Source organism: Salmo trutta, unplaced genomic scaffold, assembly GCF_901001165.1.
Source record: "Salmo trutta unplaced genomic scaffold, fSalTru1.1, whole genome shotgun sequence".
In the NCBI taxonomy this organism is placed as follows: Eukaryota; Metazoa; Chordata; class Actinopteri; order Salmoniformes; family Salmonidae; genus Salmo; species Salmo trutta.
Window position 1 is genome coordinate 256,607 of NW_021822677.1, and position 72,089 is coordinate 328,695.

Genomic DNA, 72,089 nt, shown 5'->3' on the forward strand with positions numbered 1-72,089 from the left:
AACACTGAACAGGTGTAATGAACGGTGTAATGAACACTGAACAGGTGTAATGAACGGTGTAATGACCACTGAACAGGTGTAATGAACACTGAACAGGTGTAATGAACACTGAACAGGTGTAATGAACGGTGTAATGAACACTGAACAGGTGTAATGAACACTGAACAGGTGTAATGAACACTGAACAGGTGTAATGAACACTGAACAGGTGTAATGAACACTGAACAGGTGTAATGAACGGTGTAATGAACACTGAACAGGTGTAATGAACACTGAACAGGTATGATGAACACTGAACAGGTGTAATGAACACTGAACAGGTGTAATGAACACTGAACAGGTGTAATGAACGGTGTAATGAACACTGAACAGGTGTAATGAACACTGAACAGGTGTAATGAACACTGAACATGTGTAATGAACACTGAACAGGTATGATGAACACTGAACAGGTGTAATGAACACTGAACAGGTGTAATGAACACTGAACAGGTATAATGAACACTGAACAGGTGTAATGAACACTGAACAGGTATAATGAACACTGAACAGGTGTAATGAACACTGAACAGGTGTAATGAACACTGAACAGGTGTAATGAACGGTGTAATGAACACTGAACAGGTGTAATGAACACTGAACAGGTATGATGAACACTGAACAGGTGTAATGAACACTGAACAGGTGTAATGAACACTGAACAGGTGTAATGAACGGTGTAATGAACACTGAACAGGTGTAATGAACACTGAACAGGTGTAATGAACACTGAACATGTGTAATGAACACTGAACAGGTATGATGAACACTGAACAGGTGTAATGAACACTGAACAGGTGTAATGAACACTGAACAGGTATAATGAACACTGAACAGGTGTAATGAACACTGAACAGGTATAATGAACACTGAACAGGTGTAATGAACACTGAACAGGTGTAATGAACACTGAACAGGTGTAATGAACTGAACAGGTGTAATGAACACTGAACAGGTATAATGAACACTGAACAGGTGTAATGAACGGTGTAATGAACACTGAACATGTGTAATGAACACTGAACAGGTATAATGAACACTGAACAGGTGTAATGAACACTGAACAGGTGTGATGAACACTGAACAGGTATAATGAACACTGAACAGGTGTAATGAACACTGAACAGGTGTAATGAACTGAACAGGTGTAATGAACACTGAACAGGTGTAATGAACACTGAACAGGTGTAATGAACACTGAACAGGTGTAATGAACACTGAACAGGTGTAATGAACATGTTTAATGAACACTGAACAGGTGTAATGAACACTGAACAGGTGTAATGAACACTGAACAGATGTAATGAACACTGAACAGGTGTAATGAACACTGAACAGGTGTAATGAACACTGAACAGGTGTAATGAACACTGAACAGGTACAATGAACACTGAACAGGTGTAATGAACACTGAACAGGTGTAATGAACACTGAACAGGTGTAATGAACTGAACAGGTATAATGAACACTGAACAGGTGTAATGAACACTGAACAGGTATAATGAACACTGAACAGGTGTAATGAACGGTGTAATGAACACTGAACATGTGTAATGAACACTGAACAGGTATAATGAACACTGAAACAGGTGTAATGAACACTGAACAGGTGTGATGAACACTGAACAGGTATAATGAACACTGAACAGGTGTAATGAACACTGAACAGGTGTAATGAACTGAACAGGTGTAATGAACACTGAACAGGTATAATGAACACTGAACAGGTGTAATGAACACTGAACAGGTGTAATGAACACTGAACAGGTGTAATGAACACTGAACAGGTGTAATGAACATGTTTAATGAACACTGAACAGGTGTAATGAACACTGAACAGGTGTAATGAACACTGAACAGGTATAATGAACACTGAACAGGTGTAATGAACACTGAACAGGTGTAATGAACACTGAACAGATGTAATGAACAGGTGTAATGAACACTGAACAGGTGTAATGAACAGGGTAACACTGAACAGGTGTAATGAACTGAACACTGAACAGGTGTAATGAACACTGAACAGGTGTAATGAACACTGAACAGATGTAATGAACACTGAACAGGTGTAATGAACACTGAACAGGTGTAATGAACACTGAACAGGTGTAATGAACACTGAACAGGTGTAATGAACACTGAACAGTTGTAATGAACACTGAACAGGTGTAATGAACACTGAACAGTTGTAATGAACACTGAACAGGTATAATGAACACTGAACAGGTATAATGAACACTGAACAGGTGTAATGAACACTGAACAGGTGTGCATTTACCTTAGAATGCTTTTTTACTCTTTTAGTTATAAAATTGTAATACTTTTGTTGTTTTTATATCCTTTTATGATTCTAGTGTAGTAAATATTCCGCTTTTATTTTTATTGTTTTTTCCTATGAAGTGCATTGTGTTTCATTCATGTCTGAAATGTGCTATATATTAAAGCCTGATTTGATGTATTACTCTGTTCCAGAATAAATTGCCTTTGGAATGACCCAGGTTCTTCCTCCTCTGCAGATTCCTTAACAGTTTATTAATTCCTTTGTAGAAACAATATTTTCATCCAGGCTTTGTGTCTTGGAAAGGGAAGTGACTATTAATTGATGAATCTAATGATCAAACACATGGGGTTTTAGAAAAGTAGGTACTTTAGTCAAAACACCCCCATCTAGTGGATGTATTGTGTCTCTAGAATGAGTAGGTACTTTAGTAAAAACACCCCCATCTAGTGGATGTATTGTGTCTCTAGAATGAGTGGGTACTTTAGTCAAAACACCCCCATCTAGTGGATGTATTGTGTCTCTAGAATGAGTAGGTACTTTAGTCAAAACACCCCCATCTAGTGGATGTATTGTGTCTCTAGAATGAATAGGTACTTTAGTCAAAACACCCCCATCTAGTGGATGTATTGTGTCTCTAGAATGAGTAGGTACTTTAGTCAAAACACCCCCATCTAGTGGATGTATTGTGTCTCTAGAATGAGTAGGTACTTTAGTCAAAACACCCCCATCTAGTGGATGTATTGTGTCTCTAGAATGAGTAGGTACTTTAGTCAAAACACCCCCATCTAGTGGATGTATTGTGTCTCTAGAATGAGTAGGTACTTTAGTCAAAACACCCCCATCTAGTGGATGTATTGTGTCTCTAGAATGAGTAGGTACTTTAGTCAAAACACCCCCATCTAGTGGATGTATTGTGTCTCTAGAATGAGTAGGTGCTTTAGTCAAAACACCCCCATCTAGTGGATGTATTGTGTCTCTAGAATGAGTAGGTACTTTAGTCAAAACACCCCCATCTAGTGGATGTATTGTGTCTCTAGAATGAGTAGGTACTTTAGTCAAAACACCCCCGTCTAGTGGATGTATTGTGTCTCTAGAATGAGTAGGTACTTTAGTCAAAACACCCCCATCTAGTGGATGTATTGTGTCTCTAGAATGAGTAGGTACTTTAGTCAAAACACCCCCATCTAGTGGATGTATTGTGTCTCTAGAATGAGTAGGAAAAACACCCCCATCTAGTGGATGTATTGTGTCTCTAGAATGAGTAGGTACTTTAGTCAAAACACCCCCATTTAGTGGATGTATTGTGTCTCTAGAATGAGTAGGTACTTTAGTCAAAACACCCCCATCTAGTGGATGTATTGTGTCTCTAGAATGAGTAGGTACTTTAGTCAAAACACCCCCGTCTAGTGGATGTATTGTGTCTCTAGAATGAGTAGGTACTTTAGTCAAAACACCCCCATCTAGTGGATGTATTGTGTCTCTAGAATGAGTAGGTAATTTAGTCAAAACACCCCCGTCTAGTGGATGTATTGTGTCTCTAGAATGAGTAGGTACTTTAGTCAAAACACCCCCGTCTAGTGGATGTATTGTGTCACTAGAATGAGTAGGTACTTTAGTCAAAACACCCCCATCTAGTGGATGTATTGTGTCTCTAGAATGAGTAGGTACTTTAGTCAAAACACCCCCATCTAGTGGATGTATTGTGTCTCTAGAATTAGCAGGAAATCACTGTTCAAGACGAAGGCTGGAGGAACATATTGTTTCTATAAAATAATGAATAAATGATGGAAGGGATTTGTTTTCACATGGACTCATAGAAACAATGCTATACATCAAAATAGTATAGAATGTTGATGTATAGAAATTTAAAAAGATAAACTGCATTTGTGGCATTGAGCTCTAGAATGGCTTTTGTTTGTCATCACGGGAAGTCTGTGTAGCATCAGTCAGTCAGTCAGTTTGACCCTTTTCTGATATCAATGACGTTTAAGTCATTTACATTTAAGTCATTTAGCAGACGCTCTTATCCAGAGCGACTTACAAATTTGTGCATTCACCTTATGATATCCAGTGGAACAACCACTTTACAATAGTACATCTATATCTTTTTTGGGGGGGGGTTAGAAGGGTTACTTTATCCTATCCCAGGTATTCCTTAAAGAGGTGGTGTTTCAGGTGTCTCCGGAAGGTGGTGATTGACTCCGCTGTCCTGGCGTCGTGAGGGAGCTTGTTCCACCATTGGGGTGCCAGAGCAGCGAACAGTTTTGACTGGGCTGAGCGGGAACTGTGCTTCCTCAGAGGTAGGGGGGCCAGCAGGCCAGAGGTGGATGAACGCAGTGCCCTTGTTTGGGTGTAGGGCCTGATCAGAGCCTGAAGGTACGGAGGTGCCGTTCCCCTCACAGCTCCATAGGCAAGCACCATGGTCTTGTAGCGGATGCAAGCTTCAACTGGAAGCCAGTGGAGAGAGCGGAGGAGCGGGGTGATGTGAGAGAACTTGGGAAGGTTGAACAACAGACGGGCTGCGGCGTTCTGGATGAGTTGTAGGGGTTTAATGGCACAGGCAGGGAACCCAGCCAACAGCGAGTTGCAGTAATCCAGACGGGAGATGACAAGTGCCTGGATTAGGACCTGCGCCGCTTCCTGTGTGAGGCAGGGTCGTACTCTGCGAATGTTGTAGAGCATGAACCTACAAGATCGGGTCACCGCCTTGATGTTAGTGGAGAATGACAGGGTGTTGTCCAGGGTCACGCCAAGGTTCTTAGCACTCTGGGAGGAGGACACAATGGAGTTGTCAACCGTGATGGCGAGATCATGGAACGGGCAGTCCTTCCCCGGGAGGAAGAGCAGCTCCTTCTTGCCGAGGTTCAGCTTGAGGTGGTGATCCGTCATCCACACTGATATGTCTGCCAGACTTGCAGAGATGCGATTCGCCACCTGGTTATCAGAAGGGGGAAAGGAGAAGATGAATTGTGTGTCATCTGCGTAGCAATGATAGGAGAGGCCATGTGAGGATATGACAGAGCCAAGTGACTTGGTGTATAGCGAGAATAGGAGAGGGCCTAGAACAGAGCCCTGGGGGACACCAGTGGTGAGAGCACGTGGTGCGGAGACAGATTCTCGCCACGCCACCTGGTAGGAGCGACCTGTCAGGTAGGACGCAATCCAAGCGTGGGCCGCGCCGGAGATGCCCAACTCGGAGAGGGTGGAGAGGAGGATATGATGGTTCACAGTATCAAAGGCAGCAGATAGGTCTAGAAGGATGAGAGCAGAGGAGAGAGAGTTAGCTTTAGCAGTGCGGAGAGCCTCCGTGACACAGAGAAGAGCAGTCTCAGTTGAATGACCAGTCTTGAAACCTGACTGATTTGGATCAAGAAGGTCATTCTGAGAGAGATAGCAGGAGAGCTGACCAAGGACGGCACGTTCAAGAGTTTTGGAGAGAAAAGAAAGAAGGGATACTGGTCTGTAGTTGTTGACATCGGAGGGATCGAGTGTAGGTTTTTTCAGAAGGGGTGCAACTCTCGCTCTCTTGAAGACGGAAGGGACGTAGCCAGCGGTCAAGGATGAGTTGATGAGCAAGGTGAGGTAAGGGAGAAGGTCTCCAGAAATGCTCTGGAGAAGTTAGGAGTTGATAGTGTCAAGCGGGCAGGTTGTTGGGCGGCCGGCCGTCACAAGACGCGAGATTTAATCTGGAGAGAGAGGGGAGAAAGAGGTCAGAGCACAGGATAGGGCGGTGTGAGCAGGACCAGCGGTGTCGTTTAACTTAGCAAACGAGGATCGGATGTCGTCGACCTTCTTTTCAAAATGGTTGACGAAGTCATCCGCAGAGAGGGAGGGGGGGGAGGGGGAGGAGGATTCAGGAGGGAGGAGAAGGTGGCAAAGAGCTTCCTAGGGTTAGAGGCAGATGCTTGGAATTTAGAGTGGTAGAAAGTGGCTTTAGCAGCAGAGACAGAAGAGGAAAATGTAGAGAGGAGGGAGTGAAAGGATGCCAGGTCCGCAGGGAGGCTAGTTTTCCTCCATTTCCGCTCGGCTGCCCGGAGCCCTGTTCTGTGAGCTCGCAATGAGTCATCGAGCCACGGAGCAGGAGGGGAGGACCGAGCCGGCCTGGAGGATAGAGGACATAGAGAGTCAAAGGATGCAGAAAGGGAGGAGAGGAGGGTTGAGGAGGCAGAATCAGGAGATAGGTTGGAGAAGGTTTGAGCAGAGGGAAGAGATGATAGGATGGAAGAGGAGAGAGTAGCGGGAGAGAGAGAGCGAAGTTTGCGACGGCGCAATACCATCCGAGTAGGGGCAGAGTGAGAAGTGTTGGATGAGAGCGAGAGGGAAAAGGATACAAGGTAGTGGTCGGAGACTTGGAGGGGAGTTGCAATGAGATTAGTGGAAGAACAGCATCTAGTAAAGATGAGGTCAAGCGTATTGCCTGCCTTGTGAGTAGGGGGGGAAGGTGAGAGGGTGAGGTCAAAAGAGGAGAGGAGTGGAAAGAAGGAGGCAGAGAGGAATGAGTCAAAGGTAGACGTGGGGAGGTTAAAGTCACCCAGAACTGTGAGAGGTGAGCCATCCTCAGGAAAGGAACTTATCAAGGCGTCAAGCTCATTGATGACCTCTCCAAGGGAACCTGGAGGGCGATAAATGATAAGGATGTTAAGCTTGAAAGGGCTGGTAACTGTGACAGCATGGAATTCAAAGGAGGCGATAGACAGATAGGTCAGGGGAGAAAGAGAGAATGTCCACTTGGGAGAGATGAGGATTCCAGTGCCACCACCCCGCTGGCCAGATGCTCTTGGGGTATGCGAGAACACGTGGGTAGATGAGGAGAGAGCAGTAGGAATAGCAGTGTTGTCTGTGGTAATCCATGTTTCCGTCAGCGCCAAGAAGTCGAGGGACTGGAGGGTAGCATAGGCTGAGATGAACTCTGCCTTGTTGGCCGCAGACCGGCAGTTCCAGAGGCTGCCGGAGACCTGGAACTCCACGTGGGTCGTGCGCGCTGGGACCACCAGGTTAGAGTGGCAGCGGCCACGCGTGTGAAGCGTTTGTATGGCCTGTGCAGAGGGGAGAGAACAGGGATAGACAGACACATACTTGACAGGCTACAGAAGAGGCTACGCTAATGCAAAGGAGATTGGAATGACAAGTGGACTACACGTCTCGAATGTTCAGAAAGTTAAGCTTACGTTGCAAAGATCTTATTGACTAAAATGATACAGTACTGCTGGCTGGTGAAGTAGGCTAGCTAGCAGTGGCTGCGTTGTTGACTTTGAAAGTGTAGCTGGCTAGGTAACCTCGATAGTTTCAGTACTACACCTTATCATGATACAAAGGCAACTATGTAGCTAGCTAACATAACACTAGGTCATAACACTAGGTCATAACTGTATGCATTGTGGGGTATATTTATGAGACAGAATGGGCAGCTCTTTTATGTGCTTTATTATTCCATTGTACCATAGATGATAACTACAACAAACTTCCCACAGAACAAGGAGACCCATTGGAAAAGTTTCTTGTTCGACCTCAGCCCTCTCCCCTCATCTACCTGGTGCAGGGAGCTGGCTGGATGTACTGGTTCCCCCTGGTGGCCGTGAGCGGAGGTGCGCACACACACGTTTGGAGGTTGCGGTTGCACTACCAAGAATGAATAATTGGAGCGAATTCTGGACTCATGTTCTACCAACAATGAAACACTCACAGACGCCGACCCAGTATGGAATCCTGACATCAGCTGCTGTATTCACTCTAAAATCATTAATTGTATGCTTCTTTTTTCTTACCATGTAAATCTGGCAGGAGAAAACATCAGGTTTCTACCTATCCTCGCTCCTCACCATGTAAATCTGACTGGACAAAACATCAGGTTTCTAACTATCCTCACCATGTAAATCTGACAGGAGAAAACATCAGGTTTCTAACTATCCTCGCTCCTCGCCATGTAAATCTGACAGGAGAAAACATCAGGTTTCTAACTATCCTCGCCATGTAAATCTGACAGGAGAAAACATCAGGTTTCTAACTATCCTCGTTCCTCACCATGTAAATCTGACAGGAGAAAACATCAGGTTTCTAACTATCCTCGCTCCTCACCATGTAAATCTGACAGGAGAAAACATCAGGTTTCTAACTATCCTCGCTGCTCGCCATGTAAATCTGTCATTGTCATCCAGACCATAAATTCTGATATAAACCCCTCTATTTTTCTCATTCCACTCGTCAGGATTGGAACTTCACACGTTATACCCAGAAGGGTGAAAGTGTTAACAGGAGTTACGTTTGGTACTTCCCAAAGAGAAAGGGTTTGATCTATTCATTTAAGAACAGGTTTACATAGAAACCATAATGTTAGCCAAGTTGTTTTGATTGTAAATCCAGGAAAAAATTAAAGACAGAATTTGAGGAAGACGTGATAGGGACAACTATTGTCTAATTGTTTGAAATCGATGGATCCAACATGAATATAAAACATGAACATAGGAAAAATACAATAGTTTATACAATGGAGCATTCAAAAACTGGTCCACTGACAGTGGGGCAATCTTAGCTTTTTCTGATTGGTCAATTCTTGGAAGCAATACCATCTGTTTATTGGCTAGCCAGAGCAATTCTTCTGATTGTGGAAGAGCACAGCAATGTGATTATCTGTGTAATATTCATATTGCAACACCCATAAGAAAATACAGTTTTACATTTCACGCTGTTTCATTCTATGATTTTATTACCTAAATAGTTTTTTATTTTATTGTAGCTCCTTTGTTGACAATTATTAGATGTGTACATTCATTCTGTTTTTGCATTAATACAGTTTAAACAGTAGTTGTTGGGGGGGAAGTTTCAAACATAAAAGTGAGATATTGGAATATGTCTGACAAGAGGAACAGTCCTGCCCAGTGTGAAAGCCAACACACACAGCCATACACACACAGCTCCCTGTATTCTACAGCTGCACTGCTACAGCTTCACCTAGAGAAGAGAGACAGAAACAAACAGATTTAAGGAACAGGACAAACAAGACCAATGAACGATAACACATTTTATCTGTAAGACTCTCCTGACATAGCTGTCCCAATAGAGTCACTATAAACCAGAAACGAACTGGCCATAAGAAAGTTTGGGGCCAGATGGTCCGGTCCATCTTTAAGCACAGTGGGCTGGTCTAAATTGGGGGTTTTGCAAACAATAACTGTTTTGGGAGGGAGGGCAGTGTGTTAGAAAATACATGTAAATGTTGAAAAGAAAAACAGTCACATTATCAATCATCACAGATCACTGCACCTGTATATAGCCCATCTGTAAATAGCCCATCCAACTACCTCATCCCCATACTGTATTTATGTATTTATCTTGCTCCTTTGCACCCCAGTATCTGTACTTGCACATTCATCTTTTGCACATCTATCCCTCCAGTGTTTAATTGCTACTTTGTAATTATTTCGCCCCTATGGCTTATTTATTGCCTTACCTCCCTTATCTTACCTCATTTGCACACACTGTATATAGACTTTTCTACTGTATTATTGACTGTATGTTTGTTTATTCCATGTGTAACTCTGTGTTGTTGTATGTGTCGAACTGCATTGCTTTATCTTGGCCAGGTCGCAGTTGTAAATGAGAACTTGTTCTCAACTAGCCTACCTGGTTAAATAAAGGTGCATTTTCTTTTTTTTAAATGTGCACAATCCTCGACTGATTTCAATACAAGATAAATATGTCACTCACCCTAACGTCAGGTCCAGACTCCACAGACCACAGGTTGGGTTGGTCTTCCACTTCCTCCTCGTCACCAGTGGGAAACCAACTAGGATAACATTACACAGACGGATTAGATTACATAAGATATTCATTGATTTATAGAATTGATTTGATATTTAAAAGTATTAGGACGCTCCATCCGGAGAACACATTATATATGACCTCAGATATATTACGCTGCCAGCTAGTAATACAGAGATGAACATCACAGAGATATTTAACATTAATACAGAGATCACCTGGTTAATGTGATACACGTGTTCTACTGTAGTGTTTCACTGAGAGCCTGAAATCCAAACCTGTTTTGTGCTAACATCCCAGCTAGCGCACAAAGTTGCGCCCCTTGTCCTATTTGTGCTTGGACTTTAAAAAAGTTAAGCTTAAAAAAGCTAAAACTTTTGTTAAAAGTATTATTGAAACATTCAGTGAACGTTTTAAAGAACTAAAAAAAAAACTCCAAATAACCTATAATTCCGTTTCTCTGAGCATTAAAATTAAACCTCACAGGAAAATGTTCGGGGAACCATGGTAAGACGTTCTCAGAAACGTCCCTGGAACCATTGTTAGACGTTCTCAGAACCTCCCTGGAACCATAGTAAGACGTTCTCAGAAACCTCCCTGGAATCATAGTAAGACGTTCTCAGAACCTCCCTGGAGCCATAGTTAGACGTTCTCAGAAACCTCACTGGAACCATAGTAAGACGTTCTCAGAAACCTCCCTGGAACCACAGTAAGACGTTCTCAGAAAACTCTCTGGAACCATAGTAAGACGTTCTCAGAAACCTCACTGGAACCATAGTAAGACGCTCTCAGAAACCTCCCTGGAACCGTAGTAAGACATTCTCAGAAACCTCACTGGAACCATAGTGAGACGTTCTCAGAAACCTCACTGGAACCATAGTAAGACGTTCTCAGAAACCTCCCTGGAACCATATTAAGACGTTCTCAGAAACCTCCCTGGAACCATAGTAAGACGTTCTCAGAAACCTCCCTGGAACCTAAAACTTAACGTTCCCAGAACAGGCTAAGTTTTCAGAATTCCGTTTTACCGTTCAGTAAAGTTATTGCTTCCTGCCCAGAACCAATGGTAAACCAAAAATGTACGTTCCCACAACTTCAACAAACCAAATTCCCTGGTTGGGATTCCACTTCCTGTACTCCATGTCATATGCCAAATTATGTTGACAAGGAGTAGAATGATATCACAAATTAGACTGGCACCCAGGCTATGGAGATCCGTAGGGTTGAGAGCCTGTTTTGAGAGGGAGACCTGGCAAGACTTGTTTAGCAGGACCAAGCTAACTGTAGAATTTGATAGCAGGACCTGGCTAACTGTAAACTTAGATAGCAGGACCTGGCTAACTGTAAACTTAGATAGCAGGACCAGGCTAACTGTAGACCTAAGTCAGGCTAACTGTAGACCTAAGTCAGGCTAACTGTAGACCTAAGTCAGGCTAACTGTAGACCTAAGTCAGGCTAGCTGTAGACCTAAGTCAGGCTAACTGAAAACCTAAGTCAGGCTAACTGTAGACCTAAGTTGGGCTAACCGCACCTGGAGGTGAAGAGAGCCTTCTCGTTGATCATCTGGACTCTGAAGATGTTGACAGCCTTATAGACATCTATCACATCCTGGTACTTCTCCAGTAGAGGCCTGGAGAGAGAGACAAGGTAAGAAAAGCGACACTCCACAATATCACGACACTTGACAAGATTAAACACAACAATGTGTTGTGAGTTGAGTTGAGACACTATAAACCTCCATAGGCTATAAACTTCAAGATACCTGTAATATGTCCCTGACTTGTCTTTCTGGTTCCTCTGGTCTGACTTCATGTCCTCTCCCCCCCACTGGTAGCAGGGGCAGCGGAAGAGGCTTAGCCAGGGGTAGAGGCAGGGCCTGGGGCCTGGTCTGGTCCTCTCTCCCAGGGGCAGGTTCTTTGCCAAGTAAGGTCTGAGCAGGGCTCTGGGCAGCAGAGACACCAGCCAGTAGATGGGCTCCTCATTCACAATGTCATGGAAGCTCTGGAGGTACTGACGCACGGCTGCAGAGGGCTGGATGGAGGACAGGTTCTGTAGGCAGGAGGAGGAGGAGGAGATGGAGGAGGAAGAGAGACAGGGAGTTTACTATGTGGTTATGGAAGGTCTGAAGGTACTGAAGCACAGCTGCAGAGGGCTGGATGGAGGACTGGTTCTGTAGGCAGACGGAGGAGGAGGAAAATCGAATGACATTTATTTGTCACATGCACTGAATACAACTGGTGTAGACTTTACTGTGAAATGCTTACGAGCCCTTCCCAAAGATGCAGAGTTAAAACATAACACAAATAAAAGTAACAGGAGGAATAAAATAAATGTGGAGCTAAAAACAGGAAGTACCAGATCAATATGGAGCTATATACAGGAAGTACCAGTACCAGATCATATGGAGCTATATACAGGAAGTACCAGTACCAGATCAAAGTGGAGCTATATACAGCGAGTACCAGTACCAGATCAATATGGAGCTATATACAGGAAGTACCAGTACCAGATCAATGTGGAGCTATATACAGGAAGTACCAGTACCAGATCAATGTGGATCTATATAACGGAAGTACCAGTACCAGATCAATGTGGAGCTATGTACAGGAAGTACCAGTACCAGATCAATGTGGAGCTATATACAGGGAGTACCAGTACCAGATCATTGTGGAGCTATATACAGGAAGTACCAGTACCAGATCAATATGGAGCTATATACAGGGAGTACCAGATCAATATGGAGCTATATTCAGGGAGTACCAGATCAATGTGGATCTATATAACGGAAGTACCAGTACCAGATCAATGTGGAGCTATGTACAGGAAGTACCAGTACCAGATCAATGTGGAGCTATATACAGGGAGTACCAGTACCAGATCATTGTGGAGCTATATACAGGAAGTACCAGTACCAGATCAATGTGGAGCTATATACAGGAAGTACCAGTACCAGATCAATGTGGATCTATATAACGGAAGTATCAGTCTCAGGTCAATGTGGAGCTATATACAGGAAGTACCAGTACCAGATCAATGTGCAGAGGTATAAGGCATTTGAGGTTGATAGAGTATGTACATGAAGGCAGGGTAAAGTGACTATGCATCACGATAGATAATACTAAGGTATTTGAAGTAGGTACAGTTGAAGTCGGAAGTTTACATACACTTAGGTTGGAGTCAGTAAAACTCATTTTTCAACCACTCCACAAATTTCTTGTCAACAAATTATAGTTTTGGCAAGTCGGTTAGGACCTCTACTTTGTGCATGACACAACAGATTTATTTCACTTATATCTCACTGTATCACAATTCCAGTGGGTCAGAAGTGTACGTACACTAACTTGACTGTGCCTTTAAACAGTTGGGAAAATTCCAGAAAATGATGTCATGGCTTTGGAAGCTTCTGATAGGCTAGTAGAAAGAGGAGGAAGGGAAGCGCTACTAAGGTACACAATAGTACATATTTGTAGACAGAAGGTGCTCTTTGGTAAAAGGAGTGAATTGGTCATCAAAAAGAAAGGAGGACCAAGGCACTCTTCATATAATTAATTAAAATACCTTTATATGTATGGCATGTTCAATATAAAAAGTTTTAAAAATCCGACATGTTTCGCCTGCATGGCCTTCGTCAGGGAGTACAAAGAAATAATACAATGTCCTATTTTGAACAGCTTTTCCAATTAGCCAGAATTTGAAGAGGGAGTGGTTACAAAATTGATTGGACACACCTAGTAAGCAATACTATGCACGTTAAAAAGTGAAATACCGTAGCTATGTTATCATAAAAATACAACTCCAAGCTAGAAGTATCAGAACACTTAGAAAGGTAGTTCTAACCTTAAATATGACTGGGAGAAGTGTGAAGAATAAGAAAGCAATATATTCCATAGTACACTAGAACACAGCCAAACATGAACAACAACAGTCTAAACATAGCTGAGGGCAATTGAGGGGCAATTGAGCATATAGTCCACTAGATGACAGCAAATGGACCTATCACGACACTACAGGAAGGGTGAGAAATCCATATCTTCATTTAAACCAGGGTACTTAGTGGCCTGTAGTTTATAAATCCAAAAACTTTCCCTTTGGTTTAACTGTTTAAGACGGTCCCCTTTTCTAATAGAGGCCGGAACATGATCAATACCCATAGCTTGTAGGGAGGCAGGGTTGCCATGGTGTAAGGACTTGTAGTGCCTTGCCATGGGGTAGTCTTTATTGCCTACCCGTATGGCGTACTTGTGTTCCGCTAAGCGGTCTTTGAAGGCGTCTCTTTGTCCGTCCAATTTAGAACACCTTGCACTGTGGACATTCCAATCTATAGATGACATGGGTGGTTTTGCAGTTAATGAAATGCTTGGCGTAATACTCCATTTTGGAAGCTGTGTCAACAAAACACTTTTTCTGTGCAATATTTCTGCAATGGTTGCACTGGTTACATTTAAAAGAGCCCTTGGGTTTGTGGTCAAGCCAAGTTTTTTGAGAGTCACCCAGAAGATAACTGTGGACTGATAGGCTAATTTACATCATTTGAGTCAATTGGAGGTGTACTTGTGGATGTATTTCAAGGCCTACAAACTCAGTGCCTCTTTGCTTGACATCTATCCTGATGCCTTGTCACTTTACCCTGCCTTCATGTACATACAGTTGAAGTCAAAAGTTTAAATACACCTTAGCCAAATACATTTAAATTCAGTTTTTCACAATTCCTGACATTTAATCCTGGTACAAATTCCCTGTTTTAGGATAGTTAGGATCACGACTTTATTTTAAGAATGTGAAATGTCAGAATAATAGTAGAGAGAATGATTTATTTCAGCTTTTATTTCTTTCATCACATTCCCAGTGGGACAGAAGTTTACATACACTCAATTAGTATTTGGTAGCATTGCCTTCAAAATGTTTAACTTGGGTCAAACGTTTCGTGTAGCCTTCTACAACCTTCCCACAATAAGTTGGGTGAATTTTGGCCCATTCCTCCTGACAGAGCTGGTGTAACTGAGTCAGGTTTGTAGGCCTCCTCGCTCGCACACACTTTTTCAATTCTGCCCACACATTTTCTATGGGATTGAGGTCAGGGATTTGTGATGACCACTCCAATACCTTGACTTTGTTAACCTTAAGCTATTTTACCACAACTTTGCAAGTATGCTTGGGTCATTGTCCATTTGGAAGACCCATTTGCGACCAAGGTTTAACTTCCTGACTGATGTTTTGAGATGTTGCTTCAATATATCCACATAATTTTGCCATCTATATTGTGAAGCGCACCAGTCTCTCCTGCAGCAAAGCACCCCCACAACATCATGCTGCCACCTTTTTTTATGGCGGTTTTGGAGCAGTGGCTTCTTCCTTGCTGAGCGGCCTTTCATGTTATGTCGATATAGGACTCGTTTTACTGTGGATATAGATACTTTTCTACCCGTTTTCGCCAGCATCTTCACCAGGTCCTTTGCTGTTGTTTTGCGATTGATTTGCACTTCTCACACAAAAATAAGTTAATCTCTAGGAGACAGAACACATCTCCTTCCTTAGCAGTATGACGGATGCGTACCTTCAGGCGTTTGGAAATTGCTCCCAAGGATGAACCAGACTTGTGGAGGTCTACAATTTGTTTTATGAGGTCTTGACTGATTTCTTTACATTTTCCCAAGACGTCAAGCTAAGAGGCACTGAGTTTGAAGGTAGGCCTTTAAATACATCCACAGGTACACCTCCAATTGACTAAAATGATGTCATTTAGCCTATCAGATGCTTCTAAAGCCATGACATCATTTTTCTGGAATTTTCCAAGCTGTTTAAAGGCACAGTCAACTTAGTGTATGTAAACTTCTGACCCACTGGAATTGTGATACAGTGAATTATAAGTGAAATAATCTGTCTGTAAACAATTGTTGGAAAAATGACTTGTATCATGCACAAAGTAGATGTCCTAACTGTCTTGCGATAACTATAGTTTGTTAACAAGAAATATGTGGAGAGGTTGAAAAACGAGTTTTATATCGACATAACCTAAGTGTATGTAAACTTAAGACACACTCACACACCACAACAAGAGAGACAACACGGCATAAAATGAGACCTAAGACAGAAATTCTATGAATATTACCGCCGTTATTCCTTTTTCATCAATCAGAGAGGCATGTTTATTCTTGATCCTGCTGAACGCACCCCTAGGTAGTTAACTATAGCTAGCTAATGAGGTAACATGACTGATCAAGGTGTATCCTAAACAAATGGTTAACGGTCCGGTCCACAAGTAGCCTAGTTTTAGAACGGCCCGCGATAGGCTTTATGAATGTAAAATGCGGCCTGCCAAATCATGATAAAAATAAAAAACCGTAGCATCGGTGTTATGGGTCATGTCTTTTGAACAGTAGAATCAAGCCATTTTCTCTGAGGAAAAGAGGGAGACTTGGCTACAGAAACTGTATATGAAATGCAGTGGTAAAAGTGGGAGGGTTGAGTGAGACTACAAATTCAAAGACTACCTACTTTTCTATAGTCTATGGGACAAATCTACATTTACAGGTTGGGAGGGGGGGTCCAAAATAGGGCAGGGTTGTCCATGTTTTTTTGCTTTGGGGAGGGTTGTATGGTATTTTATTGGGCACAGGGGAGGGAAGTGCATTTTTTCCCTGGTTTACATTCACTCTTCTGCTTGTATTTTCCCTATAAACAATGGCTTGATTTACTTGAGATATTACCCTAATAAAGTTAATAAACAATTGTGAAGGTTTGGTATGTTGTGGCTATTATTAAGCTTTAGCTACTGCGTAATATACTGTATATTAAGATATATTATCTTAAAATATATATTAAGAAATATTATCTTAAATTGTATATTAAGATATATTCTCTTAAATTGTATATTAAGATATATTATCTTAAATTGTATATTAAGATATATTCTCTTAAATTGTATATTAAGATATATTATCTTAAATTGTATATTAAGATATATAATCTTAAATTGTATATTAAGATATATTCTATTATATTGTATATTAAGATATATTATCTTAAATTGTATATTAAGATATATTATGTTAAATTGTATATAAAGATATATTATCTTAAATTATATATTAAGGGTGATTGTTATAACAGCTTCTTACCAGGTGTTGTGGAGTTTGGTTCTGGGCCTCCTTCAGAGACTCCTGGTAGCGTTGATGTGTTCTCTGGAGAAACTGCATGATGTCTGGAGGACCCTGGACTGTTCTGATCAGCACCTGGCTCATACACACATTTACACACACAGAGCAACTTATCTTCAGATAGCTAGGGATGACAACCACGTATCACAGTCATAGTAAGTAAAACGTTACTGTATTTGTTTTTTTTAATGTATTTTCTTTTCACCTGCAGCATGGTGATGACTCTGTCCAGGTATAGCATCTCCTGGTGGCAGAAGTCAGCATAGCAGTGGGCAGGCAGACGTCTGGAATATATCCCTCTGAGGAAGGCTGAGTAGAGGGTCTCATCTGCTACTCTCTCACTGGTCTCCCACAGGACGTCATAAATACTCACCTCTTCAACCAGCTCTGGGCCGGGGGAGGGGGGAGAGAGAGAGAAAGATATATATTTTTGTTTGTATTGCTTTGGTGCAGTTTTCACAAGTATGTGGTAAATTTTAGCAACGCTTTGTACAAAACTCAAAACAGTTCATCAAAAAGACAGTTGTTTCAAAACTCTAAGCACATTTTTTAATTGACTATTACAACACATACAATCATACAGTCACTTATTCACCCAACTTAGTCAGTGTTTCATCTAGAAATACATGTTTCACATTGCTAGTTATATAGCAGTTGATTCAACAGTGGGAAGTTAGCTACATTAAACTAGTTATATAGCAGTTAATTCAACAGTGGGAAGTTAGCTACATTAAACTAGTTATATAGCAGTTAATTCAACAGTGGGAAGTTAGCTACATTAAACTAGTTATATAGCAGTTAATTCAACAGTGGGAAGTTAGCTACATTAAACTAGTTATATAGCAGTTAATTCAACAGTGGGAAGTTAGCTACATTAAACTAGTTATATAGCAGTTAATTCAACAGTGGGAAGTTAGCTACATTAAACTAGTTATAAAGCAGTTAATTCAACAGTGGGAAGTTAGCTACATTAAACTAGTTCTATAGCAGTTAATTCAACAGTGGGAAGTTAGTTTCATTAAACTAGTTGATGCAGTTACCAAAACAGCTGTATAGTTTGACTGGTATAAGTTATTTCTGTTGTAATTTTAGATTTGAATAGCAGAGTAGACTAATAATATGCTCTACGTTTTTGTCGAAGCTACTGGGAAAGGGGTCAAAATAGCTGATTCGTGTCAAAGTCACATTGTTTAGAGTGAACAGAATGTTGGAAGTCAGATTTAAAATGGGAGATTTAAATAAAGGGAACTTTATAATGTTGAAGATATCCCATTAAAGAGGAACAGATTTTCTAGGAGGAAAAAAAGCTTAATAGTTTAAAAACAATTCCAGATCGGTCAACACGTTTTAAAGGGCAATGCGTTCACAAGTGTCATTAATCATCAGACAGTTGTCATCTTGTTAAGGTCAGAGTGCCATTCAACAAGGAGCTGCACCTGTAACTAACCACTATCAGACATCAGAAACTTCTTGATCTCTTAGATCTGGCAAGCCTAGGCAATGGGACAAAACATTCCTACCTCTCTCGTGTGCTTTTTTCTGACTTGGTAATGCTGCTAAACCAGATCTAAAAGAAAATGAAGAAAAAAAATACATGAATGTAATTTAGTGTTAATATGGTCTCTGTAAGAACATGTCCAGATACAAGACAGTGTTATCCTGCTACCTTGTCTCCATAGAACACACATAGAACCTCAGCTCTCCACAGGACACGTCATTCCAGCCCTGCCCACCTGTTGTCAAGGCAACATCAAATCACACTTCAGTTATTTCAATGTGCTCAGAGTGTGTGTGTGTGTGTGTGTGTGTGTGTGTGTGTGTGTGTGTACCTCCAGTGTGTAGCTCCATACAGTTCTCCCCCTGTCCAGAGTTACTGGGCTCATCCTCCTCCCAGTAAACATCGTCAACAGCAGAGCCGTCACTCCACAGCCACATCCCCTCCTTATCACAGAAAAACATTGATTGGTTGATTCCACGGCTTTTTGTTTTTAAACAGAAAGTACATTGAGCTTTTGCCTGTGTAACCTGTAGACATTTGACAGATTGATTGTCAGACTGACTGACTGATGAATTATTGACCCAGTTTACCTGAGCTGCATCGTAGCCTCCTATCCAGACCGGCTGGTATGTGTGTCTCCTGACCAGATCCTGGACAAACATCTGTTGACCAGGGCTGTGAACCGACACCAGGTTCCCTCTGTGCTGGGAGCAGTACGACTAGAGGGACAGCCAGAGAACACTGTGTTAGCTCGCTGAGCTAAAGCCCAGGCAGTACCTCAGGGAGCAAAGATCAATGCAGGCTAGAAATTGACATTTCCTGAAGTAAATGTGTGCTTGCTAGTCTTGAAGTATCAATGGTTGTGAAATAGTAGTAGTAATTAGTAATTGTCTCTCCCTGTTACAAGTGTTACCTCTGCAGTGGCTCAGGTGGCCCAGACGGGGTAGAAGGAGAAGCAGCGATGCTCATTCTGATGCCACCCGGCTGGGCATGGTGACTGGGAGTCCACCCCTTCCACCTCCTCCTCTGTAGTGTTCACCACCCCCGAGGCAGCATCCACCCCTGGAATAACAACAACACACACCGACAGTATGTACTGTTCAAGAGCTGTGGTTGACTTAGTTTACCTGGTACATTGAAGCAATTAATGGAATAATCCCAAAAGTGCAAACTAAGCTAGATCAAGTAGCACCTCAATTACTTTCTAGAATTTAAAGTTGTGTTTGACCAGATACCATGCAATTTTACAGTTAACAAATTGACAACAGACTTTCAGCACGCTTATAGAGAAGGACATTCAACATGCACGGCGCTTACAAAAATGGTTGATGATTGGCTGAGTGAAAATCATGATAAAAAGATTGTGGGAGCTGTTTTGTTAGACTTGTGTGTGGCCTTTGACGTTATCAATCAAAGTCTGATGCTGGAAAAATGTATGTGTTATGGCTTTACACCACCTGCTATATTGTGGATAAAGAGTTACCTGACCTTCCTAGTTAAATATAGGTTACATGGTTTTTTAAATTACAGAACACAGAAGGTGTTCTTTATCATTGAATTAAACTATTTACACACACACTGTTTCATTTCAAGTTTCAACTTTTATATTTACCTGTTGCGAGGTGCAGAGCCATCACTGCCCAACAAAGCAGCAGAGACATCCTAACAACCGATCTACAGAGGAAACAATGATATTATGTTACATAACATAACTTAACATTTAATAACCTTTAATAGTGTTAAAGGGATCATGAATACCATTTTAACGTCTCTGTGCGCATTATGAAGGAAGGTAGTGGTTGTTTCACGAGCAAATGCTATATAGCATTAGCACAATGACTGGAAGTCTCCAGGTACGGTAGCATTGCTAATGTACCTGTAGACTTCCAGTCATTGCGCTAGAATCGCACATTATGCATTTAACATAACTTAATTTAAAATTTTGCAATATTCTGAGTACATAGCCTGCCATCACGGCTAGCTAATTTGACACCCACCAAGTTTGGCCCTCACCAAACTCAGATTTACTATAAGAAAAATGTTATTACCTTTGCTGTTCTTCGTCAGAATGCACTCCCAGGAGTTCTACTTCAACAACAAATGTTGTTTTGGTTCCAAATAATCCATAGTTATATCCAAATAGCTCCGTTTTGTTCGTTCGTTCAAGTCACTATCCGAAGGGTGACGCGCGAGTGCATTTCGTGACATAAAATTTCAAAATATTCCATTACCGTACTTCGAAGCATGTCAAATGCTGTTTAAAATCTATTTTTATGCTACTTTTCTCTTAAAATAGCGATAATATTCCAACCGGGCGACGTTGTATTCATTCAAAGGCTGAAAGAAAAAAAAAGAGAATTCTCATGAACGCGCATCTCCAGTGTCACTGTTCTCAGCCTGACCACTCACAAATACTCCTGCTGTTCTTCGCCCAGAGACAGGAGACACCCCATTACACTTTCTGGCGCCTTCTGAGAGCCAATGGAAGCCTTAGAAAATGTCACGTTACAGCAGATATGCTGTATTTTCGATAGAGATGCAACAGAAGGAGAACAAATTGTCAGACAGGGCACTTCCTGTATGGAATCTTCTCAGGTTTTGGCCTGCCATATGAGTTCTGTTATACTCACAGACACCATTCAAACAGTTTTAGATATTTTAGAGTGTTTTCTATCCAAAGCTACTAATTATATGCATATTCTCGTTTCTGGGCAAAAGTAGTAACCAGTTTAAATCGGGTACGTTTTTTATCCGGCCGTGCAAATACTTCCCCCTAGCCCCAACAGGTTTTAAGAGAGGTGTGTTTTCTGTTTCCCGTTCATGTAGCTTGATTTGATTGCCGTGTGTGTTTGTCTCCTGAGTGAGTTTCTAGCCCCATAGTTTGTTGTTTTCCCAGTGTTACTGTGATCCTTCTGTTACCGTTTCTCAGTAAAGTATTTTAGTTTATCCTTAACCACTGATTCCTCGTCTGGTCTCTTCTCTGCTCCTGGGTCCAACCTCATATCGTCACAGGTAGGATTGGTATACAGAAGATAGCCCTTCTTGGTAAAAGACCAAGTCCATATTATGGCAACAACAGCTCAAAGAGAAACAACAGTCCATCATTACTTTAAGACATGAATGTCAGTCAATACGGAACATTTCAAGAACTTTGAAAGTTTCTTCAAATGCAGTCGCAAAAACCATCAAACACTATGATGAAACTGGCTCTCATGAGGACGCCACAGGAAAGGAAGACCCAGTGTTACCTCTGCTTCAGAAGGTAAGTTCATTAGAGTTACCATCCTCAGATATTGCAGCCCAAATAAATGCTTCACAGATTTCAAGTAACAGACACATCTCAACATCAAGTGTTCAGAGGAGACTGCATGAATCAGGCATTCATGATTGAATTGCTACAAAGCAACCATTAGACCGGTGGAAACCTGTCCTTTGTTCTGATGAGTCCAAATTTCAGATTTTTGGTTCCAACTGCTGTGTCTTTGTGTGACGCAGAGTAGGTTAATGAAGGATATCTGCATGTGTGGTTCCCACAGTGAAGCATGGAATGGAGAAAGTGCTGTGGTGGTGCTTTGCTGTGACACTGTCAGTGATTTATTTACAATTTAAGATACACTTGACCAGCATGGCTACCACAGCATTCTGCAGCAATACACCATACCATCTGGTTTGATCTTAGTGGGACTATGATTTGTTTTCAACAGGACAATGACCCAGCACACATCCAGGCTGTGTAAGGACTATTTGACCAAGAATGAGAGTAATGGAGTGCTGCATCAGATGACCTGGCCTCCACAATCACCCACCCTCAACCCAATTGAGATGGTTTGGGATGAGTTGGACCGCAGAGTGAAGGAAAAGCAGCCAACAAGAGCTCAGCATATGTGGGAACCCAAGACTGTTGGAAAAGCATTCCAGGTGAAGCTGGTTGAGAGAATCTCAAGAGTGTGTAAAGTTGTCATCAAGACAAAGGGTGGCTACTTTGAAGAATCCAAAATCACAAATATATTTTGATTTGTTTAACACTTTTTTTACTACACGATGCCATATGAGTTATTTCATAGTTTTGATGCCTTCACTATTCTTCTACAATGTAGAAAACAGTAAAATTAAGAAAAAGCCTTGAATGAGAAGGTGTGTCCAAACTTTTGACTTGTACTGTACATATTTACAAAAACATAGATGGGGTTTATGGGTGAGGAGAACGGAAACCATGTTTGAATAACAAGAACTGGCACTCACTGCTCAGACTGACAGTGGAAATGGTTACGCCATTTGCTACAGTTAAAAGTGCTTGCTTCTCGCCCATCCTGGTCAAAACATCTTCCCCATATTGCAGGAGCAACATATTTATCTTAGAAAAGTGGACTGCCAGGACCGCAGTTTACATTCATAAACCACGCCAATGGCTGTTTTAAAACTACTCGCGCGTCGAGGTTGCTGACCGTTTGTTTACATTTTGTTCAGTCACGTTACCTAATTGGCTAGCTGCAGTATCATTCATAACAATCTTCATAACACATTTAGTCAACATCATTCATGATGAGTTTTCAAAATAGAAGTCCTCTTAAAAAGATCTAAGTTTAGCATTTTCACTGCCACAGTAGCCAACCCTCTGAGACACTACTTACATAAAGGCATTCACATTCACAGAGATAGCAGTTAGTGACTATGTGCGTTGAGTTTGTATGTTGCCTTTTCTGACAACAGTCCTTAGAATTATCATTAATAATCATATTGAATTAGACTTTTTATTTGCTAGTATCCAAGAAAAGGCGAATCAGACAGAATACCTGTCCTAGAGTGAGTTCTGGTCTAGAGCATCAATCATAAATGCCATGTTAGGCCTACAGTGTGTTCTCTGCCAAGATACTGAGAAACCAACCAAATTAGAAACCAAAACAACATGTGTTCTTAGGCTACTCTGGAACCAGTTAAAGTAGTTGGGAAAGGTTGATCGCCATATGCAATGACTAAAGTAAAGCTCCCTCTACTTTAACTTCATTTTTCTACAAGAGGTGGGGAAACACATAGATAAAATTATGAAAGATGGATAAATGGTTTTTAAGTGCATTTACCCTCCACTTCATTACTGTCTGGAACCAAATAAGTTGGAATACACCATTGTTTGAATACCATGGCAACCATGTTTAAATTCCACAAACTGGAACACACTGCTTAGAGAGACAATGGAAAACAGGCTAAACAGTAAATCAGCAACAACCCAGAACAATCTGATCATAATCCTTTCAGGGAACTTAACTGGCTTCCATTTGATCTCTGGTTGGTGCAGATCAAACTGTTAATGGTTTTTAAAGTAGTACATGACATTCAGTTACCTGTCTGGTCATTTTAATTTCATTACAGACTCTCATAGCCATCACACCAGAGCCAGTGTTGCCAATATCGGACCGCTGCGCTATAGGAGCCTGGCTGGAAAAAGCTATTTCCTTAACACTGGTGCAGAGGAATGGAGTTGTGTACCAAAACAGATCAAAATCACCTGCTGGATCATCTGAGACCAGCCACCCGGACAGCTGATCAAACTGTGGGCTTGCACAACCAAAGAATTTGTGCTCAAACTGTCAGAAACCGTCTCAGGGGAGCTCATCTGCGTGCTCGTTGACCTCGCCGGTATCTTGATCTGACTGCAGTTCGGCGTTGTAACGACTGTCGTAGAGAGGGGACCAAGATGCAGCGTGGCACGTGTACATGATGTTTTATTTGAATCAAACAAACACTCAAACCAAAATAACAAAGGGAAAACAAAAGTGCACAGTTCTGTAAGGTAAAGAAAACTAAACAGAAAACAACTACCCATAAACACAGGTGGGAAAAGTCTACCTAAGTATGATTCCTAATCAGAGACAACGATAGACAGCTGCCTCTGATTAGGAACCATACTCGGCCCAAAACAAAGAAATACAAAACATAGAATGCCCACCCCACACCCTGACCTAACAAAATAGAGAAATAAACTGTCTCTCTCAGGTCAGGGCATGACAGTACCCCCCCCCCAAAAAAGTGCGGACTCCTGGCCGCAAACCTGAACCTATAGGGGAGGGTCCGGGTGGGCATCTATTCTTGGCGGCGGCTCTGGTTCGGGGCGTAGCCCCCACTCCGCACGCTGATCCCCCCGTTTCTGTGTCGCCGGAGGAACCAGACCGTGGATTATCGCCGGAGGCTCTGAACTGCCGAACGCCGCTGAAGACTCTGGACTGCAGGCTGCCGCTGAAGTCTCTGTGCTGCAGACCGCCGCTGAAGACTCTGGGCTGCAGACCGCCGCTGAAGACTCTGGGCTGCAAACCGTCTCAGGAGGTTCCGGGCTGCAGGCCGTCTCAGGAGGTTCCGGGCTGCAGGCCGTCTCAGGAGGTTCCGGACTGGGGAGCGTCGCTGGAGGCTCCGGACTGGGGAGCGTCGCTGGAGGCTCCGGACTGGGGAGCGTCGCTGGAGGCTCCGGACTGGGGAGCGTCGCTGAAGGCTCCGGACTGGAGAGCGTCGCTGAAGGCTCCGGACTAGAGAGCGCCGCTGCAGGCTCCGGACTGGGGAGCGTCGTTGAAGGCTTCGTGCCATGGATCGTCACTGGAGGCTTTGTGCCATGGATCATCTCTACAGGCTCCGGGCCATGGATTATCACTGGAGGCTTCATGCCATGGATCATCCCTACAGGCTCCGGACTGGGGAGCGTCGCTGAAGGCTCCGGACTGGGGAGCGTCGTTGAAGGCTCCGGACTGGGGAGCGTCGCTGTAGGTTCCGGACTGGGGACCGTCACTGCAGGCTCCGTGCCCTGGATCATCACTACAGGTTCCGCGCCATGGATCATCACTGGAGGCTTTGTGCCATGGATCATCACTGGAGGCTCCGGGCCATGGATTATCACATGAGGCTTTGTACCGTGGATCATCTCTACAGGCTCCGGGCCATGGATCATCCCTACAGGTCTCTTGCCATGGATCATCCCTACAGGTTTCTTGCCATGGATTATCCCTACAGGCTCCGGGCCATGGATCATCCCTACAGGTTTCTTGCCATGGATCATCCCTACAGGTTTCTTGCCATGGATTATCCCTACAGGCTCCGGGCCATGGACTATCACTGGAGGCTTCGTTCCATGGATCATCACTACAGGCTCCGGGCCATGGATCATCACTGGAGGCTTCGTGCCATGGATTCACTGGAGGCTTCGGACCATAGATCATCACTGGAGGCTTCTTTCGTGGAGCTGGAACAGGTTTCACCGGACTGGGGAGATGCACTGGATACCGGGTGTGCAGAGCTGGCACAGGGTATACTGGTCCGTGGAGGCGCATTGGAGGGAGAGTGTGAGGAGCAGGCACAAGACATACTGGGCTGTGGAGGCGCACTGGAGGGAGAGTGCGAGGAGCAGGAACATGCTCACCACGATAAGCACGGGGAATTGGCTCAGGTATCAACCCTGACTCCGCCAATCTACCCGTGTGCCCCCCCCCCAAAAAAAACTTTTTGGCGCTACCTCTCGGGATTCCCTGGCAGGCTTCTGTATCTCTCCAATGCTTGCCCCCAAGTCCAGTCTATCCTCTCTCGCAACTCCTCCAGATACCAGGAATCCATCTCCTCCCGGGCACGCTGCTTGATCCAGTAGTGTTGGGTAGTTCTGTAAAGACTGTCGTAGACAGGGGACCAAGATGCAGCGTGGCACGTGTTCATGATTTTTTATTTGAATGAAACAAACACTCAAACCTAAATAACAAAGGGAAAACGAAAGCTCACTGTTCTGTCAGGTACAGAAAACTAAACAGAAAACAACTACCCATAAACACAGGTGGGAAAAGTCTGCCTAAGTATGATTCCTAATCAGAGACAACGATAGACAGCTGCCTCTGATTAGGAACCATACTCGGCCAAAAACAAAGAAATACAAAACATAGAATGCCCATCCCACACACTGACCTAACAAAATAGAGAAATAAACCGTCTATCTCTGGTCAGGGCGTGACAAGCTGTACATGTCTCAATTATTCCATGGCATGCACACTCACCAGATATGTCAATCAGTGAGCATGTTTTGGGACGCTCTGCATCAACAGAATTCCACATGCCACAATCAACAGCCTGATCAACTCTAGGCGAAGGAGATGTGTGAGGCAAATGATGGTTACACCAGATACTGACTAGCTTTCTGATCCACACCCATACCTTTTTTAAAGTTATCTTTGACCAACCGATGCATATCTGTATTTCCAGTCATGTTGAATCCATAGATAAGGGCCCAATGAAATTATTTACATTGACTGGTTTCCTTATAAGAACTGTAACTCAGTAAAATCTTTTAAATTGTTGCATGTTGAGTTGATATGTTTTGTTCAGTGTAGTATAACTATTTGTTTTCATATTATAATTTTGTGTATATATTTTGTTTTCATGTATTTTCAATTTTAACTTGTCATCTTCAATCATTTTAAATGGATTGTATACATCTGTGGTTGTATTGTGTTTTTACATTGTCAAATCTAATCCTCTAGCGGGTCACTGAACACACCTTCCACGTCGTTCATTATTTTCCATTGAACCCATAGCCCCTCGTTGATTATCCCTCACATAACATTGATTAGATGGTATGACTTGAATTGAAGGATTTTCCATTTTGCCCATGACATTGGCAGGATGTTTTTACACAAGGAAGGGAATCCTCCATATTACCTTTTTAAAAGGGTATTTTTCTTTGTTTTCATGTTTGTTTCCATACAGTTTACAGTATGTGTCTAGTGGTCAGGGGATGTTTCTAGACAGGAATGCCAGCTCCACTTTGACCTTCTGACAATGTTTTTCTTAATTAATGGAAATTCAGTCCACCACTGTGTCTTGTCTGATCTACACATCTATAGATGGAATCCATGCAACATTCCCTATTTCTCCATCTCTCCACTAAACCACTGGTTTGTTACTCATACACCGCATATCTGTCACGGCTGTTCGAAGGAGTGGACCAAAATGCAGCGTGTTCGTAGTTCCACATATTTATTAAACGTGAAACTGAATACAATACACATAAATAATTGAAAACACAAAAACAACAAACCGTGACGCAGAGGAAAACACACTACTCAAAAGATAATAACCCACAAAACAGGAAGAGAAAAACCCCTACTTAAATATGATCTCTAATAGGAGGCAATGAGGATCAGCTGCCTCCAATTAGAGATCAACCCCAAACAATCCCAACATACAAATAGAAAACTAGAACGCCCCCCCTTTGGGTTGTGCCATGGCGGAGATTTTTGTGGGCTATACTCGGCCTTGTCTTAGGACGGTAAGTTGGTGGATGTAGACATCCCTCTAGTGGTGTGGGGGTGTGGGGTTATATCCTGCCTGTTTGGCCCTGTCCGGGGGTATCATCGGATGGGACCACAGTGTCTTCTGATCCCTCCTGTCTCAGCCTCCAGTATTTATGCTGCAGTAGTTTATGTGCCGGGGGGCTAGGGTCAGTCTGTTTCATCTGGAGTATTCTCTGGTCTTATCCGGTGTCCTGTGTGAATTTAAATATGCTCTCTCTAATTCTCTCTTTCTCTCTGTCTTTCTCTCGGAGGACCTGAGCCCTAGGACCATGCCTCGGGACTACCTGGCATGATGACTCCTTGCTGTCCCCAGTCCACCTGGCCATGCTGCTGCTCCAGTTTCAACTGTTCTGCCTGCGGCTACGGAACCCTGACCTGTTCACCGGACGTGCTTGTTGCACCCTCGACAACTACAATGATTATTATTATTTGACCATGCTGGTCATTTATGAACATTTTAACATCTTGACCATGTTCTGTTATAATATCCACCCGGCACAGCCAGAAGAGGACTGGCCACCCCTCATAGCCTGGTTCCTCTCTAGGTTTCTTCCTAGGTTTTTGACCTTTCTAGGGAGTTTTTCCTAGGGAGTTTTTCCTAGCCACCGTGCCTCTTTCACATGCATTGCTTGCTGTTTGGGGTTTTAGGCTGGGTTTCTGTACAGCACTTTGAGATTTCAGCTGATATACGAAGGGCTATATAAATAAATTTGATTTGATTTGAACTTAAACATAGAAATAGAAAACATAGAACAACCAAAAACACCTCCTGTCACGTCCTACTCTACTATAGAAAATGACATCTTACTAGGATCAGCACGTCACAATATCGTTGTCACATGGGAGATGTTGTTTTTAGTTAGGCTATAGAAAATATAACAAGTAGTGAAATAACACAAACATTCTGAAAGCGGTTAAATATTTATTTCAAGAAAAATAAACAATCGTATTTTTTTTTAAACATAATATTTATTGAGATTTTTCCCAGTAATCAACATACACAGTAGATAGGCTACAGAATACAGGATGAATGAGGTTATTAAAAATATATTATTTCCTATAAGTGAAGAACGCTATTATCCCCAAACTACAACAGTGACTGATATACAGAACATTTAAAATAGTAGTTTTATGTCAGTGTATATATTTCACCAAGAGAAAATGAATGGCACCAGACATCTGTATGTCCAATGTAACCTTTTATGCCTTTCCCTAACCTTAACACAAACCTCAGTGAAGCAATACCTGAAATTAACCTAACATTAACCATAATCAATTCAGTTTTTCTTCTGCCGGTCGAATATCAACTTCCTAGTCCTATACATTGGGATGAATTTCAGCATAGTTTTTAATGACAGTAGAGAAGCGAATGACTTTGACCTCTTTGGTTTTGGTCTTCTTGTCATCCCACTGGTACTCTGGAGACAACAGCTTGCTGGGCTTGTTGTAAAGCAGGTACCTGTTGAGGTGACTCTCCTCCTGCCAGGCAGCCTCGATGGAATTCCTTGCGTCCTCTTCAAGATGGTTCCGACATACCTTTGTTAGTGTGTACACATCCTCCACGGACCCTCCGAACACAGCCCCGGCGTAGTAGTAGTCTCCCTCATCCATGGGGATGTAGGCTGTCGAGGCTGGGCGCCGTTCATATGTGAAGAGGTCACGGGTCGCCTGGTAAAACCATGGGTGAATCACAGCAACCAGCCTGCCCAGAGACTCGGCCCCCCAGCGAGCGTGGAACTTGCTATCCACGTCCAGACAGAAGATGTAGTCGGCCTCCCTGCTGATCTGACGTTCGATGGCTGTCTGAATGATCTCCATCCTCCGGGCTGATATCTCCTGCCAGCGGTTTGAACCTGGGACCTGGATCACACTCAAATGTCTCCCCTGAGACATGTTCACTGATGGAACATCATCGGGACGATCAGTGAAAACATAGTAGCACACGTTGAAGTCGACCATGAAGTGCTTCTCTGCTGTCTCCAGGAAATCTTGGAGAAAGCGGACGTATCTGTCAGAATTTAAAGACACACAGGTAACTGCCAAAATATAGGAAACATCAACATAAAGGGTACTTAATAGAGAGTTGGGCCACCACCAGCCACCTTGGGCCACCACCAGCCACCTTGGGCCGCCACCACCAGCCACCTTGGGCCACCACCAGCCACCTTGGGCCACCACCAGCCACATTGGGCCACCACCAGCCACCTTGGGCCACCACCAGCAACCTTGGGCCACCACCAGCCACCTTGGGCCACCACCAGCCACCTTGGGCCACCACCAGCCACCCTGGGCCACCACCAGCAACCTTGGGCCACCACCAGCCACCTTGGGCCACCACCAGCCACCTTGGGCCACCACGAGCCACCTTGGGCCACCACCAGCCACATTGGGCCACCACCAGCCACCTTGGTCCACCACCAGCCACCAGAACAGCTCTAATGCACCTTGGCAAAGATTCTACAAGTGTCTGAAACTCTATCGGAGGGATAATTTGGTGTTTTGTTGATAGTGGTGGAAACACTATCTCAGGCTCATTTGGATTGAGATCTGGTGACTGGCATATGGTTTACATCGTTTTCATGCTCATCAAACCATTAGGTGACCACTTGTGCCCTGTAAATGGGGGCATTGTTGATCTGGGGGCAGAGCCATGGTAGCAAAAAGAATGACTGAAATAATGGTCAGCCCAGCCTTTTTATACATGACCGTTAGCATAATGGGATGTTCATTGCTTAATTAACTCAGAAACCACACCTGTGTGGAAGCACCTACATTCAATATACTTTGTATCCCTCATTTACTAGTGTTTTCCACTATTTTGTCAGTTACCTGTACATAACATAAGGGTTTAAGGTGCCTTGCTCAAGTGCACAATGGCAGTCTCAGGCTCCTGCGATTCTGATGCCAGAAACCCTCTGTAACTGTATGGTCATTCTCATAGGACTGTATAGGACATACTCAACCATTTCTGAACAGAAATTACAGTCTACCAGGAAATAAACAAAGTAGTACAGTTATTCAAATCTTAGCCAAGCCATGAATCATGACATCATGATATTGTATTACCTGCCATATGACATTAGCTAGTTATGTGCTCATACACTGAGTGTTTTTTTGTTGTCTTGCCCATTCACCATCGGAATGGCACACATACACAATCCATGTCTCGATTGTGTCGAGGCTTAACAATCCTTCTTTAACCTGTCTCCTCCCCTTCCTCTACACTGATTGAAGTGGAATTAACAAGTGACATCAATAAGGGATCATAGCTTTCACCTGGATTCACCTGGTCAGTCTGTTATGGAGAAAGCACGTGTTCATAATGTTTGTACACTCGGTGTAGTTTCAGTGTTGTAAAAATATTGATAGTTTAATTTCCCTTTTGAATATTTGGGAAAAGTTGTAGGCTACTCACTTTCCAACGGCAAACACTGTGGTTGCTATGGTGAGGTTCATGGACTTGTAGATTATGTCGACGAGGTCAGGGTCAAAGGTTCCTTCCCAGACAATGGGTGCCAACCATGGGGTAACTGCCACCACATCAGTACGACTAAAGAAACAGAACAAGATCAAGCCTCACTGTGTTGTTCTGATTATGATCTGAATGTTTACAGATATACAGATCAAGCCTGACTGTATTGTACTGATTATGATCTCAATATTTACAGATATACAGATCAAGCCTGACTGTGTTGTACTGATTATGATCTCAATGTTTACAGATATACAGATCAAGCCTGACTGTGTGGTACTGATTATGATCTCAATGTTTACAGATATACAGATCAAGCCTGACTGTGTTGTACTGATTATGATCTCAATGTTTACAGATATACAGATCAAGCATGACTGTATTGTACTGATTATGATCTCAATGTTTACAGATATACAGATCAAGCTGGAATGTGTGGTACTGATTATAATCTCAATGTTTACAGATATACAGATCAAGCTGGAATGTGTGGTACTGATTATGATCTCAATGTTTACAGATATACAGATCAAGCTGGAATGTGTGGTTCTGATAATGATCTTAATGTTTACAGATATACAGATCAAGCTGGAATGTGTTGTACTGATTATGATCTCAATGTTTACAGATATACAGATCAAGCCTGACTGTATTGTACTGATTATGATCTCAATGTTTACAGATATACAGATCAAGCTGGAATGTGTGGTACTGATTATGATCTCAATGTTTACAGATATACAGATCAAGCTGGAATGTGTTGTACTGATTATGATCTCAATGTTTACAGATATACAGATCAAGCCTGACTGTGTTGTACTGATTATGATCTCAATGTTTACAGATATACAGATCAAGCTGGAATGTGTTGTACTGATAATGATCTCAATGTTTACAGATATACAGATCAAGCTGGAATGTGTTGTACTGATTATGATCTCAATGTTTACAGATATACAGATCAAGCTGGAATGTGTTGTACTGATTAGGATCTCAATGTTTACAGATATACAGATCAAGCTGGAATGTGTTGTACTGATTATAATCTCAATGTTTACAGATAAACAGATCAAGCCTGACTGTGTTGTACTGATTATGATCTCAATGTTTACAGATATACTGATCAAGCTGGAATGTGTTGTACTGAATATGATCTCAATGTTTACAGATATACAGATCAAGCTGGAATGTGTTGTACTGATTATGATCTCAATGTTTACAGATATACAGATCAAGCTGGAATGTGTTGTACTGATTATGATCTCAATGTTTACAGATATACAGATCAAGCCTGAATATATTATACTGATTATGATCTCAATGTTTACAGATATACAGATCAAGCTGGAATGTGTGGTACTGATTATAATCTCACTGTTTACAGATCTACAGATCAAGCTGGAATGTGTGGTACTGATTATGATCTCAATATTTACAGATATACAGATCAAGCTGGAATGTGTTGTACTGATTAATATCTCAATAGTTTACAGATATACAGATCAAGCTGGAATGTGTTGTACTGATTATGATGTCAATGTTTACAGATATACAGATCAAGCTGGAATGTGTGGTACTGATTATGATCTCAATGTTTACAGATATACAGATCAAGCTGGAATGTGTTGTACTGATTATGATCTCAATGTTTACAGATATACAGATCAAGCTGGAATGTGTTGTAGTGATTATGATCTCAATGTTTACAGATATACAGATCAAGCTGGAATGTGTTGTACTGATTATGATATCATTGTTTACAGATATACAGATCAAGCTGGAATGTGTGGTACTGAATATGATCTCAATGTTTACAGATATACAGATCAAGCTGGAATGTGTGGTACTGATTATGATCTCAATGTTTACAGATATACAGATCAAGCCTGACTGTGTTGTACTGATTATGATCTCAATGTTTACAGATATACAGATCAAGCTGGAATGTGTTGTACTGATTATGATCTCAATGTTTACAGATATACAGATCAAGCCTGACTGTGTTGTACTGATTATGATCTCAATGTTTACAGATATACAGATCAAGCCTGACTGTGTTGTACTGATTATGATCTCAATGTTTACAGATATACAGATCAAGCTGGAATGTGTTGTACTGATTATGATCTCAATGTTTACAGATATACAGATCAAGCTGGAATGTGTTGTACTGATTATGATCTCAATGTTTACAGATATACAGATCAAGCTGGAATGTGTTGTACTGATTATGATGTCAATGTTTACAGATATACAGATCAAGCTGGAATGTGTTGTACTGATTATGATCTCAATGTTTACAGATATACAGATCAAGCTGGAATGTGTTGTACTGATTATGATCTCAATGTTTACAGATATACAGATCAAGCTGGAATGTGTTGTACTGATTATGATATCATTGTTTACAGATATACAGATCAAGCTCGAATGTGTGGTACTGATTATGATCTCAATGTTTACAGATATACAGATCAAGCTGGAATGTGTTGTACTGATTATGATCTCAATGTTTACAGATATACAGATCAAGCTGGAATGTGTTGTACTGATTATGATCTCAATGTTTACAGATATACAGATCAAGCCTGACTGTGTTGTACTGATTATGATCTCAATGTTTACAGATATACAGATCAAGCTGGAATGTGTTGTACTGATTATGATCTCAATGTTTACAGATATACAGATCAAGCTGGAATGTGTTGTACTGATTAGGATCTCAATGTTTACAGATATACAGATCAAGCTGGAATGTGTTGTACTGATTATGATCTCAATGTTTACAGATATACAGATCAAGCTGGAATGTGTTGTACTGATTATGATCTCAATGTTTACAGATATACAGATCAAGCTGGAATGTGTTGTACTGATTATGATCTCAATGTTTACAGATATACAGATCAAGCTGGAATGTGTTGTACTGATTATAATCTCAATGTTTACAGATATACAGATCAAGCTGGAATGTGTTGTACTGATCATGATCTCAATAGTTTTGCAAAGAAAGGTCCTTGAAAAGATGTGTGGTTTACCAGGCTACACGCTGATGTGGAAGATAACAATGATATGTAACTAACACAAGGTAACACTACTCACCCCACCAAGACACTGGGCTGCTTGTACAATAGCCTGGGAGAACAAAACGTAATTCATTAGTTAATGAAGATATGGGCTGATGTTATTGCTCTCTCAAAAAAAGGTGCTAGTACCAAAAAGGAGTTTTAACTTCACTGTAAGGGAAACCTTTTTTGGGCTGTGGAGAACCTTTTTTATATTGGTACTTTGGATAATCCTTTATATATAAAAAAAATAAGCTGCAGACAGTAGTAGCAGGAAAACAATGTGGAGAATGGAAGAATAGGATTGGAGTCAATCTAGGTTGCTTTAAAAAATGATTTATCCACGTGGTTTCACCCATGGATGGATGTAAACATGAGGTTTGTGGAGAACTGATTTGGGGGGGGGTGGGTAATTAGGTAGGGGTGTGTCCTCCAGTGGCTGTGGGCTTAAGTTATGTTAATTAAGACAAAATTAGAGGTTGTCTATGATTGATGTCGGTTTTCGCTTTGTCATTATGGGGTATTGTGTGTCTATTGATGAGACAAAGAATTACTCAATCCATTTAAAATAAGGCTGTGACGTAACAAAATGTGGAAAAGGGGAAGGGGTCTGAATACTTTCCAAATACACCGTAAATAAGAGCTAGCTACCATGGAAAGGAAAATACCTGCCTATTTGTGGAAAAAGCACCCTAATAAACTCAATAGTCCTACTGCAGTTTACCTATTTCCTCATGGCCTACACCTACCAACGTGTTTTTGTTTTTATTATATGAGCAAAAAATATTCAATTTTATTTGGAACGGCAAGTTAGTCAAAATTATACAGGCCTATTTATATAATGAATATGAATTCAGAGGGCAGAAATTATTAAATATTAAAGCATTAGACCTCTCACTAAAGGCTTCAGTCACACAAGTTATATTTAAATCCAAACTGGTTCTCTGGCAGATTAGTAAGAATGTCTCACCCCATGTTCAAGAATGGCCTTTTTTCCTTTGTTCAGATTACAACCTCTCACTTTCAGTTATTTGGAAATGATATCATCTCCAAAATACCATTATTTTTTTTAAACAAGCCATAGAAAGTTGGCAAGGCACACACCTGTCTATAAAAGGTCCCACAGTTGACAGTGCATGTCAGAGCAAAAACCAAGCCATGAGGTGGAAGGAATTGTCCGTTGAGCTCCGAGACAGGATTGTGTCGAGGAACAGATGTGGGGAAGGTCCCCAAGAACACAGCGGCCTCCATCATTCTTAAATGGAAGAAGTTTGGAACTACCAAGACTCTTCGTAGAGCTGGCCGCCCGGCCAAACGAAGCATTCGGGGGAGAAGGGCCTTGATCAGGGACTTGACCAAGAACCCAATGGTCACTCTGAAAGAGCTCCAGAGTTCCTCTGTGGAGATGGCAGAATCTTCCAGAAGGACAGCCATCTCTGCAGCACTCCACCAATCAGGCCTTTATGGTAGAGGGGCCAGACGGAAGCAACGACTCAGTAAAATGCACATGACAGCCCACTTGGAGTTTTCCACAAGGCACCTAAAGGACTCTGACCATGAGAAACAAGATTCTCTGTTCTGATGAAACCAAGATTGAACTCTTTGGCCTGAATGCCAAGTGTTACGTCTGGAGGAAACCTGGTACCATCCCTACGGTGAAGTGTGGTGGCAGCATCATGTTGTGGGGATATTTTAGAGGAAAGGACTGGGATACTAGTTAGCATCGAGGGGAAGATAAACGGAGCAAAGAACAGATCCTTGATGAAAACTCTGGGATGCTGGCCTTCTAGGCAGAGTTCCTCAGTCCAGTGTCTGTGTTATTTTGCCCATCTTTTCTTTTTATTGGCCAGTCTAAGATACGGCTTTTTCTTTGCAGCTCTGCCTAGAAGGCCAGCATCCCGGAGTCGCCTCTTCACTGTTGACGTTGAGACTGGTGTTTTGCCGGTACTATTTAATGAAGCTGCCAGTTGAGGACTTGTGAGGCATCTGTTTCTCAAACTAGACACTCTAATGTACTTGTCCTCTTGCTCAGTTGTGCACTGGGGCCTCCCACTCCTCTTTCTATTCTGGTTAGAGCCAGTTTGCTCTGTTCTGTGAAGGGAGTAGTACACAGCATTGTACGAGATCTTCAGTTTCTTGGCAATTTCTCACATTTAATAGCCTTAATTTCTCAGAACAGGAATAGACTGACGAGTTTCAGAATAAAGTTCTTTGTTTCTGGCCATTTTGAGCCTGTAATCGAACCCACAAATGCGGATGCTCCAGATACTCAACTAGTCTAAACAAGGCCAGATGTATTGCTTCTTTAAATCAGCACAACAGTTTTCAGCTGTGCCAATATAATTGGAAAAAGGTTTTCTAATGATCAATTAGCCTTTTAAAATGAAGCTTGGATTAGCTAACACAATGTGCCATTGGAACACAGGAGTGATGGTTGCTGGTAATGGGCCTCTGTACGCCTATGTTGATATTCCATAAACAATCAGCCGTTTCCAGCTACAATTGTCATTTACAACATTAATTGGGGACCCCTTCCCACTCTGATCCCGTTAACGGGATTGCTTGACAAGATACCATGGCGGGAAATTCAAAACTGCAAGAATCTAATAATTTCAATTTCTCAAACAATCAACTATTTTACACAATTTGAAAGATAAACATCTCCTAAATCCAACCACATTGTCCGATTTCAAAGAGGCTTTACGGCGAAAGCATAAAGTTAGGTTATGTTAGGAGAGTACATTGAAAATAGCTGTTTGTAATGTTTTGTCAATGCAAAGACAGGCGTCACCAAAAGCAGAAAACCAGCAAAAATGATGCACTAACCTTTGACAATCTTCATCAGATGACACTCCTAGGACATTATGTTATACAATATATGCATTTTTTGTTCCATCAAGTTCATATTTATATCTAATAACAGCATTTTACATTGGCGCGTGACGTTCAGAAAATGTATCTCCCCCAAAAACTGCCGGTGAATTTTCAAAAATACTCATTATAAAACGTGGATAAAATATTAAACTGTTATTCAAAGAATTGTAGATTAATATCTCGTGAAAGCAACCGCAATGACAGATTTCCAAATAACTTTACTGGGAAAGCACACTTTGCAATAATCTGACTACTGCGCTCAGAAAAATAGGCTAGGCTATACAGTTAGCCGGCATGTTGGAGTCATCTAACATCATAAATAACATTAGAACTATTCCCTTACCTTTAATAATCTTCATCAGAAGGCACTTCCAGAAATCCCAGGTCCACAACAAATGTTGTTTCTTTCGACAAAGTTCATAATTTATGTCCAAATAACTCCAAGTTGTTCCATGTTGTTAGTGCGTTCGGTAGGCTACTCAAAATGTAGGGCGGGGGAGGGAAAAGTCACGACAAAAAGTTAAAAAAAAAATCTATTTACGTTCGTTCAAACATGTCAAACGTTGTTTAGCATCAATCTTTAGGGCCTTGAGAACGTGAAACGGATAAATATTTCAACAGGACCTCTCCTGTGTCTTGATAAACGTTTGAAATACAAAGTCTCATCTCACATGAACGCACATGTGCGTGCAATAATGAAGTGACGACATCCCAGGGACGTCAACTTCCCTTCCTTCTCATCCGGTCTCTGTTCATCATGGACGCTTCAAACAACTTTACAAAGATTGTTGACATCTAGTGGAAGCCGTAGGAAGTGCAAAATGAATCCTTTGTTACTGTGTGTTCTATTGGCAATGACTCGAAGATAGTACAGCCACAAAATTCTAATTTCCTGCTTGTATTTTTCTCAGGTTTTTGCCTGCCATATGAGTTCTGTTATACTTACAGACACCATTCAAACAGTTTTTATAAAATTCAGAGTGTTTTCTATCCAAATCTGTTAATAATATGCATATCCTAGCTTCTAAGTTGGTGTAGGAGGCAGTTAAAAATGGGCACATATTTTTTTCAAAATTCTCAATACTGCCCCCTTGCCCAAACTAGTTTTAACAATGTCTACACTGCATTTCTGATCAATTTGATGTTCTTTTAATGAACAAAAAAATTGCTTTTCTTTCAAAAACAAGGACATTTCTGAGTGACCCCAAACTTTTGAACGGTAGTGTCTTTCACCAGTAAGTAAATCCATGTTGAGAACTTATGACCCAGGAAAAGTTTTTTTGTTGTCAGATAAAACTGATTCTTCTGGTTTTAATTCAGATGTCAAGTTTACATTCCGTCCTTTGTTTGCAAATGCTGTTTCTCTATCTGGTCATCTCTCCCTTAACCCAGTCTCAGTGGCTCTTAAAGGGACTGACACCCATTTAACATGAACATCACATCCCTCCTAACTTCTCAAAGACAAAACCATTTGGACATTTGTTCAACAGCAGCAATAATAATAATAATAATAATAATAATAATTTAATGGTGCACACACCAGTCAAAGTGATACAGAGCGAGCTGGCTACACTGATGAACTCTCCTTTTGCTATTGAGTCATCATGACTTCAATACTACAGATGCGTCAGGTAAATGAAGTGCTATTTGCATGTTATTTAACCTTTATTTAACAAGGCAAGTCAGTTAAGAACAAATTCTTATTTACAATGACAGCCTAGGAACATTGGGTTAACTGCCTTGTTCAGAGGCAGGATGACAGATTTTTACCTTGTCAGCTCAGGGATTCAATCTAGCAACCTTTCAGTTACTGGTCCAACGCTCTAACCACTAGGCTACCTGCCACCCCTAAATGTCATGGGGTGTGATGTCATTTGCTCCATTGTTGAAATGTGTGGCCTATTTTTTGAGGGTGTTGTCCAAGGAATGAGTGTGGCTATAAACATCCTTATCACAAGCTCTACAAACCACGTTGGCTTGCCAACTTCAACTGTGGTTTCCTCTCTGATTCCCACAGCATTTCCTGCAGGGCTGCATTCTATTATATGTGTTTGAAACAGAGACTTAGATTAACATTGTATAATGTTACTGGCCCCATTATGGTGTCTGTGAGAGCACAGGCAATGCCATTGAGGCCATCTCCATTCTGAAGTATTACATTTTGTTCTTCTACTACTTCTAAGAGTTGGTAAACAAACTAGAAAGGGTGCACACTGCCCCCTGAAGGGAGTTGTCTGAACAGGTATAAAGACAAGGATGGTGATTTACTGCCCCCTGAAGGGAGTTGTCTGAACAGGTATAAAGACAAGGATGGTGATTTACTGCCCCTTGGAGGGTGTTGTCTGAACAGTTATAAAGACAAGGATGGTGATTTACTGCCCCCTGGAGGGTGTTGTCTGAACAGGTATAAAGACAAGGATGGTGATTTACTGCTACCTGAAGGGAGTTGTCTGAACAGGTATAAAGACAAGGATGGTGATTTACTGCCACCTGGAGGGAGTTGTCTGAACAGGTATAAAGACAAGGATGGTGATTTACTGCCCCCTGGAGGGAGTTGTCTGAACAGGTATAAAGACAAGGATGGTGATTTACTGCTACCTGCAGTTATGGTATGTTTCCTCACCAGTATAATTCATTGGCTGATCCCTCCTGGTGACCTGGATGGAGTTGTGTTCCTTCCTTAAACTTTCAGATGCATGTAATTGTACCACCGCTCTCAACGCCTGTGTGGTGCACCGGCACAATCTCATGAGTCTGATCGTTCCACGTTGTAGCCCCTCCCACCTCAAAATAATTGACTTTGTTTGACTTCCGGCTTGTCGCGAAGAATCACTTACTCAGGGAGGGAGGAGATGTTTCTAACAATGGATCAAATTGTTCAAATTAGTCAATCACATTTACAGAATGTAAACGCTACAGCAAATTATTGGTGAGAAAAATGAAGGAAATAATATAAACTACTTTTTCCACATAGCATTAGAACAACTAGCTGACGCTGGCTAGCAAGCTTCTTTTCATTGAAATAGCATGGCTGGTTAGCTAGCTAGCAATAGTCTTCTGTCTAGCCTCTAACTAATGGTTGTTACGTTGTGGAACAGAATAGTTATTTGTACTTGTAATTTGGTTGAGACTAACATTAGTTTAGAAAGTCATTGTTTACTTTGTGTATATTTGTTGTTTAATTGGTTGGCTTTTCCAGTTAGGAAGCTGAGATGTATTTGCTCAAGTTGGCTATCTTAGCTATTAGCTAATGTTTTAGTAGAACAGGCTAGCTCCCTGCAGAATCTAGACAATGGAGAATAAGATCTTAAAAAGTTATTCTGCTGTCCCCATTGGATAACTTTCTGAAGAACCCTTTTGTTTCCAAGTAGAACCCTTTTGGTTCTAAGTAGAACCATTTTGGGTTCCATGTAGAACCCTTTCCACAGAGTGTTCTACATGGAACCTAAAATGGTTCTACCTGGAACCAAAAAGGGTTATACTATGAGGACAGCTGAAGAATCCTTTTGGAACCCTTCTTTCTAAGAGTGTATCTAGTTGTTGTTCTGATGGAACGTCCATATGACAGCCACAACATGATGATCATGTATTCAAGCATCTGAAGTGGAGGACAAAAGCCTGCTTTGAATGAGCAAGCTAGAACAATAATAACTAGCTATATCAAATAAACATGTTCAGGAAAAGCAGGGAGAGGGCAAGCTAGTAGTAGTAACATTATTTGAAACCTCACATGCTCATAATCTGTATCTGTTATGTTTAAGCAATAAGGCAGCTCAGGGGTTTGTTGTGTTTGAACAATATACCACGGCTAAGGGCTGTTCTTAAGCACAACACAACGTGGAGTGCCTGGATACAGCCCTTAGCCGTGGTATATTGGCCATATACCACAAACCCCCAAGATGCCTTATTGCTATTAAAAACAATTGCTATTGCTATTACAACAGTAAACAAGTAATATTGACTCATACCCGTGGTATACGGTCTGATATACCGTGGCTTGCTATCTGTCTCATGTTGTAACTATCATCAACATGAACAAGACTTGAGTTCTGTTGAATTGTCAACTGGTCTAAATTCTTATTAGGAAGATGTTGCTGTTCAGAATGACATGTTTATGACTGTTGATTTTCACAGGAATCTCCAAATGCTATGTTGAACGAGCACAACGGATGACTCACTTATTATTTTATGTTTGTGAAAATAACGTGTTGTGCAGTTACTTTTTACATACTGAAACAGTCTCATTAGTTCTGAGCTAGACTGATCGAGGAAATGTCTACTGTAAATGTCTACTACCCTTTTTAAAATGTTGAATGAAATCAGCACCGTTTTTTAATAGTTTGTTGCTACTGTCTAGTGACGAAGTGGGCAATATGGAATACATTGGAGGAGGAAGAGAGAATTAATGAGAAATCAGAACTTGGACAATGTCAAGGAATGAGTAGGTAAATGTACATCCTATCAAAAGAAACGGTGCATAGGTAGCCTTAAGATAACATTAGATATGTGCATGTTATGTACTGGACAGACAGCTAGCTAGCTATTCTCAAAACATTGGATTACCAACTTGAGTGGTGACGTCTCAGTTTGCAGCACATTGTCACATGGACGTAGTAATACACTGAACAAAAATATAAATGCATCATGTAAAGTGTTGGTCTCATGTTTTATGACCTGAAATAAAAGATGGCCGACATTTTCTATGTGCACAAAAAGCTTATTTCACTCGAATGTTGCACCCTGGTCCTTCCTCCGCTGCCTCCTTAACAGTTTATAAATTCCTTTTAAGAAAACATTTTAATTCAGCCTTTGTGGTTTGGAAAGTTTAGTGACTATTATTGCTTTATTTTATTTATCAAACAAATGGGGTTTTGGAAAAGTAGGTACTTTTCTCATCTGTGGATGGGAAGTGTCACAATTTTTCATGGACTTAGTGCTTGATACTTCAGACAAGGAAAAATTATGGATAGCTAATTAAAATAAGAAAATACCTTTATGAACTATGAAGCCTTTATGTGAGTTTTTCCGATTACATCAATTTTTTTTTTAAATCACAAAATGTGACATTAGCTACAAAAAAAATTGTTTTCGGCAATTATCCAAAAACAACTCCAAAATCGCCATTCCTTACCAAACAGGCTGAACAGGTGTAATGAACGCGTGTAAAAGTGACCACATGCGTTCTAATCACCTGTACATGAACACTGAACAGGTGTAATGAACACTGAACAGGTGTAATGAATAGGTGTAATGAACACTGAACAGGTGTAATGAACACTGAACAGGTGTAATGAACACTGAACAGTTGTAATGAACACTGAACAGGTGTAATGAACACTGAACAGGTATAATGAACACTGAGCAGGTGTAATGAACACTGAACAGGTGTAATGAACACTGAACAGGTGTAATGAACAGGTGTAATGAACACTGAACAGGTGTAATGAACACTGAACAGGTGTAATGAACACTGAACAGTTGTAATGAACACTGAACAGGTGTAATGAACACTGAACAGGTATAATGAACACTGAGCAGGTGTAATGAACACTGAACAGGTGTAATGAACACTGAACAGGTGTAATGAACACTGAACAGGTGTAATGAACACTGAACAGGTATAATGAACACTGAACAGGTGTAATGAACACTGAACAGGTGTAATGAACACTGAACAGGTGTAATGAACGGTGTAATGAACACTGAACAGGTGTAATGAACACTGAACAGGTGTAATGAACGGTGTAATGAACACTGAACAGGTGTAATGAACGGTGTAATGACCACTGAACAGGTGTAATGAACACTGAACAGGTGTAATGAACACTGAACAGGTGTAATGAACGGTGTAATGAACACTGAACAGGTGTAATGAACGGTGTAATGAACACTGAACAGGTGTAATGAACACTGAACAGGTGTAATGAACACTGAACAGGTGTAATGAACACTGAACAGGTGTAATGAACACTGAACAGGTGTAATGAACACTGAACAGGTGTAATGAACGGTGTAATGAACACTGAACAGGTGTAATGAACACTGAACAGGTATGATGAACACTGAACAGGTGTAATGAACACTGAACAGGTGTAATGAACACTGAACAGGTGTAATGAACGGTGTAATGAACACTGAACAGGTGTAATGAACACTGAACAGGTGTAATGAACACTGAACATGTGTAATGAACACTGAACAGGTATGATGAACACTGAACAGGTGTAATGAACACTGAACAGGTGTAATGAACACTGAACAGGTATAATGAACACTGAACAGGTGTAATGAACACTGAACAGGTATAATGAACACTGAACAGGTGTAATGAACACTGAACAGGTGTAATGAACACTGAACAGGTGTAATGAACTGAACAGGTGTAATGAACACTGAACAGGTATAATGAACACTGAACAGGTGTAATGAACGGTGTAATGAACACTGAACATGTGTAATGAACACTGAACAGGTATAATGAACACTGAACAGGTGTAATGAACACTGAACAGGTGTGATGAACACTGAACAGGTATAATGAACACTGAACAGGTGTAATGAACACTGAACAGGTGTAATGAACTGAACAGGTGTAATGAACACTGAACAGGTGTAATGAACACTGAACAGGTGTAATGAACACTGAACAGGTGTAATGAACACTGAACAGGTGTAATGAACATGTTTAATGAACACTGAACAGGTGTAATGAACACTGAACAGGTGTAATGAACACTGAACAGATGTAATGAACACTGAACAGGTGTAATGAACACTGAACAGGTGTAATGAACACTGAACAGGTGTAATGAACACTGAACAGGTACAATGAACACTGAACAGGTGTAATGAACACTGAACAGGTGTAATGAACACTGAACAGGTGTAATGAACTGAACAGGTATAATGAACACTGAACAGGTGTAATGAACACTGAACAGGTATAATGAACACTGAACAGGTGTAATGAACGGTGTAATGAACACTGAACATGTGTAATGAACACTGAACAGGTATAATGAACACTGAACAGGTGTAATGAACACTGAACAGGTGTGATGAACACTGAACAGGTATAATGAACACTGAACAGGTGTAATGAACACTGAACAGGTGTAATGAACTGAACAGGTGTAATGAACACTGAACAGGTATAATGAACACTGAACAGGTGTAATGAACACTGAACAGGTGTAATGAACACTGAACAGGTGTAATGAACACTGAACAGGTGTAATGAACATGTTTAATGAACACTGAACAGGTGTAATGAACACTGAACAGGTGTAATGAACACTGAACAGGTATAATGAACACTGAACAGGTGTAATGAACACTGAACAGGTGTAATGAACACTGAACAGATGTAATGAACAGGTGTAATGAACACTGAACAGGTGTAATGAACAGGTGTAATGAACACTGAACAGGTGTAATGAACACTGAACAGGTGTAATGAACACTGAACAGGTGTAATGAACATGTTTAATGAACACTGAACAGGTGTAATGAACACTGAACAGGTGTAATGAACACTGAACAGATGTAATGAACACTGAACAGGTGTAATGAACACTGAACAGGTGTAATGAACACTGAACAGGTGTAATGAACACTGAACAGGTGTAATGAACACTGAACAGTTGTAATGAACACTGAACAGGTGTAATGAACACTGAACAGTTGTAATGAACACTGAACAGGTATAATGAACACTGAACAGGTATAATGAACACTGAACAGGTGTAATGAACACTGAATAGGTGTGCATTTACCTTAGAATGCTTTTTTACTCTTTTAGTTATAAAATTGTAATACTTTTGTTGTTTTTATATCCTTTTATGATTCTAGTGTAGTAAATATTCCGCTTTTATTTTCATTGTTTTTTCCTATGAAGTGCATTGTGTTTCATTCATGTCTGAAATGTGCTATATATTAAAGCCTGATTTGATGTATTACTCTGTTCCAGAATAAATTGCCTTTGGAATGACCCAGGTTCTTCCTCCTCTGCAGATTCCTTAACAGTTTATTAATTCCTTTGTAGAAACAATATTTTCATCCAGGCTTTGTGTCTTGGAAAGGGAAGTGACTATTAATTGATGAATCTAATGATCAAACACATGGGGTTTTAGAAAAGTAGGTACTTTAGTCAAAACACCCCCATCTAGTGGATGTATTGTGTCTCTAGAATGAGTAGGTACTTTAGTAAAAACACCCCCATCTAGTGGATGTATTGTGTCTCTAGAATGAGTGGGTACTTTAGTCAAAACACCCCCATCTAGTGGATGTATTGTGTCTCTAGAATGAGTAGGTACTTTAGTCAAAACACCCCCATCTAGTGGATGTATTGTGTCTCTAGAATGAATAGGTACTTTAGTCAAAACACCCCCATCTAGTGGATGTATTGTGTCTCTAGAATGAGTAGGTACTTTAGTCAAAACACCCCCATCTAGTGGATGTATTGTGTCTCTAGAATGAGTAGGTACTTTAGTCAAAACATCCCCATCTAGTGGATGTATTGTGTCTCTAGAATGAGTAGGTACTTTAGTCAAAACACCCCCATCTAGTGGATGTATTGTGTCTCTAGAATGAGTAGGTACTTTAGTCAAAACACCCCCATCTAGTGGATGTATTGTGTCTCTAGAATGAGTAGGTACTTTAGTCAAAACACCCCCATCTAGTGGATGTATTGTGTCTCTAGAATGAGTAGGTGCTTTAGTCAAAACACCCCCATCTAGTGGATGTATTGTGTCTCTAGAATGAGTAGGTACTTTAGTCAAAACACCCCCATCTAGTGGATGTATTGTGTCTCTAGAATGAGTAGGTACTTTAGTCAAAACACCCCCGTCTAGTGGATGTATTGTGTCTCTAGAATGAGTAGGTACTTTAGTCAAAACACCCCCATCTAGTGGATGTATTGTGTCTCTAGAATGAGTAGGTACTTTAGTCAAAACACCCCCATCTAGTAGATGTATTGTGTCTCTAGAATGAGTAGGAAAAACACCCCCATCTAGTGGTTGTATTGTGTCTCTAGAATGAGTAGGTACTTTAGTCAAAACACCCCCATTTAGTGGATGTATTGTGTCTCTAGAATGAGTAGGTACTTTAGTCAAAACACCCCCATCTAGTGGATGTATTGTGTCTCTAGAATGAGTAGGTACTTTAGTCAAAACACCCCCGTCTAGTGGATGTATTGTGTCTCTAGAATGAGTAGGTACTTTAGTCAAAACACCCCCATCTAGTGGATGTATTGTGTCTCTAGAATGAGTAGGTACTTTAGTCAAAACACCCCCGTCTAGTGGATGTATTGTGTCTCTAGAATGAGTAGGTACTTTAGTCAAAACACCCCCGTCTAGTGGATGTATTGTGTCACTAGAATGAGTAGGTACTTTAGTCAAAACACCCCCATCTAGTGGATGTATTGTGTCTCTAGAATGAGTAGGTACTTTAGTCAAAACACCCCCATCTAGTGGATGTATTGTGTCTCTAGAATTAGCAGGAAATCACTGTTCAAGACGAAGGCTGGAGGAACATATTGTTTCTATAAAATAATGAATAAATGATGGAAGGGATTTGTTTTCACATGGACTCATAGAAACAATGCTATACATCAAAATAGTATAGAATGTTGATGTATAGAAATTTAAAAAGATAAACTGCATTTGTGGCATTGAGCTCTAGAATGGCTTTTGTTTGTCATCACGGGAAGTCTGTGTAGCATCAGTCAGTCAGTCAGTTTGACCCTTTTCTGATATCAATGACGTTTAAGTCATTTACATTTAAGTCATTTAGCAGACGCTCTTATCCAGAGCGACTTACAAATTTGTGCATTCACCTTATGATATCCAGTGGAACAACCACTTTACAATAGTACATCTATATCTTTTTTGGGGGGGGGGTTAGAAGGGTTACTTTATCCTATCCCAGGTATTCCTTAAAGAGGTGGTGTTTCAGGTGTCTCCGGAAGGTGGTGATTGACTCCGCTGTCCTGGCGTCGTGAGGGAGCTTGTTCCACCATTGGGGTGCCAGAGCAGCGAACAGTTTTGACTGGGCTGAGCGGGAACTGTGCTTCCTCAGAGGTAGGGGGGCCAGCAGGCCAGAGGTGGATGAACGCAGTGCCCTTGTTTGGGTGTAGGGCCTGATCAGAGCCTGAAGGTACGGAGGTGCCGTTCCCCTCACAGCTCCATAGGCAAGCACCATGGTCTTGTAGCGGATGCAAGCTTCAACTGGAAGCCAGTGGAGAGAGCGGAGGAGCGGGGTGATGTGAGAGAACTTGGGAAGGTTGAACAACAGACGGGCTGCGGCGTTCTGGATGAGTTGTAGGGGTTTAATGGCACAGGCAGGGAACCCAGCCAACAGCGAGTTGCAGTAATCCAGACGGGAGATGACAAGTGCCTGGATTAGGACCTGCGCCGCTTCCTGTGTGAGGCAGGGTCGTACTCTGCGAATGTTGTAGAGCATGAACCTACAAGATCGGGTCACCGCCTTGATGTTAGTGGAGAATGACAGGGTGTTGTCCAGGGTCACGCCAAGGTTCTTAGCACTCTGGGAGGAGGACACAATGGAGTTGTCAACCGTGATGGCGAGATCATGGAACGGGCAGTCCTTCCCCGGGAGGAAGAGCAGCTCCTTCTTGCCGAGGTTCAGCTTGAGGTGGTGATCCGTCATCCACACTGATATGTCTGCCAGACTTGCAGAGATGCGATTCGCCACCTGGTTATCAGAAGGGGGAAAGGAGAAGATGAATTGTGTGTCATCTGCGTAGCAATGATAGGAGAGGCCATGTGAGGATATGACAGAGCCAAGTGACTTGGTGTATAGCGAGAATAGGAGAGGGCCTAGAACAGAGCCCTGGGGGACACCAGTGGTGAGAGCACGTGGTGCGGAGACAGATTCTCGCCACGCCACCTGGTAGGAGCGACCTGTCAGGTAGGACGCAATCCAAGCGTGGGCCGCGCCGGAGATGCCCAACTCGGAGAGGGTGGAGAGGAGGATATGATGGTTCACAGTATCAAAGGCAGCAGATAGGTCTAGAAGGATGAGAGCAGAGGAGAGAGAGTTAGCTTTAGCAGTGCGGAGAGCCTCCGTGACACAGAGAAGAGCAGTCTCAGTTGAATGACCAGTCTTGAAACCTGACTGATTTGGATCAAGAAGGTCATTCTGAGAGAGATAGCAGGAGAGCTGACCAAGGACGGCACGTTCAAGAGTTTTGGAGAGAAAAGAAAGAAGGGATACTGGTCTGTAGTTGTTGACATCGGAGGGATCGAGTGTAGGTTTTTTCAGAAGGGGTGCAACTCTCGCTCTCTTGAAGACGGAAGGGACGTAGCCAGCGGTCAAGGATGAGTTGATGAGCAAGGTGAGGTAAGGGAGAAGGTCTCCAGAAATGCTCTGGAGAAGAGAGGAGTTGATAGTGTCAAGCGGGCAGGTTGTTGGGCGGCCGGCCGTCACAAGACGCGAGATTTAATCTGGAGAGAGAGGGGAGAAAGAGGTCAGAGCACAGGGTAGGGCGGTGTGAGCAGGACCAGCGGTGTCGTTTAACTTAGCAAACGAGGATCGGATGTCGTCGACCTTCTTTTCAAAATGGTTGACGAAGTCATCCGCAGAGAGGGAGGGGGGGGAGGGGGAGGAGGATTCAGGAGGGAGGAGAAGGTGGCAAAGAGCTTCCTAGGGTTAGAGGCAGATGCTTGGAATTTAGAGTTGTAGAAAGTGGCTTTAGCAGCAGAGACAGAAGAGGAAAATGTAGAGAGGAGGGAGTGAAAGGATGCCAGGTCCGCAGGGAGGCTAGTTTTCCTCCATTTCCGCTCGGCTGCCCGGAGCCCTGTTCTGTGAGCTCGCAATGAGTCATCGAGCCACGGAGCAGGAGGGGAGGACCGAGCCGGCCTGGAGGATAGAGGACATAGAGAGTCAAAGGATGCAGAAAGGGAGGAGAGGAGGGTTGAGGAGGCAGAATCAGGAGATAGGTTGGAGAAGGTTTGAGCAGAGGGAAGAGATGATAGGATGGAAGAGGAGAGAGTAGCGGGAGAGAGAGAGCGAAGTTTGCGACGGCGCAATACCATCCGAGTAGGGGCAGAGTGAGAAGTGTTGGATGAGAGCGAGAGGGAAAAGGATACAAGGTAGTGGTCGGAGACTTGGAGGGGAGTTGCAATGAGATTAGTGGAAGAACAGCATCTAGTAAAGATGAGGTCAAGCGTATTGCCTGCCTTGTGAGTAGGGGGGGAAGGTGAGAGGGTGAGGTCAAAAGAGGAGAGGAGTGGAAAGAAGGAGGCAGAGAGGAATGAGTCAAAGGTAGACGTGGGGAGGTTAAAGTCACCCAGAACTGTGAGAGGTGAGCCATCCTCAGGAAAGGAACTTATCAAGGCGTCAAGCTCATTGATGACCTCTCCAAGGGAACCTGGAGGGCGATAAATGATAAGGATGTTAAGCTTGAAAGGGCTGGTAACTGTGACAGCATGGAATTCAAAGGAGGCGATAGACAGATAGGTCAGGGGAGAAAGAGAGAATGTCCACTTGGGAGAGATGAGGATTCCAGTGCCACCACCCCGCTGGCCAGATGCTCTTGGGGTATGCGAGAACACGTGGGTAGACGAGGAGAGAGCAGTAGGAATAGCAGTGTTGTCTGTGGTAATCCATGTTTCCGTCAGCGCCAAGAAGTCGAGGGACTGGAGGGTAGCATAGGCTGAGATGAACTCTGCCTTGTTGGCCGCAGACCGGCAGTTCCAGAGGCTGCCGGAGACCTGGAACTCCACGTGGGTCGTGCGCGCTGGGACCACCAGGTTAGAGTGGCAGCGGCCACGCGTGTGAAGCGTTTGTATGGCCTGTGCAGAGGGGAGAGAACAGGGATAGACAGACACATACTTGACAGGCTACAGAAGAGGCTACGCTAATGCAAAGGAGATTGGAATGACAAGTGGACTACACGTCTCGAATGTTCAGAAAGTTAAGCTTACGTTGCAAAGATCTTATTGACTAAAATGATACAGTACTGCTGGCTGGTGAAGTAGGCTAGCTAGCAGTGGCTGCGTTGTTGACTTTGAAAGTGTAGCTGGCTAGGTAACCTCGATAGTTTCAGTACTACACCTTATCATGATACAAAGGCAACTATGTAGCTAGCTAACATAACACTAGGTCATAACACTAGGTCATAACTGTATGCATTGTGGGGTATATTTATGAGACAGAATGGGCAGCTCTTTTATGTGCTTTATTATTCCATTGTACCATAGATGATAACTACAACAAACTTCCCACAGAACAAGGAGACCCATTGGAAAAGTTTCTTGTTCGACCTCAGCCCTCTCCCCTCATCAACCTGGTGCAGGGAGCTGGCTGGATGTACTGGTTCCCCCTGGTGGCCGTGAGCGGAGGTGCGCACACACACGTTTGGAGGTTGCGGTTGCACTACCAAGAATGAATAATTGGAGCGAATTCTGGACTCATGTTCTACCAACAATGAAACACTCACAGACGCCGACCCAGTATGGAATCCTGACATCAGCTGCTGTATTCACTCTAAAATCATTAATTGTATGCTTCTTTTTTCTTACCATGTAAATCTGGCAGGAGAAAACATCAGGTTTCTACCTATCCTCGCTCCTCACCATGTAAATCTGACTGGACAAAACATCAGGTTTCTAACTATCCTCACCATGTAAATCTGACAGGAGAAAACATCAGGTTTCTAACTATCCTCGCTCCTCGCCATGTAAATCTGACAGGAGAAAACATCAGGTTTCTAACTATCCTCGCCATGTAAATCTGACAGGAGAAAACATCAGGTTTCTAACTATCCTCGTTCCTCACCATGTAAATCTGACAGGAGAAAACATCAGGTTTCTAACTATCCTCGCTCCTCACCATGTAAATCTGACAGGAGAAAACATCAGGTTTCTAACTATCCTCGCTGCTCGCCATGTAAATCTGTCAACGTCATCCAGACCATAAATTCTGATATAAACCCTCTATTTTTCTCATTCCACTCGTCAGGATTGGAACTTCACACGTTATACCCAGAAGGGTGAAAGTGTTAACAGGAGTTACGTTTGGTACTTCCCAAAGAGAAAGGGTTTGATCTATTCATTTAAGAACAGGTTTACATAGAAACCATAATGTTAGCCAAGTTGTTTTGATTGTAAATCCAGGAAAAAATTAAAGACAGAATTTGAGGAAGACGTGATAGGGACAACTATTGTCTAATTGTTTGAAATCGATGGATCCAACATGAATATAAAACATGAACATAGGAAAAATACAATAGTTTATACAATGGAGCATTCAAAAACTGGTCCACTGACAGTGGGGCAATCTTAGCTTTTTCTGATTGGTCAATTCTTGGAAGCAATACCATCTGTTTATTGGCTAGCCAGAGCAATTCTTCTGATTGTGGAAGAGCACAGCAATGTGATTGGCTGTGTAATATTCATATTGCAACACCCATAAGAAAATACAGTTTTACATTTCACGCTGTTTCATTCTATGATTTTATTACCTAAATAGTTTTTTATTTTATTGTAGCTCCTTTGTTGACAATTATTAGATGTGTACATTCATTCTGTTTTTGCATTAATACAGTTTAAACAGTAGTTGTTGGGGGGGAAGTTTCAAACATAAAAGTGACATATTGGAATATGTCTGACAAGAGGAACAGTCCTGCCCAGTGTGAAAGCCAACACACACAGCCATACACACACAGCTCCCTGTATTCTACAGCTGCACTGCTACAGCTTCACCTAGAGAAGAGAGACAGAAACAAACAGATTTAAGGAACAGGACAAACAAGACCAATGAACGATAACACATTTTATCTGTAAGACTCTCCTGACATAGCTGTCCCAATAGAGTCACTATAAACCAGAAACGAACTGGCCATAAGAAAGTTTGGGGCCAGATGGTCCGGTCCATCTTTAAGCACAGTGGGCTGGTCTAAATTGGGGGTTTTGCAAACAATAACTGTTTTGGGAGGGGGGGCAGTGTGTTAGAAAATACATGTAAATGTTGAAAAGAAAAACAGTCACATTATCAATCACAGATCACTGCACCTGTATATAGCCCATCTGTAAATAGCCCATCCAACTACCTCATCCCCATACTGTATTTATGTATTTATCTTGCTCCTTTGCACCCCAGTATCTGTACTTGCACATTCATCTTTTGCACATCTATCCCTCCAGTGTTTAATTGCTACTTTGTAATTATTTCGCCCCTATGGCTTATTTATTGCCTTACCTCCCTTATCTTACCTCATTTGCACACACTGTATATAGACTTTTCTACTGTATTATTGACTGTATGTTTGTTTATTCCATGTGTAACTCTGTGTTGTTGTATGTGTCGAACTGCATTGCTTTATCTTGGCCAGGTCGCAGTTGTAAATGAGAACTTGTTCTCAACTAGCCTACCTGGTTAAATAAAGGTGCATTTTCTTTTTTTTAAATGTGCACAATCCTCGACTGATTTCAATACAAGATAAATATGTCACTCACCCTAACGTCAGGTCCAGACTCCACAGACCACAGGTTGGGTTGGTCTTCCACTTCCTCCTCGTCACCAGTGGGAAACCAACTAGGATAACATTACACAGACGGATTAGATTACATAAGATATTCATTGATTTATAGAATTGATTTGATATTTAAAAGTATTAGGACGCTCCATCCGGAGAACACATTATATATGACCTCAGATATATTACGCTGCCAGCTAGTAATACAGAGATGAACATCACAGAGATATTTAACATTAATACAGAGATCACCTGGTTAATGTGATACACGTGTTCTACTGTAGTGTTTCACTGAGAGCCTGAAATCCAAACCTGTTTTGTGCTAACATCCCAGCTAGCGCACAAAGTTGCGCCCCTTGTCCTATTTGTGCTTGGACTTTAAAAAAGTTAAGCTTAAAAAAGCTAAAACTTTTGTTAAAAGTATTATTGAAACATTCAGTGAACGTTTTAAAGAACTAAAAAAAAAACTCCAAATAACCTATAATTCCGTTTCTCTGAGCATTAAAATTAAACCTCACAGGAAAATGTTCGGGGAACCATGGTAAGACGTTCTCAGAAACGTCCCTGGAACCATTGTTAGACGTTCTCAGAACCTCCCTGGAACCATAGTAAGACGTTCTCAGAAACCTCCCTGGAATCATAGTAAGACGTTCTCAGAACCTCCCTGGAGCCATAGTTAGACGTTCTCAGAAACCTCACTGGAACCATAGTAAGACGTTCTCAGAAACCTCCCTGGAACCACAGTAAGACGTTCTCAGAAAACTCCCTGGAACCATAGTAAGACGTTCTCAGAAACCTCACTGGAACCATAGTAAGACGCTCTCAGAAACCTCCCTGGAACCGTAGTAAGACATTCTCAGAAACCTCACTGGAACCATAGTGAGACGTTCTCAGAAACCTCACTGGAACCATAGTAAGACGTTCTCAGAAACCTCCCTGGAACCATATTAAGACGTTCTCAGAAACCTCCCTGGAACCATAGTAAGACGTTCTCAGAAACCTCCCTGGAACCTAAAACTTAACGTTCCCAGAACAGGCTAAGTTTTCAGAATTCCGTTTTACCGTTCAGTAAAGTTATTGCTTCCTGCCCAGAACCAATGGTAAACCAAAAATGTACGTTCCCACAACTTCAACAAACCAAATTCCCTGGTTGGGATTCCACTTCCTGTACTCCATGTCATATGCCAAATTATGTTGACAAGGAGTAGAATGATATCACAAATTAGACTGGCACCCAGGCTATGGAGATCCGTAGGGTTGAGAGCCTGTTTTGAGAGGGAGACCTGGCAAGACTTGTTTAGCAGGACCAAGCTAACTGTAGAATTTGATAGCAGGACCTGGCTAACTGTAAACTTAGATAGCAGGACCTGGCTAACTGTAAACTTAGATAGCAGGACCAGGCTAACTGTAGACCTAAGTCAGGCTAACTGTAGACCTAAGTCAGGCTAACTGTAGACCTAAGTCAGGCTAGCTGTAGACCTAAGTCAGGCTAACTGAAAACCTAAGTCAGGCTAACTGTAGACCTAAGTTGGGCTAACCGCACCTGGAGGTGAAGAGAGCCTTCTCGTTGATCATCTGGACTCTGAAGATGTTGACAGCCTTATAGACATCTATCACATCCTGGTACTTCTCCAGTAGAGGCCTGGAGAGAGAGACAAGGTAAGAAAAGCGACACTCCACAATATCACGACACTTGACAAGATTAAACACAACAATGTGTTGTGAGTTGAGTTGAGACACTATAAACCTCCATAGGCTATAAACTTCAAGATACCTGTAATATGTCCCTGACTTGTCTTTCTGGTTCCTCTGGTCTGACTTCATGTCCTCTCCCCCCCACTGGTAGCAGGGGCAGGGGAAGAGGCTTAGCCAGGGGTAGAGGCAGGGCCTGGGGCCTGGTCTGGTCCTCTCTCCCAGGGGCAGGTTCTTTGCCAAGTAAGGTCTGAGCAGGGCTCTGGGCAGCAGAGACACCAGCCAGTAGATGGGCTCCTCATTCACAATGTCATGGAAGCTCTGGAGGTACTGACGCACGGCTGCAGAGGGCTGGATGGAGGACAGGTTCTGTAGGCAGGAGGAGGAGGAGGAGATGGAGGAGGAGGAAGAGAGACAGGGAGTTTACTATATGGTGATGGAAGGTCTGAAGGTACTGAAGCACAGCTGCAGAGGGCTGGATGGAGGACTGGTTCTGTAGGCAGACGGAGGAGGAGGAAAATCGAATTACATTTATTTGTCACATGCACTGAATACAACTGGTGTAGACTTTACTGTGAAATGCTAACAAGCCCTTCCCAAAGATGCAGAGTTAAAACATAACACAAATAAAAGTAACAGGAGGAATAAAATAAAGGTGGAGCTAAAAACAGGAAGTACCAGTACCAGATCAATGTGGAGCTATATACAGGAAGTACCAGATCAATGTGGAGCTATATACAGGAAGTACCAGATCAATGTGGAGCTATATACAGGAAGTACCAGTACCAGATCAATGTGGAGCTATATACAGGGAGTACCAGTACCAGATCATAATGGAGCTATATACAGGGAATACCAGTACCAGATCAATGTGGATCTATATAACGGAAGTACCAGTACCAGATCAATGTGGAGCTATATACAGGAAGTAACAGTACCAGATCAATATGGAGCTATATACAGGGAGAACCAGTACCAGATCAATGTGGATCTATATAACAGAAGTACCAGTACCAGATCAATGTGGAGCTATATACAGGGAGTACCAGTACCAGATCAATGTGGAGCTATGTACAGGAAGTACCCGTACCAGATCAATGTGGAGCTATATACAGGGAGTACCAGTACCAGATCAATGTGGATCTATATAACGGAAGTACCAGTACCAGATCAATGTGGAGCTATATACAGGGAGTACCAGTACCAGATCAATGTGGAGCTATATACAGGGAGTACCAGTACCAGATCAATGTGGAGCTATATACAGGGAGTACCAGTACCAGATCAAACGTGGAGCTATATACAGGAAGTACCAGTACCAGATCAATGTGGAGCTATATACAGGGAGTACCAGTACCAGATCAATGTGGAGCTATATACAGGAAGTACCAGATCAATGTGGAGCTATATACAGGAAGTACCAGTACCAGATCAATATGGAGCTATATACAGGGAGTACCAGTACCAGATCAATATGGAGCTATATACAGGAAGTACCAGTACCAGATCAATGTGGAGCTATATACAGGAAGTACCAGTACCAGATCAATGTGGAGCTATATACAGGGAATACCAGTACCAGATCAATGTGGAGCTATATACAGGGAGTACCAGTACCAGATCAATATGGAGCTATATACAGGAAGTACCAGTACCAGATCAATGTGCAGAGGTATAAGGCATTTGAGGTTGATACAGTATGTACATGAAGGCAGGGTAAAGTGACTATGCATCAGGATAGATAATACTAAGGTATTTGAAGTAGGTACAGTTGAAGTCGGAAGTTTACATACACTTAGGTTGTAGTCAGTAAAACTCATTTTTCAACCACTCCACAAATTTCTTGTCAACAAATTATAGTTTTGGCAAGTTGGTTAGGACATCTACATTGTGCATGACACAAGTGATTTTTCCAACAATTGTTTACAGACAGATTTATTTCACTTATATCTCACTGTATCACAATTCCAGTGGGTCAGAAGTGTACGTACACTAACTTGACTGTGCCTTTAAACAGTTGGGAAAATTCCAGAAAATGATGTCATGGCTTTGGAAGCTTCTGATAGGCTAGTAGAAAGAGGAGGAAGGGAAGCGCTACTAAGGTACACAATAGTACATTTTGGTAGACAGAAGGTGCTCTTTGGTGAAAGGAGTGAATTGGTCATCAGAAAGGAAGGAGGACCAAGGCACTCTTCATATAATTAATTAAAATACGTTTATATGTATGGCATGTTCAATAGAAACAAAGTTTTAAAAATCCAACGCGTTTCGCCTGCATGGCCTTCGTCAGGGAGTACAAAGAAATAATACAATGTCCTCTTTTGAACAGCTTTTCCAATTAGCCATAATTTGAAGAGGGAGTGGTTACAAAATTGATTGGACACACCTAGTAAGCAATACTATGCACGTCAAAAAGTGAAATACCGTAGCTATGTTATCATAAAAATACAACTCCAAGCTAGAAGTATCAGAAAACTTAGAAAGGTAGTTCTAACCTTAAATATGACTGGGAGAAGTGTGAAGAATAAGAAAGCAGTATATTCCATAGTACACTAGAACACAGCCAAACATGAACAACAACAGTCTAAACATAGCTGAGGGCAATTGAGCAAAGATATCCACTAGATGACAGCAAATGGACCTATCACGACCCTACAGGAAGGGTGAGAAATCCATATCTTCAATTAAACCAGGGTACTTAGTGGCCTGTAGTTTATAAATCCAAAAACTTTCCCTTTGGTTTAACTGTTTTAGACTGTCCCCTTTTCTAATAGAGGCTGGAACATGATCAATACCCATAGCTTGTAGGGAGGCAGGGTTGCCATGGTGTAAGGACTTGTAGTGCCTTGCCATGGGGTAGTATTTATTGCCTACCCGTATGGCATACTTGTGTTCCGCTAAGCGGTCTTGAAGGCGTCTCTTTGTCCGTCCAATTTAGAACACCTTGCACTGTGGACATTCCAATCTATAGATGGCATGAGTGGTTTTGCAGTTAATGAAATGCTTGGCGTAATACTCCATTTTGGAAGCAGTCTCAGCAAAACACTTTTTCTGTGCAATATTTCGGCAATGGTTGCACTGGTTACATTTAAAAGAGCCCTTGGGTTTGTGGTCAAGCCAAGTTTTTTGAGAGTCACCCAGAAGATAACTGTGGACTGATAGGCTAATTTACATCATTTGAGTCAATTGGAGGTGTACTTGTGGATGTATTTCAAGGCCTACAAACTCAGTGACTCTTTGCTTGACATCTATCCTGATGCATTGTCACTTTACCCTGCCTTCATGTACATACAGTTGAAGTCAAAAGTTTAAATACACCTTAGCCAAATACATTTAAATTCAGTTTTTCACAATTCCTGACATTTAATCCTGGTACAAATTCCCTGTTTTAGGATAGTTAGGATCACAACTTTATTTTAAGAATGTGAAAAGTCAGAATAATAGTAGAGAGTGATATATTTCAGCTATTATTTATTACGTCACATTCCCAGTGGGTCAGAAGTTTACATAAACTCAATTAGTATTTGGTAGCATTGCCTTCAAAATGTTTAACTTGGGTCAAAAGTTTCATGTAGCCTTCTACAACCTTCCCACAATAAGTTGGGTGAATTTTGGCCCATTCCTCCTGACAGAGCTGGTGTAACTGAATCAGGTTTGTAGGCGTCCTCGCTCGCACACACTTTTTCAATTCTGCCCACACATTTTCTATGGGATTGAGGTCAGGGATTTGTGATGACCACTCCAATACCTTGACTTTGTTAACCTTAAGCTATTTTACCACAACTTTGCAAGTATGCTTGGGTCATTGTCCATTTGGAAGACCCATTTGCGACCAAGGTTTAACTTCCTGACTGATGTTTTGAGATGTTGCTTCAATATATCCACATAATTTTGCCATCTATTTTGTGAAGCGCATCAGTCTCTACTGCAGCAAAGCACCCCCACAACATCATGCTGCCACCTTTTTTTATGGCGGTGTTGGAGCAGTGGCTTCTTCCTTGCTGAGCGGCCTTTCATGTTATGTCGATATAGGACTCGTTTTACTGTGGATATAGATACTTTTCTACCCGTTTTCTCCAGCATCTTCACCAGGTCCTTTGCTGTCGTTTTGCGATTGATTTGCACTTCTCACACAAAAATAAGTTCATCTCTAGGAGACAGAACACATCTCCTTCCTTAGCAGTATGACGGATGCGTACCTTCAGGCGTTTGGAAATTGCTCCCAAGGATGAACCAGACTTGTGGAGGTCTACAATTTGTTTTTTGAGGTCTTGACTGATTTCTTTTGATTTTCCCATGATGTCAAGGAAAGAGGCACTGAGTTTGAAGGTAGGCCTTTAAATACATCCACAGGTACACCTCCAATTGACTAAAATGATGTCAATTAGCCTATCAGATGCTTCTAAAGCCATGACATCATTTTCTGGAATTTTCCAAGCTGTTTAAAGGCACAGTCAACTTAGTGTATGTAAACTTCTGACCCACTGGAATTGTGATACAGTGAGTTAGAAGTGAAATAATCTGTCTGTAAACAATTGTTGGAAAAATGACTTGTGTCATGCACAAAGTAGATGTCCTAACCGTCTTGCGATAACTATAGTTTGTTAACAAGAAATTTGTGGAGAGGTTGAAAAACGAGTTTTATATCGACATAACCTAAGTGTATGTAAACTTAAGACACACTCACACACCACAACAAGAGAGACAACACGACACTACATAAAATGAGACCTAAGACAGAAATTCTATGAATATTACCGCCGTTATTCCTTTTTCATCAATCAGAGAGGCATGTTTATTCTTGATCCTGCTGAACGCACCCCTAGGTAGTTAACTATAGCTAGCTAATGAGGTAACATGACTGATCAAGGTGTAGCCTAAACAAATGGTTAACGGTCCGGTCCACAAGTAGCCTAGTTTTAGAACGGCCCGCGATATGCTTTATGAATGTAAAATGCAGCCTGCCAAATCATGATAAAAAGAAAAAACCGTAGCATCGGGGTTATGGGTCATGTCTTTTGAACAGTAGAATCAAGCCATTTTCTCTGAGGAAAAGAGGGAGACTTGGCTACAGACACTGTATATGAAATGCAGTGGTAAATGTGGGAGGGTTGAGTGAGACTACAAATTCAAAGACTACCTACTTTTCTATAGTCTATGGGACAAATCTACATTTACAGGTTGGGAGGGGGGGTCCAAAATAGGGCAGGGTTGTCCATGTTTTTTTGCTTTGGGGAGGGTTGTATGGTATTTTATTGGGCACAGGGGAGGGAAGTGCATTTTTCCCCTGGTTTACATTCACTCTTCTGCTTGTATTTTCCCTATAAACAATGGCTTGATTTACTTGAGATATTACCCTAATAAAGTTAATAAACGTTTGTGAAGGTTTGGTATGTTGTGGCTATTATTAAGCTTTAGCTACTGCGTAATTGTCACGGTTGTCGTCTTCGTCTTCCGACGATATAACGAAATCGTCGTCTGAAAATGTAGACCAATACGCAGCAGGTACGTGTATGCTCATATTTAGATTTATTCACTTACAAAAACCACTGAATACAAAATAACAAAACCACTAGAACAAACGAACAACTAACAGTCTGGCAAAGCCTAGGGCTGAACACAGAACAATCACCCACATTTATGAGACTCTCAATCAAAGGCAGATAGAAAACACCTGCCTTCAACTGAGAGTCCCAACACCAATTCACCAGACATAGAAACAGACATACTAGACTCCACATAGAACTACCTAGACATAAACCAAAACCCGGACATACTAAATCAAACACCCTTTACACAAACACACCACCCCGAACCACATAAAACAAATACCCTCTGTCACGCCCTGACCAAACTACAAAACAATTAACCTTATATACTGGCCAGGACGTGACAGTACCCCCCCCTTAAAGGTGCTACCCCAGAAGCACCTTAACACAAAAAAAATTACCCCCAAACAATACCCAAAAGAAAATTCCCCCTTACTAAAGGGAGGGAAGGGAGGGTGGCTGCCGTCAACGACGGCACTGTGCTACACCCCCCCTCCCCAACCCACCTATATTGGAGGCGGCTCCGGCTCAGGCCGTTCCAGGCTGTCTGGGCAGTCTGGCAGCTCGGGACGGTCAGGGCAGTCTGGCAACTCGGGACGGTCAGGGCAGTCTGGCAACTCGGGCAGGTCAGGGCAGTCTGTCAGCTCGGGGCAGTCTGGGCAGTCTGGCCACTCCGGCAGTTCAGGGCAGTCTGGCCACTCCGGCAGTTCAGGGCAGTCTGGCCACTCCGGCAGTTCAGGGCAGTCTGGCCACTCCGGCAGTTCAGGGCAGTCTGGCCACTCCGGCAGTTCAGGGCAGTCTGGCCACTCCGGCAGTTCAGGGCAGTCTGGCCACTCCGGCAGTTCAGGGCAGTCTGGCCACTCCGGCAGTTCAGGGCAGTCTGGCCACTCCGGCAGTTCAGGGCAGTCTGGCCACTCCGGCAGTTCAGGGCAGTCTGGCCACTCCGGCAGTTCAGGGCAGTCTGGCCACTCCGGCAGTTCAGGGCAGTCTGGCCACTCCGGCAGTTCAGGGCAGTCTGGCCACTCCGGCAGTTCAGGGCAGTCTGGCCACTCCGGCAGTTCAGCGCAGTCTGGCCACTCCGGCAGTTCAGCGCAGTCTGGCCACTCCGGCAGTTCAGCGCAGTCTGGCCACTCCGGCGACTGTTGACTGACGGGCAGCTCCGACGACTGTTGACTGACGGGCAGCTCCGACGACTGTTGACTGACGGGCAGCTCCGACGACTGTTGACTGACGGGCAGCTCCGACGACTGTTGACTGACGGGCAGCTCCGACGACTGTTGACTGACGGGCAGCTCCGACGACTGTTGACTGACGGGCAGCTCCGACGACTGTTGACTGACGGGCAGCTCCGACGACTGTTGACTGACGGGCAGCTCCGACGACTGTTGACTGACGGGCAGCTCCGACGACTGTTGACTGGCGGGCAGCTCCGACGACTGTTGACTGGCGGGCAGCTCCGACGACTGTTGACTGGCGGGCAGCTCCGACGACTGTTGACTGGCGGGCAGCTCCGACGACTGTTGACTGGCGAGGCTGGATTTACGCACTTGCCGTTTAGTGCGGGGAGCGGGAACAGGACGAGTCGGACTGGGTGGACGCACTTCCGGGTCCGCACGAGAGACAGGAGCTGGAACCCCAGGGCTATGGAGGCGCACAGCCGGTCTAGATCTTACCTCCTGCACAACCCGCCTTGGCTCGATGGAACTAGTAGCCCTGCACGAGCGGAGTGCTCGTACAGGGCAGACTGGGCTGTGCAGGGGCTTGATGGTAGCCGTGCGTAGAGCGGGAGTTGGGTAGCCTGGTCCTCGGAGGCGTACCGGCGACCAGATGCGCTGCGCAGGCATCCTCCTACCAGGCTGGATGCCCGCTCTAGCACGGCACCTGCGAGGGGCTGGAATAACTCGCACCGGACTGTGCGTGCGTATGGGTGAGATATTGCGCTTCTCAGCGAAACATGGCGCTCCCCACCTCATACGCTCCTCCATATAACCACGGGTAGCTGGCCTCCGGCTCTTCCTAGGCCTAGCCAAACTACCCGTGTGCCCCCCCCCAAAATTTTCTTGGGGGTGCCTCTCGTGCTTCAACGCCAGTCTTGTCCCTCGGAAACGTTCCCGGTCCATACCAGCCTTACTCCTATCCTCTCTCTCGCGTACCACCTGTTTCCAAGGAAGGCGATCTTTCCCTGCTTGGATCTCCTCCCAAGTGTAGGAGCCTTCTCCCTCCAAGATCTCCTCCCAAGTCCATCTCTCTCGTTTGTCCTCTTCGAAAATCCTCCGCTCCTTCCTCTGCTGCTTGGTCCTTTGGTGGTGGGTGATTCTGTCACGGTTGTCGTCTTCGTCTTCCGACGATATAACGAAATCGTCGTCTGAAAATGTAGACCAATACGCAGCAGGTACGTGTATGCTCATATTTAGATTTATTCACTTACAAAAACCACTGAATACAAAATAACAAAACCACTAGAACAAACGAACAACTAACAGTCTGGCAAAGCCTAGGGCTGAACACAGAACAATCACCCACATTTATGAGACTCTCAATCAAAGGCAGATAGAAAACACCTGCCTTCAACTGAGAGTCCCAACACCAATTCACCAGACATAGAAACAGACATACTAGACTCCACATAGAACTACCTAGACATAAACCAAAACCCGGACATACTAAATCAAACACCCTTTACACAAACACACCACCCCGAACCACATAAAACAAATACCCTCTGTCACGCCCTGACCAAACTACAAAACAATTAACCTTATATACTGGCCAGGACGTGACAGTAATATACTGTATATTAAGATATATTATCTTAAAATATATATTAAGAAATATTATCTTAAATTGTATATTAAGATATATTCTCTTAAATTGTATATTAAGATATATTATCTTAAATTGTATATTAAGATATATTCTCTTAAATTGTATATTAAGATATATTATCTTAAATTGTATATTAAGATATATAATCTTAAATTGTATATTAAGATATATTCTATTAAATTGTATATTAAGATATATTATCTTAAATTGTATATTAAGATATATTATGTTAAATTGTATATAAAGCTATATTATCTTAAATTATATATTAAGGGTGATTGTTATAACAGCTTCTTACCAGGTGTTGTGGAGTTTGGTTCTGGGCCTCCTTCAGAGACTCCTGGTAGCGTTGATGTGTTCTCTGGAGAAACTGCATGATGTCTGGTGGACCCTGGACTGTTCTGATCAGCACCTGGCTCATACACACATTTACACACACAGACCAACTTATCTTCAGATAGCTAGGGATGACAACCACGTATCACAGTCATAGTAAGTAAAACGTTACTGTATTTGTTTTTTTTAATGTATTTTCTTTTCACCTGCAGCATGGTGATGACTCTGTCCAGGTATAGCATCTCCTGGTGGCAGAAGTCAGCATAGCAGTGGGCAGGCAGACGTCTGGAATATATCCCTCTGAGGAAGGCTGAGTAGAGGGTCTCATCTGCTACTCTCTCACTGGTCTCCCACAGGACGTCATAAATACTCACCTCTTCAACCAGCTCTGGGCCGGGGGAGGGGGGAGAGAGAGAGAAAGATATATATTTTTGTTTGTATTGCTTTGGTGCAGTTTTCACAAGTATGTGGTAAATTTTAGCAACGCTTTGTACAAAACTCAAAACAGTTCATCAAAAAGACAGTTGTTTCAAAACTCTAAGCACATTTTTTAATTGAATATTACAACACATACAATCATACAGTCACTTATTCACCCAACTTAGTCAGTGTTTCATCTAGAAATACATGTTTCACATTGCTAGTTATATAGCAGTTGATTCAACAGTGGGAAGTTAGCTACATTAAACTAGTTCTATAGCAGTTAATTCAACAGTGGGAAGTTAGCTACATTAAACTAGTTATATAGCAGTTAATTCAACAGTGGGAAGTTAGCTACATTAAACTAGTTGATGCAGTTACCAAAACAGCTGTATAGTTTGACTGGTATAAGTTATTTCTGTTGTAATTTTAGATTTGAATAGCAGAGTAGACTAATAATATGCTCTACGTTTTTGTCGAAGCTACTGGGAAAGGGGTCAAAATAGCTGATTCGTGTCAAAGTCACATTGTTTAGAGTGAACAGAATGTTGGAAGTCAGATTTAAAATGGGAGATTTAAATAAAGGGAACTTTATAATGTTGAAGATATCCCATTAAAGAGGAACAGATTTTCTAGGAGGAAAAAAAGCTTAATAGTTTAAAAACAATTCCAGATCGGTCAACACGTTTTAAAGGGCAATGCGTTCACAAGTGTCATTAATCATCAGACAGTTGTCATCTTCTTAATGTCAGAGTGCCATTCAACAAGGAGCTGCACCTGTAACTAACCACTATCAGACATCAGAAACTTCTTGATCTCTTAGATCTGGCAAGCCTAGGCAATGGGACAAAACATTCCTACCTCTCTCGTGTGCTTTTTTCTGACTTGGTAATGCTGCTAAACCAGATCTAAAAGAAAATGAAGAAAATAAATACATGAATGTAATTTAGTGTTAATATGGTCTCTGTGAAAACATGTCCAGATACAAGACAGTGTTATCCTGCTACCTTGTCTCCATCGAACACACATAGAACCTCAGCTCTCCACAGGACACGTCATTCCAGCCCTGCCCACCTGTTGTCAAGGCAACAACAAATCACACTTCAGTTATTTCAATGTACTCAGAGTGTGTGTGTGTGTGTGTGTGTGTGTGTGTGTGTGTGTGTGTGTACCTCCAGTGTGTAGCTCCATACAGTTCTCCCCCTGTCCAGAGTTACTGGGCTCATCCTCCTCCCAGTAAACATCGTCAACAGCAGAGCCGTCACTCCACAGCCACATCCCCTCCTTATCACAGAAAAACATTGATTGGTTGATTCCACGGCTTTTTGTTTTTAAACAGAAAGTACATTGAGCTTTTGCCTGTGTAACCTGTAGACATTTGACAGATTGATTGACAGACTGACTGACTGATGAATTATTGACCCAGTTTACCTGAGCTGCATCGTAGCCTCCTATCCAGACCGGCTGGTATGTGTGTCTCCTGACCAGATCCTGGACAAACATCTGTTGACCAGGGCTGTGAACCGACACCAGGTTCCCTCTGTGCTGGGAGCAGTACGACTAGAGGGACAGCCAGAGAACACTGTGTTAGCTCGCTGAGCTAAAGCCCAGGCAGTACCTCAGGGAGCAAAGATCAATGCAGGCTAGAAATTGACATTTCCTGAAGTAAATGTGTGCTTGCTAGTCTTGAAGTATCAATGGTTGTGAAATAGTAGTAGTAATTAGTAATTGTCTCTCCCTGTTACAAGTGTTACCTCTGCAGTGGCCCAGGTGGCCCAGACGGGGTAGAAGGAGAAGCAGCGATGCTCATTCTGATGCCACCCGGCTGGGCATGGTGACTGGGAGTCCACCCCTTCCACCTCCTCCTCTGTAGTGTTCACCACCCCCGAGGCAGCATCCACCCCTGGAAGAACAACAACACACACCGACAGTATGTACTGTTCAAGAGCTGTGGTTGACTTAGTTTACCTGGTACATTGAAGCAATTAATGGAATAATCCCAAAAGTGCAAACTAAGCTAGATCAAGTAGCACCTCAATTACTTTCTAGAATTTAAAGTTGTGTTTGACCAGATACCATGCAATTTTACAGTTAACAAATTGACAACAGACTTTCAGCACGCTTATAGAGAAGGACATTCAACATGCACGGCGTTTACAAAAATGGTTGATGATTGGCTGAGTGAAAATCATGATAAAAAGATTGTGGGAGCTGTTTTGTTAGACTTGTGTGTGGCCTTTGACGTTATCAATCAAAGTCTGATGCTGGAAAAATGTATGTGTTATGGCTTTACACCACCTGCTATATTGTGGATAAAGAGTTACCTGACCTTCCTAGTTAAATATAGGTTACATGGTTTTTTAAATTACAGAACACAGAAGGTGTTCTTTATCATTGAATTAAACTATTTACACACACACTGTTTCATTTCAAGTTTCAACTTTTATATTTACCTGTTGCGAGGTGCAGAGCCATCACTGCCCAACAAAGCAGCAGAGACATCCTAACAACCGATCTACAGAGGAAACAATGATATTATGTTACATAACATAACTTAACATTTAATAACCTTTAATAGTGTTAAAGGGATCATGAATACCATTTTAACGTCTCTGTGCGCATTATGAAGGAAGGTAGTGGTTGTTTCACGAGCAAATGCTATATAGCATTAGCACAATGACTGGAAGTCTCCAGGTACGGTAGCATTGCTAATGTACCTGTAGACTTCCAGTCATTGCGCTAGAATCGTACATTATGCATTTAACATAACTTAATTTAAAATTTTGCAATATTCTGAGTACATAGCCTGCCATCACGGCTAGCTAATTTGACACCCACCAAGTTTGGCCCTCACCAAACTCAGATTTACTATAAGAAAAATTGGATTACCTTTGCTGTTCTTCGTCAGAATGCACTCCCAGGAGTTCTACTTCAACAACAAATGTTGTTTTGGTTCCAAATAATCCATAGTTATATCCAAATAGCTCCGTTTTGTTCGTTCGTTCAAGTCACTATCCGAAGGGTGACGCGCGAGTGCATTTCGTGACATAAAATTTCAAAATATTCCATTACCGTACTTCGAAGCATGTCAAATGCTGTTTAAAATCTATTTTTATGCTACTTTTCTCTTAAAATAGCGATAATATTCCAACCGGGCGACGTTGTATTCATTCAAAGGCTGAAAGAAAAAAAAAGAGAATTCTCATGAACGCGCATCTCCAGTGTCACTGTTCTCAGCCTGACCACTCACAAATACTCCTGCTGTTCTTCGCCCAGAGACAGGAGACACGTCATTACACTTTCTGGCGCCTTCTGAGAGCCAATGGAAGCCTTAGAAAATGTCACGTTACAGCAGATATGCTGTATTTTCGATAGAGATGCAACAGAAGGAGAACAAATTGTCAGACAGGGCACTTCCTGTATGGAATCTTCTCAGGTTTTGGCCTGCCATATGAGTTCTGTTATACTCACAGACACCATTCAAACAGTTTTAGATATTTTAGAGTGTTTTCTATCCAAATCTACTAATTATATGCATATTCTCGTTTCTGGGCAAGAGTAGTAACCAGTTTAAATCGGGTACGTTTTTTATCCGGCCGTGCAAATACTTCCCCCTAGCCCCAACAGGTTTTAAGAGAGGTGTGTTTTCTGTTTCCCGTTCATGTAGCTTGATTTGATTGCCGTGTGTGTTTGTCTCCTGAGTGAGTTTCTAGCCCCATAGTTTGTTGTTTTCCCAGTGTTACTGTGATCCTTCTGTTACCGTTTCTCAGTAAAGTTTTTTAGTTTATCCTTAACCACTGATTCCTCGTCTGGTCTCTTCTCTGCTCCTGGGTCCAACCTCATATCGTCACAGGTAGGATTGGTATACAGAAGATAGCCCTTCTTGGTAAAAGACCAAGTCCATATTATGGCAAGAACAGCTCAAAGAGAAACAACAGTCCATCATTACTTTAAGACATGAATGTCAGTCAATACGGAACATTTCAAGAACTTTGAAAGTTTCTTCAAATGCAGTCGCAAAAACCATCAAACACTATGATGAAACTGGCTCTCATGAGGACGCCACAGGAAAGGAAGACCCAGTGTTACCTCTGCTTCAGAAGGTAAGTTCATTAGTTTCCAGCCTCAGATATTGCAGCCCAAATAAATGCTTCACAGATTTCAATTAACAGACATCTCAACATCAAGTGTTCAGAGGAGACTGCATGAATCAGGCATTCATGATCGAATTGCTACAAAGCAACCATTAGACCGGTGGAAACCTGTCCTTTGTTCTGATGAGTCCAAATTTCAGATTTTTGGTTCCAACTGCTGTGTCTTTGTGAGACGCAGAGTAGGTTAATGAAGGATATCTGCATGTGTGGTTCCCACAGTGAAGCATGAAATGGAGAAAGTGCTGTGGTGGTGCTTTGCTGTGACACTGTCAGTGATTTATTTACAATTTAAGATACACTTGACCAGCATGGCTACCACAGCATTCTGCAGCAATACACCATACCATCTGGTTTGATCTTAGTGGGACTATGATTTGTTTTCAACAGGACAATGACCCAGCACACATCCAGGCTGTGTAAGGACTATTTGACCAAGAATGAGAGTAATGGAGTGCTGCATCAGATGACCTGGCCTCCACAATCACCCACCCTCAACCCAATTGAGATGGTTTGGGATGAGTTGGACCGCAGAGTGAAGGAAAAGCAGCCAACAAGAGCTCAGCATATGTGGGAACCCAAGACTGTTGGAAAAGCATTCCAGGTGAAGCTGGTTGAGAGAATCTCAAGAGTGTGTAAAGTTGTCATCAAGACAAAGGGTGGCTACTTTGAAGAATCCAAAATCACAAATATATTTTGATTTGTTTAACACTTTTTTTACTACACGATGCCATATGAGTTATTTCATAGTTTTGATGCCTTCACTATTCTTCTACAATGTAGAAAACAGTAAAAAATTAAGAAAAAGCCTTGAATGAGGTGTGTCCAAACTTTTGACTTGTACTGTACATATTTACAAAAACATAGATGGGGTTTATGGGTGAGGAGAACGGAAACCATGTTTGAATAACAAGAACTGGCACACACTGCTCAGACTGACAGTGGAAATGGTTACGCCATTTGCTACAGTTAAAAGTGCTTGCTTCTCGCCCATCCTGGTCAAAACATCTTCCCCATATTGCAGGAGCAACATATTTATCTTAGAAAAGTGGACTGCCAGGACCGCATTTTACATTCATAAACCACGCCAATGGCTGTTTTAAAACTACTCGCGCGTCGAGGTTGCTGACCGTTTGTTTACACTTTGTTCAGTCACGTTACCTAATTGGCTAGCTGCAGTATCATTCATAACAATCTTCATAACACATTTAGTCAACATCATTCATAATGAGTTTTCAAAATAGAAGTCCCCTTAAAAAGATCTAAGTTTAGCATTTTCACTGCCACAGTAGCCAACCCTCTGAGACACTACTTACATAAAAGGCATTCACATTCACAGAGATAGCAGTTAGTGACTATGTGCGTTGAGTTTGTATGTTGCCTTTTCTGACAACAGTCCTTAGAATTATCATTAATAATCATATTGAATTAGACTTTTTATTTGCTAGTATCCAAGAAAAGGCAAATCGGACAGAATACCTGTCCTAGAGTGAGTTCTGGTCTAGAGCATCAATCATAAATGCCATGTTAGGCCTACAGTGTGTTCTCTGCCAAGATACTGAGAAACCAACCAAATTAGAAACCAAAACAACATGTGTTCTTAGGCTACTCTGGAACCAGTTAAAGTAGTTGGGAAAGGTTGATCGCCATATGCAATGACTAAAGTAAAGCTCCCTCTACTTTAACTTCATTTTTCTACAAGAGGTGGGGAAACGCATAGGTAAAATTATGGAAGGTGGATAAATGGTTTTTAAGTGCATTTACCCTCCACTTCATTACTGTCTGGAACCAAATAAGTTGGAATACACCATTGTTTGAATACCATGGCAACCATGTTTAAATTCCACAAACTGGAACACACTGCTTAGAGAGACAATGGAAAACAGGCTAAACAGTAACTCAGCAACAACCCAGAACAATCTGATCATAATCCTTTCAGGGAACTGAACTGGCTTCCATTTGATCTCTGGTTGATGCAGATCAAACTGTTAATGGTTTTTAAAGTAGTACATGACATTCAGTTACCTGTCTGGTCATTTTAATTTCATTACAGACTCTCATAGCATCACACCAGAGCCAGTGTTGCCAATATCAGACCGCTGCGCTATAGGAGCCTGGCTGGAAAAAGCTATTTCCTTAACACTGGTGCAGAGGAATGGAGTTGTGTACCAAAACAGATCAAAATCCATCCATAAGTTATGAAGTTAAGGCAAACCTTAAGGAATGTATTAAGACAGAACAGGCTAAGAGAAAGTATAATATTCTGAACAAAAATATAAACACAACATGTAAAGTCAAAGATCCCAGAAATGTTCCATACACACAAAAAGCTTATTTCTCTCAACATGTTGTGCACAAATTTATATACATCCTTGTTAGTGAGCATTTCTCCTTTGACAAGATAATCCATCCACCTGACAGGTGTGGCATATCAAGAAGCTGATTAAACAGCATGATCATTATACAGGTGTACATTCTGCTGGGGACAATAAAAGGCCACTCTAAAATGTGCAGTTTTGTCACAACAACACAATGCCACAGATGTCTCAAGTTTTGAGGGAGCATGCAATTGTCATGCTGACTGCAGGAATGTCCAACAGTGCTGTGGCCAGATAATTTCATGTAAACTTCTCAACCATAAGCCACCTCCAATGTCATTTTAGAGAATTTGGCAGGACATGCAACAGGTCTCACAACTGTAGAACATGTCTGACCACACCTGCACAGGAGCTTCATCTGGCTTCTTCACCTGCTGGATCATCTGAGACCAGCCACCCAGACAGCTGATGAAACTGTGGGTTTGCACAACCAAAGAATTTGTGCTCAAACTGTCAGAAACCGTCTCAGGGGAGCCCATCTGCGTGCTCGTCGAACTCGCCGATATTTTGACCTGACTGCAGTTCGGCATTGTAACTGACTTCAGTGGACAAATGCTCACCTTTGATGGTCACGCTGGAGAAGTGTGCTCTTCACGAAAGAATCCCGGTTTCAACTGTACCGGGCAGATGGCAGACACTGTGTATGGTGTCGTATTGGTAAGTGGTTTGCTGATGTCAACGTTGTGAACAGAGTGTCCCACGGTGGCAGGGGGGTTATGGTATGGGGCAGGCATAAACTACAATGAACACAATTGCATTTTATCAATGGTAATTTGAATGCACAGAGATACCTTGACGAGATCCTGAGGCCCCTTGTCGTGCCATTCATCCGCCGCCGTCACCTCATGTTTCAGCATTATTATGCACGGCCCCATGTCGCAAGGATCTGTACACAATTCCAGGAAGCTGTACATGTCTCAATTCTTCCATGGCCTGCACACTCACCAGATATGTCAATCAGTGAGCATGTTTTGGGACGCTCTGCATCAACAGAATTCCACCTGCCACAATCAACAGCCTGATCAACTCTAGGCGAAGGAGATGTGTGAGGCAAATGATGGTTACACCAGATACTGACTAGCTGTCTGATCCACACCCATACCTTTTATAAAGTTATCTTTGACCAACAGATGCATATCTGTATTTGCAGTCATGTTGAATCCATAGATAAGGGCTAATGAATGAATTTACATTGACTGGTTTCCTTATAAGAACTGTAACTCAGTAAAATCTTTTAAATTGTTGCATGTTGAGTTGATATTTTTTGTTCAATGTAGTATTAATGAAACTATTTGTATTCATATTATAATTTTGTGTATATATTTTGTTATTATGTATTTTCAATTTTAACTTGTCATCTTCAATCATTTTAAATGGATTGTATACATCTGTGGTTGTATTGTGTTTTTACATTGTCAAATCTAATCCTCTAGCGGGTCACTGAACACACCTTCCACGTCGTTCATTACTTTCCATTGAACCCATAGCCCCTCGTTGATTATCCCTCACATAACATTGATTAGATGGTATGACTTGAATTGAAGGATTTTCCCTTTTGCCTTGACATTGGCAGGATGTTTTTACACAAGGAAGGGAATCCTCCATATTACCTTTTTAAAAGGGTATTTTTCTTTGTTTTCTTACAGTTTAGAGTATATGTATTGTGGTTAGGGGTTGTTTCTGGACTGGAATGCCAGGTCCACTTTGACATTATGCTGAAGTTTTTCTAAATGGAAATTCAGTCCACCACTGTGTCTTGTCTGATGTACACATCTATGGA

At 42.2% G+C, this 72,089-nt stretch overlaps 3 protein-coding genes and 1 long non-coding RNA gene across 4 annotated transcripts; 1 reads left to right on the forward strand and 3 right to left on the reverse strand.

Moving 5' to 3' along the window:
• Nucleotides 1-8,993: 8,993 nt before the first annotated feature.
• Nucleotides 8,994-19,652, reverse strand: LOC115183196 (uncharacterized). Its single transcript, XM_029744533.1, has 11 exons — nucleotides 19,647-19,652; nucleotides 19,324-19,452; nucleotides 19,065-19,176; nucleotides 18,902-18,968; nucleotides 18,756-18,802; nucleotides 17,441-17,622; nucleotides 17,197-17,310; nucleotides 11,841-12,127; nucleotides 11,610-11,708; nucleotides 10,025-10,103; nucleotides 8,994-9,268 (listed from the first exon to the last, which is right to left on the reverse strand). Exons 2-11 carry the CDS (start codon nucleotides 19,393-19,395, stop codon nucleotides 9,257-9,259), a joined length of 1,071 nt encoding a protein of 356 aa, XP_029600393.1. The 5' UTR covers nucleotides 19,396-19,452; nucleotides 19,647-19,652; the 3' UTR covers nucleotides 8,994-9,256.
• A 9,669-nt stretch (nucleotides 19,653-29,321) lies between these two features.
• LOC115183201 (globoside alpha-1,3-N-acetylgalactosaminyltransferase 1-like) lies at nucleotides 29,322-31,894 on the reverse strand. Its single transcript, XM_029744539.1, has 3 exons — nucleotides 31,884-31,894; nucleotides 31,463-31,597; nucleotides 29,322-30,055 (listed from the first exon to the last, which is right to left on the reverse strand). The coding sequence occupies exons 1-3, from the start codon at nucleotides 31,892-31,894 to the stop codon at nucleotides 29,365-29,367; spliced, it is 837 nt and encodes a 278-aa protein (XP_029600399.1). The 3' UTR covers nucleotides 29,322-29,364.
• Nucleotides 31,895-51,010: 19,116 nt separating this feature from the next.
• LOC115183192 (uncharacterized) lies at nucleotides 51,011-51,603 on the forward strand. The gene is made up of 2 exons (XR_003873995.1): nucleotides 51,011-51,085; nucleotides 51,133-51,603. It is a non-coding gene; the product is annotated as an uncharacterized LOC115183192 (long non-coding RNA).
• A 304-nt stretch (nucleotides 51,604-51,907) lies between these two features.
• On the reverse strand, nucleotides 51,908-70,883 carry LOC115183190 (uncharacterized). The gene is made up of 13 exons (XM_029744531.1): nucleotides 70,870-70,883; nucleotides 66,234-66,295; nucleotides 65,535-65,683; nucleotides 65,212-65,340; nucleotides 64,953-65,064; nucleotides 64,788-64,854; nucleotides 64,642-64,688; nucleotides 63,567-63,748; nucleotides 63,323-63,436; nucleotides 54,732-55,018; nucleotides 54,501-54,599; nucleotides 52,938-53,016; nucleotides 51,908-52,184 (listed from the first exon to the last, which is right to left on the reverse strand). Exons 2-13 carry the CDS (start codon nucleotides 66,280-66,282, stop codon nucleotides 52,173-52,175), a joined length of 1,326 nt encoding a protein of 441 aa, XP_029600391.1. The 5' UTR covers nucleotides 66,283-66,295; nucleotides 70,870-70,883; the 3' UTR covers nucleotides 51,908-52,172.
• Nucleotides 70,884-72,089: the final 1,206 nt, after the last annotated feature.

Excerpts from the sequence above, each read along its gene's own strand:
- LOC115183196 (XM_029744533.1), bottom strand. The coding sequence starts at position 19,395 with ATGTTTGTCCAGGATCTGGTCAGGAGACACACATACCAGCCGGTCTGG. Across the intron at positions 18,803-18,901 it reads GTGTGTTCTATGGAGACAAG|ATCTGGTTTAGCAGCATTAC; the intron begins GTAGCAGGATAA and ends ATTTTCTTTTAG. Across the intron at positions 10,104-11,609 it reads AAGGCTCTCTTCACCTCCAG|TTGGTTTCCCACTGGTGACG; the intron begins GTGCGGTTAGCC and ends ATGTTATCCTAG.
- LOC115183190 (XM_029744531.1), bottom strand. The coding sequence starts at position 66,282 with ATGTCTCTGCTGCTTTGTTGGGCAGTGATGGCTCTGCACCTCGCAACA. Across the intron at positions 65,684-66,233 it reads GGCTCTGCACCTCGCAACAG|GGGTGGATGCTGCCTCGGGG; the intron begins GTAAATATAAAA and ends TTGTTCTTCCAG. Across the intron at positions 63,437-63,566 it reads GAGTCATCACCATGCTGCAG|GTGCTGATCAGAACAGTCCA; the intron begins GTGAAAAGAAAA and ends TGTATGAGCCAG.
- LOC115183201 (XM_029744539.1), bottom strand. Across the intron at positions 30,056-31,462 it reads ACAGTGTTTGCCGTTGGAAA|ATACGTCCGCTTTCTCCAAG; the intron begins GTGAGTAGCCTA and ends AAATTCTGACAG.